The 72,089-nt window shown below is 37.8% G+C and overlaps 1 long non-coding RNA gene across 2 annotated transcripts; it reads left to right on the top strand.

Annotated features, from left to right (window-relative positions):
• The first annotated feature begins 34,045 nt into the window (after positions 1–34,045).
• LOC149216041 (uncharacterized) lies at positions 34,046–69,126 on the top strand. 2 transcript variants are annotated; one of them, XR_016251062.1, is made up of 3 exons: positions 34,046–35,287; positions 35,591–36,140; positions 68,744–69,126. It is a non-coding gene; the product is annotated as an uncharacterized LOC149216041 (long non-coding RNA). The 2 variants fall into 2 exon arrangements; XR_016251061.1 differs by lacking the exon at positions 68,744–69,126 and having other exon boundaries at positions 34,046–35,449; positions 35,591–36,059.
• Positions 69,127–72,089: the final 2,963 nt, after the last annotated feature.

The raw sequence follows: 72,089 nt of genomic DNA, 5'->3' as shown, positions 1-72,089 counted from the left end.
TGAATGGATAGGAATGGCCGGTGAGGAGCTAAAGAGAGCAAGAAACCTTCAAGGGTTCTCTTTAGACAGATGAAAACATAAATATTAAGCAAACTTAAAAGCAGAGCATGGCAATCATGAATTCTACTTTAACACTTCATTCGCCTAATTTGCAGAAGGAAAAGTAAGATGATGAATCACATAACAAATTTACAAGTACAAAGAGATACACACCATCAATACATGTAACCACAGGAATACAAAAAAAGACTGCAAAACCCTGGTCTTTCTTCCTTTGCCAAAATTGCAGAGATACAATGAATAATACAATAGTAGCTTCTCCCTCAAGAGTCCAACCATGAAAATGACCAAGAAAGTACATAATATAGGCAATCTAACATCTTTCCTTGCCTCTAGGGGTCGAGCTCACTATCCTAGGAGCTGTTTCAACCAATTCTAAACTGAGTACTAAAAACTAGGCAGTCAAAACAACTTGCCTCTACAAACTAGGAAACCAATTCATTCATTAAATTTTTACCTATCACATGAATGAATCTTCTAGAATAGGTAAATAAGTGTCATGTCATCATGAAAATACATTAATTACATCAAAAAGGGTGAAAAATCCCATCACAAGTCAAAACTGGTCAAAGCTGGGCGAATTCCTGAGCTGTAGATGAATTCCTGTGAAAACTGCCCAACGGGTCGCGCCCTCTTTCTGAACGGGTCGCGCTACTTTGGAGCTGATTTTGAGGTACTTCCAGGTGTCCTCTCCAAATGAGCATTGACCTGTAGAAGCATAGCCTCACGCTCAACGGGTACCAAGTCACCGGGTCTCTTGCGCGCCAAGTTGCGGTCCTCATGGATCCTCCGCAACTCATCAAGAGTGTGCTCTTCCTCAAGTTGCTTGTTGCGCTGCTCTAAGTAGGTGATTGTCCAATTTGCCATGTCCAATCTTTGCCGTAATGAGTCATTTTCAGCTCTTAGGTGCTGAATGATCTCCTTTGACTCTAGGCTAGGAGAAATGATGTCAATATCAACCACCTCTATGCCTGGAACACCTGATGGCCCCTCATCAATCTTGGGTTGTTTGCCTCTCTCTGGTATCTCTGCTACTGAAGAAGGCGAGGCCCCTTCCACCTGATGTGGAGATAACACTCGCTGAGCTGATGAAGACGGCGAGACCCCTTCCACCTGATGTGGAGAAAATACTCGCCGAGCTGCTGCAAATAAGGCCCTGTGGCCTCTCTGATATGTGACCAATGGAGGAGAGCTGACATGTCTGGTCTCAGGAATATCATGCTGCCGTGAAGGCCCTCCCTCCTCATGAACAACCTCAGGGGGTGATGATGCTGATGCTGTGAAAAAATCCCGAGAGATAAAATCCTCCCATGGGATACCCTGCTGAGCCAACTGATGTATGACCACAAGCTGGATCAAACCATAATGATAGATGCTCCTGTGCTGCTGTGCTGGACTCCTTCTCTGCACCAAGGGCACCATCCTCTCAATATTCCGGCATATGAAAACTGGTATGTTCATCATCCGTACCCGTGTGAAATGCATCAACAAGCGAATATGGTACGAATACAAAGATGCAAATCTGCCCTCACAGGTGAAATAGCGCATGATAAGCCTCATCAAGGGAACATACTCATCCCTCAAAAATCTGAAAGGAACTACACCAGTCATGTGTCTCATAAAGGCAGGTTTAATGTAGGGCTCATACTGAAATCTATCCAACAGTTTGCGCTTGTTCCACACTTCTCCAATATTAGGTATCCCTGTTGCTTGGGCAATCATCTCAGGTGTCAATGTAAAATCCACCCCTGCCAGGTTCACATGCCCATCATGCAAATGCAAAACAAACAAGCGGGCCAATTCCCTGTGATGCTGGATTTGAGAGATCCTTTCACAAAATTCATAACATGACAGATAGCGGAAACATGTGACTGCAATTGGACAAGCCTGCAAATCGGTCAAAGAGGTGGGCTCCTCTCTCTTATGGTGACCACTCTTACCACCCCTGTGAGGCCTCCTTTGTACCTCAACATCCGGAGTTGACTCACGGTCATCACTTTGCTCATAGTCGGTCTCGGTTTCTGACATGGTTTTGAGAGCAAAGTGGCTGGAATGTACTGCTGCTTCTGCTCAAAAATCTGCTAGCTTAATTGTTGAAATGTTGTTTCAAGGGGACAAATAGCACAAGGGAAATGTTAGGGAAGGGAGACTTTTAAGGGAAATTGGGAAAAATATATGAAATAGGGAGTTTAAGGGAAGGAATCATGATACACCCCATCACACAATTATCATTTGCAAAGTTTTTATGAGAAACAGGGTTTAGGATTAGATTCTTGATTTTTAGGAATAGGGGTAGGGTTTTAGGGCTTTTGGTATTTTTGGTAGAGAGATTGAGTAAAAATGATGAGGGAGGTGGAAATGGGATGTAGGGAAAAAGTGGGGGTGAAGAGGATGACCTTGAAAACAGCAAGACAAACCCTAGCCTTACTAACACTTTGAGTTTCTTAAGCAAATATACATTGGACTCATTATTTCAAAATGATGACTTTAAAATACATCCTCATGCTTTTCAAGCTTTGGCAAACAATGTATTTTAATGATGGGAGGCCTACCTGCAACCTTGAAGCAATCCGGAGTTGTTTTGCAGCTTGCAGGCGAAATTTGGTGGAAGAATTCCCAACAGGTCGCGCGCAAGGCTGGACGGGTCGCGCGCGCCCAACGGGTCGCGCCTGTGCTTTTTTTGAACTGCGATGGGCACCCTGACGGGTCGCGCTCACCCAACAGGTCGCGCGCAAGGCTCAACGGGTCGCGCGCGGGTACTCTATGAAATTTCGCCCAATTCCTCTTCAATCACTCTTCACTATTACTTTGAGGCACAATGAAGACTAAAGGGAGGGAGAGAGGAGCTTTATAGGTTTTGATTTAAATTAATTTCCTTTCAAACCCTCTTTCAAATGTTTTTATCATGACACTTTTTCAAAATTTGAAAACTGCTGATTTTATGGTTTCCTTTTGTCCTGAAATTGGTTGAACTGATGTTTTTCTTGAAAATTTTTGCAGGGATAGCTTCTGAGGAATCTTGGCAAAGGGGACCAGGGCTGCATGCTGACTTTCAAAGAATTTTGAATTTTTACAATTTTTACAAAAATTTGAGAAAATGACCTTGGGCTTTAAAAACAGGGTTTTTTAAATCCAAGGTAAAAATTAGCTGTACAAGATGAAATCTTTTTGAAGAAACACTTTGATAGTCATCCCTCTGGGCATTTATTGACTTTTAAAGACCTGACCTTAAAGACAAATTGGACCCAAACCCTAGACCTAGGACTTTTGACCTCAAGACAAGACAAGCAACCTTAAAAGAGTTTATTGACTGAAACAACTTGATCCAGCAGTGCCAAGAGGGGAATAAAGACACCAGCTCCTCCATCAGGGTTATGGTATGCCTAATGGAATGCAATGAGATGACACTGATGAGACACCTACTTATGCAAATGCAAAGAGCTTTGATCGCTGATGGAGGGCTACTAGACCAACTCTAACAGTACCCTCATCTGTTCAATAACTGAAAGTGATCCTTTTGGGTTCCAAAAGGCTTTCAGTGGGGAGGAGTGATTAGGTGCTCAGAAATATGCCCAGAAGTCAAAGTGTCAAAATCTTCTCAAACTCAGTGTCAGATTGAAGAGTTCGTCATTCTGAATCCAACAATGCGAATGACACTCAAATTGGAGTTCACATGCAAAAGTTAGAGCAAGTCAAAGTTCAAGTTTGACTTGCCTACATGGCAGGATTGGGATGATTTGGCAGGTCTTCATCCAATGAGGAGGCACCAAGTGGCATCCCACCATTGGCCCTCACAAATCACATATCGCAGCGGTAGGCAAAAAAGGTGTTAGAAATCGGGCCCCGGTAGGTTGCGTTGCGATGCGATCGAATCACAATCGCAATCGGTGAAAGGGATCGTGTACAAGTATCGGCCCCGGCCTCGGCAAGGCTAGCAATGCGATCACTATGTTTTGTTTTTTGAAATGCATTACAACCTTATTTAGTGTTTACTTTTTGGATTGATATGTCTAAATCTTTCCATCTTGTTTACTTTCTGGAATGATAGGTCCAAATGTTTCAATCGGGTAAGAAGTCTTCGAAAACCAAACCATATTAAAGTGGTTAATAAAATCTAAAATCATTTTTAATATGATATGCATATGCTCAAGAACATACAACTCTTTTTAACGTTGTGTTGGAAGATTCTTGTTTTGAGATTAGTAAAGTAAAACCTTTGATAAGATAAGATAAGATATGCAGGTTATATTGTTGTGGTGGAGGATTTTTTTTGGTTCTGTTAATGCTGTTTTATTTTATTGTTGTGGTGGAGGATTTTTTTTGGTTCTGTTAATGCTGTTTTATTTTGCAATGGTAGGTGGATATTTAAAAATTATTTTGTTTAAAATTATTAGTTCTTTTTTTTTTTTTTCAAAATCATATAAATATGGAAAATTGAATGTCATTATTTTTTTGAAATAAACATTATATCAGTTTTTACATTCCCAAATATATATGTATATATATATATATATATATAATAAAATAAAATTAAGATATAAGAAACTATCAATACAATATTTATTGGAAAGAGATATGGAAGATTGTTAATAATTAATAAAATTAGGGATATACAAAATTATTGATATTTTTCTATATTTTGTAATTAAATTGAGCCTAAGTGGTTAATCCATCTAGTAGAAGCTTGTCTCCTAGGATAGTTTAATTCCCCACAAATGATTTCCAACTTCAATCTTTCCCCATGAAGTTTGAAACATGGTGGAGATTAAATCTCATTTGGACTAAATTCATTTATGATACTACAATATACTATATGAATATGACGTATGGCATTTTTTTTTTTTTAAGTTAGAATAGCAATATTGTTTATTTTATGATTGTAATGATTATTTTAAAAAGTGTTTATAATACCATTTAAATAATGCTAAGATTTAGATTAATATATATATATATATATATATATATTGAATTATGACCTATCAAAGAATAAATCTTAAATGGTGAAAAATATTTCTCAATAATCCTTTCAAAAGATGAAAAGATACAAAGACACTATACTAGTAACTCAATGATAACAAAGCCAATCGTAATAACTTTATGCATAAACATAACATTTTTCAACTATTCTTGGTTTTAGTTTTTCTTTGTTTAGAATTTGAAAATATAATTTGACTATATAAATAAATTTAACACTTTATAGATATTTAATAATATAATTTATAAAACTCAAACCTATAATTATAACAAATTTTTATCTAATTTCAAATGAAATTCAGAAAGTAATATATATCAAAAACACTTCATGACATAAAAGAGTTAAACTACCAAAATAATGGCAAATATGCCTTTTCAGTGTCATATTTGCAGTTATAACACATCATTCAGATAATTCTGTGTAGTTCACTCACCTTATCAATTTGAGCTTTATTTTCTTCTCGACTGTCACGATTCATTATCATTGGAACTCCTCTTCTCCACAACTCACTCTTTGCACAAATTTCAGTAATGCACTTGAACTCTTATAATATCTCTCACTTTTATAAAACCAGAAAAGGATATGAAAGCACTATACAAAACTCCATTCAAAGACGTATTTTGCAATATTCATCCTCTTTCAATGCTTGTGCATTATTCATCCACTCTCACTGTACAAGACGCTTAAATTTAGGGCATGACCACACAAACTATTCATCCACTTTCAATGCTCGTTCACTATTCAACCACTTTCATTGTACAAGATGCCTAACTTAAACATTATGACCAATAAAAGAAAAAACTTAAGATAGTGGAGAATCTTTCTAGGTATTCCTTCAAACATGCCTTCAGGTAGTGAAAATATACAAAACATATGAAAAGACACAAAGTAGTTGGATAGGGCACCACTAAGTATTCATCCGCATTCACTGTATAAGATGCCTAACTCTAGGCATTATGACCAACCAAAGAATTTTTTTAGACAATGGAGAATCTTTCAAACACGCCTTCAAAGTGGTGAATATCTACAAAAGATATGAAAAGACAAAATAATAGGACATGACACCACCCACTCAATTGTGACAAGCCAACAACAATTGTTTTATGCACAAGATTATAATTATGTACAAGCACGGGTCAACATGCTTGCTTATGCTATATTTTCCGTGGCAACACATCATTCAGATCATTTGTGTGTAGTTCATTGCCAATTTTAGCTCTGTTTTCTTCTCTACAGTCATGAATCATCATCACTCGAACATGCATCAATGCGTACTACCTCTGCTTGTCCTACATTTTGTTGAGTGGTCTCTCCAAACCAAGGGCTTTGATCCACTTTATAAGAATCTTATCATAGTATAGATATGAGTATAGATGCTTGATGTCTATATTATTGAACAAACATTTATGAAATGACACAATAGTCGAGACCTCAATACTTTTCTCCACAACTCACTCTTGGCATTTTCAAGGATACACTTAAGTCTCACTAGCTCTTTACAAACTCTAATTTTTGATCCCTTACAAGGAGTTCAACACTTAATTTTATAAATACGAAAGCATTGTACAAAATTCCTTATGGAAACCTCCTTTAGACTATTCATCTACTTTCAATGTTCGTAAAAACATTATTCATCAATTTTCATTGTAAAAGACGCCTAACTTTACACATTATGACCCACCAAAGAAAAAAAATAGATGGTGGAAAATCTTTCTCAATAATCCTTACAAAAGATGAAAAAACACAAAGACATTATAACATTAACTCAATGATAACAAAACCAATCATAATAGCTTTATGCATAAAAATAACATTTTTCAACTACTCTAGATTTTAGTTTTTTGTTGTTTAGAATTTGAAAATATAATTGTATATAAGATTGCAATTTTTTATTGTTTAACATGTAATTTTGATTATATAAATAAATTCAACACCTTTAGAGATATTTAAAATATTTAATAATATAATTTATAAAACTCAAACCTATAATTATAACAAACTTTTATCTAATTTGAAATAAAATTTAAAAATAAATATATACCAAAAATACTTTAGAACATAAAATAATTAAACTACCAAAATAATAGTAAACATACTTTCCCGTGCCATATTTTCGGCAATAACACATTGTTCAGATAATTGTGTGTAGTTCACTCACCTTGTCAATTTGAGCATTATTTTCTTCTCGACTATCACATTTCATTATCACTGGAACTTGAATGATAAGTATTCCCTCCACCTGTCTCACATTTTGTGGAGTGGTCTCTCTAATGTGGTAGCCTTGACGACCCTTGCTATTGATGTCGCCCAATGACCATTGCCAACAAAGTTGGTTCTCTTGTTTTTTGACTTATCACAATGGATTTAGAATAACTTGTCTAGGCAATTTTTTTGTCTAGAAAAACAATTAAGTGATATTTATATCAACCAACATGTGCGAAGATTGCGAGATTTGATCATCTTTGTGTAGAGACGTCAATAGGATTGAGAGATGCATTCTGAAACGCATAAACAGTAAAAACAATCAAAGTAGTCTAATTATTATATTATTATATTATATGATGTTTTTACTTTTTTCTTTTTTGAATTTGACCATGTAATATTTGGTTTTGAATCCTTTGAAGGCTGGTTATAAGTATATTTATTGTTAGTATGTTGTATTTGTTTGGGAGGTTTTTGATCGAGGGTGGGGTTTCAACCCACAACCCTTCCTCCTTCTCCACCATGGTCATATGAAATACGAGATCTCACAAACTCCTCTACCCATGGTCCAACCCCATTCCCCATTCCTTGACACTTAACCCCCCTCAACAACCATTCTAGTCCAAGTCCAAGCCAAAGGCCAAGGTCGTTCTCCATTCTCCATCTCCATGGCCATAACCCATCTCCACCATATTGTGGCCTTCCCTCTTCCAACTTCAATCCATTTCATTTCTCGACCTTGAACTCTCCATCCTCCCTAATACCATTAGGCTCTTTTTGTTTTTATGGTTGCAAAATCCAATACCACCACAATCGAGCCCTCTTTCCAACATAGCTCTAATACAACATCTAGTTCTAATACATATATTGGGGAGAATATATGAAAGGATACAAAAATCAAAGAGCTAACATGTAGCTATGGAAATTATGAGAAACTGTGGGTTTGATACCAATCTGGGATTGGGATTAGAAAACTTTGAAACATATGGCTTTAACACTAAAATAAAAGTCCATTAGGAAAATTGCAACATTTGGCTTTCATGTCAATTTGGGAAAATCACTTCTATAAATAAAGAGTAACACACTAATTTATCCATACAGTAGAAATATATGTACAAAATTATAACAAAACAAAATTCTATAATAAAATATAATTGAAAAATAATAACATAACACCATATAAAAATCTTACTGCAATATAAGTATAAACATAAATACTTAATATAACTTATGTATTATCAAATGGGATGTTTACAAAATGAAACGAAAACTCAAACCTTCAACTTTTCTCCACAACTCGCTCTTTTCACATTCAAGGATGCACTTGAACTCTTATGACGTCTCTCACTTTTATAACACCAGAAAATGATATGAAAGCACTATACAAAACTCCATTCAAAGACTTCTTGTACACTATTCATCCTCTTTCAATGCTGGTGCACTATTTATCCACTCTCACTATACAAGATGCCTACCTTTAGGACATGAAAACACTAACTATTCACCCACTTTCAATGCTCGTTCACTATTCATCCACTTTCATTGTACAAGACGCCTAACTTTAAACATTATGACCAATCAAAGATAAAACTTTAGATAGTGGAGAATATTTCTAGATAATCCTTCAAACATGCCTTCAGGTAGTGAAAATCTACAAAAGATATGAAAAGACACAAAGTAATTGGACATGGAACCACTAAGTATTCATCCACTTTCAATGCTCATGCATTATTCATTCACATTCACTGTATAAGACGCCTAACATTAGGCATTATGACCAACCAAAGAAAAAAAATTAGACAGCGACGAATCTTTCTAGATAATCTTTCAAACATGCCTTCAAAGTAGCAAATATCTACAAAAGATATGAAAAGACAAAATAATAGGACATGACACCATCCACTTAATGGTGACAAGCCAACAACAATTGCTTTATGCACAAAGATTATAATTATGTACAAGCAAGGGTCAACATGCTTACCTGTGCTATATTTTATGTGGTAACACATCATTCAGATCATTTGTGTGTAGTTAATTGCCAATTTTAGCTCTATTTCCTTCTCTAATGTCATGACTCATTGTTGGTACCATCCCATGACCTCCTTTTTCCTCCTAAAACATATCATTTGCCTATTCCTTTTCATCATATATCTCTTAGAATCCTTGAAAATTGATTAGTTAATAGTTCTATAGTTATTAAAATGCATTGAAATTGATTTAGGAATTTTATGTTAAAGAATTAGAAGTTTTTGGTAAAATGGTTACAGGAAGTTCCAACATCCTGTAATTAGCTCATTGTTTGACATGTGGCACACTAGCTGGGCTAGAGCGAAAGGTATGGATGAAAAGTAGAATGTACAAGCATGGACGAATACCTATCCTACAGCAGAATCGACCCTCCTACATGCGCGGTCAACGCAGGTCAAAGCATGGCACACTGGCGACAAAGGCAGCAACAGTAGAGCATTCTAATTTGATTTAGTTTTTGTTCTTTTTGAAATCAGTTTAGGATGGAAACATTTTAAAAAATCTCGATGTAGTAAAAGCGGCAACAACCATATCATGTATGTACATTCGTTTTTGAATGTGTTGTAAAAAAAAGACATATGTAAATACAGTTCAATGTAATGAACGATGGTTAATCGTTGTATCATTTTGAAACAGAGTTTTTGAACTTAATATTAAGAATCCAGTTACAGTCACGACCCTTATCTTGTGCGTTGATTTGATAACCGATTGAATACAGTCCAGTATACCTCTGGAACGCGGACGGGCCCTGCGTTAAACTGGTATACTGTCCTTTTCGTTTATTCGCACTTAGGGTATTACATGGTTTGCACAATAGTTAAGATTGGTTTCCGATTTCAATAGTTAGGATTGGTTATTGACTTTCATCGAATACATATGGTTGTGTTTGTGATAATGCTTGAATAGCCCATCGCTGAGATCGTGAATCGTGTCCTGTAAGGGATTCGATCCCTGTGTTGTCTTTTAAAGAAATGTCATGAACTTTGTTTTTATTTCAAAATCTGTTTATGATCTCTGTATATTTTTATCTTGTATAAATATTAGTGAATGTTGGGTGTTTGCTGAACAAGGGTTTTATGTATAATGTCTCTGTAAGGAGATTGAAATCTTGGTTTGCAGTGATACACAATGTTTAGTTTCAGTGTTTAATTTGGCGAATGAATTTAATGACCGCGTTGTAATTAGGTATACTAGCAGAGTGACCTTAGTGTTTGGATGATAGGTAGCATACCCCAATCTTCCGTAAAGAAGTTCTGTGACCTACATCATAACCACTTAGCTAATAATCCTTTATGTCTATATACTTTAGATGCATGCCTCTAAGCTTACGCATCCTGGTCGATAATAAATATGGTCTAGTCTAGTACCCTAGATAGAACACTACATTTTGGCACCATTGCCGGGGAGGCGTACTTAAAGGATTCAAACAAAAAGAGAAAAAAAAATTCAGTACACAAAAATAAACAAAAACACAGTTAGAAATCATGTTCATTTATGCCTAGATTTAGAGACAGTCAAGGTAGATTTGTAAAAACCCCCCACCATCTAAAAACTAACCCATCATCATCAGGAGCAGACTCTCTAGGGAATACAACACCAGCTGAGGAAGTTATCCAAGCATTGGAAGAAAAACAAAAGTCAGGACAGAGACTTACTCTTATTGAAAGGAAAACTTTATTTACACATAAATCTCAGAAGAAGCACTTTCCTAGACCTCCCACACAAGGAGAAAGTAGCACAGTGACCGAACAATCTTTCTTTAATCTCCTTTTTCAAACAAGTGACACTGACATAGAGAGACCTATTAGAATGGCTGAGGAAGGATCTGGATCAGTACCACGCCAAGGAGATGAAGAGGAGTCAACTTTTAAGTTTCCTATACATGAACCACAGGAAGATGATGAGATCAAAATGAAAAACATACCCCCATCCGTGCTACCAAACTTCTATGGTATGGCTTCGGAGGATCCAGACTCATTCTTGTTCGAGTTTGACATTGTGTGTCGAACATATGGCTATACAGATGATGCTCATAGGCTTAGACTATTTCCAGCGACATTAAAGGCATCAGCCTTAAGATGGTTCATGAGGCTTGGTGAGCATGCTATAGTTGATTGGGATGGCATGAGGAGAATATTTCTTAGGAAATATCAGCCTTATTGCAGATCCAAAGATTCTAAAGATGATATCTTTAGAATGAGCCAGCAAGAGGATGAAACCTTAGAGGAATATTTAGAACGGTTTGTCTATAACTTACAAAAATCTAAACACCGAACTATGCCTCTTGATCTGATTCACACAATATTCTTGAAAGGTATCCGAGAGGAATACATGGATGACCTCAACTTGATGGGCAAAGGTGACATTTCTGCCTTACCCTTTGAAGAAATCACTGAGTTGTGCGAAAAGTATTCAAGGAGTAAAGCTAAAATGGGAAAGAGAACCCTGTCATCCAAGGTCACAAAATCTGCCTCTGCAAGTATCACAAGGGCTGAAATAGGGAATCTTTTAGAAGAGTTTAAAACAGATCTGTTAAGCACCCTAGGGAACCAAATTGACACTTTAAAAGCCAAGAAGAAACAAGAAGATGAGGATCACATAATGGCTATCTTCTGCCCAAAATGCCGGAAGAAACATGCATTAAAAGACTGCCCTCTAGAAAACATCCAAGTTTGTGCTTTCTGTACTGAACATCATGATATGTTTAACTGTCCTAAAGTTAAGGTTTTGCAGAACTATAATATGGCAACCAATGCAGAGATGGAAATCGTGTATTACATGGGTGCAAAAAGACCATGGCAGCCAAGGCCAGTACCCCAAGGTATGTTTCCAAGTCAAAATTTGCAATCTCCTATGAATGATCAAATGTATGCACAAAACTCATGGAATGTACCCATGCCATGGCAGCACCAAAACCAGTCACAACACCAATGGAGACCATCTCAACAGTACTTCCAATCTTATCATACATACCCTCAATCATACCCACCATACTCACAACCATATCAGCAATACCAACAGCCGTATTCATCACATTCCCAACCATATCAGCAGTATCCTCAGCAAGTTGTTTATCAGCCCCAACCTCCTCAACACGCACTGCCTGCTCCTCCACCAATAAATCCACCACAACTGCAATTTCCAGCTAACTCACAACCTCCCAGACCCACTCAAATTCCTGCTCAAACTGTCCCAAATCCAAATAATAGAGCAGAGAGGCCAGCCTACAATGTAGAAGAGGGAACCTCATATTCCACACTGCCTTTGCAAAATATTAACTTGAGGTCTGGTAGGATACTCCACAAAGATTCTCCAATAACATATAAGCAAGAAGAAAACACAGAAAATGAAAATGAAATGACAAATCAAAGAAAACCAAACAATGATACCAAAGATAAACAGATGCAACCACTGCATCCACCTTTTCCAGACCGATTGGCCCAAATAAAACCTCCACTGTCTATACCACAGTTTGATGTCTTAGATGAACTCAAGAATGTCTACATAAAAATTTCACTGCTGCAAGCTATAAAAGACATTCCTATCTATACCAAAGCCATCAAAGACATGTGCCTCAAGAAGCCTGCTAGAAAAAGGATTGATCCTCAAACCATTCATGTTTTAGGAAATTTAGCAGGCCTTATGACCAATACCATCTCCATGGAGAAGTATGTTGATCCTGGCATCCCCAGAGTGACCACCATCATTAACAACATACGGATTCCAAACACTTTGATAGATCTCGGGGCCGCAATCAATGTCATGACTCTTGAAACCATGAGAACACTCCAGCTCATAAATTTGCAACATACAACGATTGTTCTAGAACTAGCTGATAGGTCTAAAGTGATTCCTGAGGGGATCTTGGAGGACATCATTGTCTCATTGGACTCTTGGGAGTATCCAGTGGATTTATTAGTCCTTCAACCCAAATCCAATTTAGGAGTACACCCTATCATCCTTGGTAGACCATGGTTAGCGACTGCTGATGCATTTATAGGATGTCGATCGGGCAACATGATCATTTCAAGGGGGACCGAAAGAAAACAACTCACCCTTTATCCATCGGCACAATCACCAGCAGTAACACACAATTTGTGGCTTGATGATAAATTTAATGATAAAGAAGAAGTACAATCTGTTTTTAGCATTGACCAAATCTATGATTTCCAAGAACAAGACAATAATGATTTGGTAGAATTATTCCTTTCTCAACCTGATATGTCCGAAAATTTGAGAAATGAACAATATCATGCTGCAGATGTACTTCTGGCCCAAAACTTTCAGGAAACATGCACCATCCAATCTTTGCAAACCACATTTCACGACATTTTTCCAGTTCAATCCATCACCAACACACAGAGTCAGATCATAGAGATTAGTCCAGGGAAAACTCTGAACATAGGCAATCACCTAGACTCATCTCAGCAAGAGAAATTGATTAGACTCTTGAGAAAATACCAAAAAGCCTTTGCTTGGGACTACACCGATATGCATGGGATTCACCCCGACACATGCACTCACCATATCTATACAGATAGCACCATTAAACCAGTGAGGCAACCACAGAGAAGAATGAACCCCATGCTCCAAGATATTGTCAGGGAGGAATTGCAAAAACTTTTGAGAGTTAATTTTATATATCCTATTTCTGACAGTCAGTGGGTATCCCCATTGGTTATAGTGCCCAAGAAAAATGGTAAGTGGCGCATTTGTGTTGATTACAGACAACTGAACAAAGCAACGCTCAAAGATTATTTCCCACTACCATTTATTGACCAAGTGTTAGACACCCTAGCTGGCAAATCATCATTTTCTTTTCTTGATGGTTTCAGTGGCTACAACCAGATCAGGATCGCCTCAGAAGACCAGGACAAAACCACATTCACCTGTCCTTGGGGCACTTATGCTTACAATGTTTTTCCATTTGGACTTTGAAACGCTCCAACTACATTTCAGAGAGCTGTGCTAGCTATTTTCGCTGATTTAATTCATGATTGTGTTGAAGTTTACATGGATGATTTTTCAGTATATGGCAATTCATTTGAACATGCATTAGATAACCTTGAGAGAGTTTTGAAAAGATGTATTGAAGCTAACCTGTCCCTCAGCAATGAAAAGTGCTTTATGATGTTAAACGAAGGGATAGTGTTAGGCCACTATATTTCTTTTCAAGGCATCAAGGTTGACCCAACAAAGATCCAGATCATTGCTGATTTGCCAATCCCATAGAATCAGAGAGAGGTAAGAAGTTTCCTTGGGTATGCAAGCTACTACAGAAGATTCATTGAACATTTTAGTAAAATAGCTTTACCTTTGTTTAAACTTCTAACCAAAGATGTACTTTTCAACTGGAATGAGAACTGTCAACAAGCATTTGAACAACTCAAAAAGAAGCTATCAACCGCACCAGTCTTGAGAGGGCCTAATTGGAGCCTACCATTTCATATCTTCACGGATGCATCTGACACTGCAGTGGGTGCATCCTTAGGCCAAAAAGAGGAATCTTGTACTTATGCCATTTATTTCATTAGCAAAAATCTAACACCTGCAGAGTTAAACTACATAGTTACAGAAAAGGAAACACTTGCCATCATTTATGCTGTGAATAAATTCCGACACTATATAACTGGTTATGAGGTCTTTGTACATACTGATCATTCTGCCATTCGAAATTTAATGAATAAACCAATAACTAGTGGCAGAGTTACCAGATGGTTATTATTGTTACAGGAATTTAACATCACAGTGTTAGATAGACCAGGCAAAGAGAACCACGTGGCAGATTTTCTTTCTAGACTACAAAATCCAGGTGAGGTTGTTCCAGTTGAAAATTCTTTTCCAGATGAAAACTTATTTGCAATTTCCATAGTAACTCCTTGGTATGCTGATTTGGCCAATTATTTGTCTACAGGAAGGACACCTCCACACTTTACTGCAAAGGAAAGGAAGAGACTAGTCAAACAAAGTGCTAGATATTCATGGCTTAATGGCGATTTATTTTACACTGGTTATGATATGATCATTAGAAGATGTGTAAGAAATGATGAGGTAATTGATATTTTAAAATCTTGCCATGATGAACCGTGTGGTGGGCATTTTGCACCTAAGCGGACAGCATTTAAAGTTCTTACTCTTGGATACTACTGGCCATCCATTTTCAAGGATGCCAAGAAGTATGTAAAGAGTTGTGACAGCTGCCAAAGAATGGGCAGGCCCACAGCTACCGATGAGATGCCTCTTCAGCCCCAAGTTCACTTAGAGCCATTTGACAAATGGGCTCTAGACTTTATAGGACCCATTAACCCAACCTCCAATGGTAAGAAGTACATCTTATTATGTACTTATTACGTCACAAAGTGGGCTGAAGCAAAAGCACTGGTTAGAGCCACCGAACACACAGTAGTAAATTTCCTTTTTGAAGAGATTTTTGTGAGGTATGGAGTACCAAGGGAAATTGTGACTGATCAAGGTACTCAATTCACCTCAAAGCTAGTGAAGGACATCACAGACAAATACCAAATAAAGCATAGGAAAAGTACCCCTTACCATCCACAGGCCAATGGGTGGGTGGAATCCACAAACAAAACTTTGGAGGGGATCATTACTAAAACTGTGGCAATGAACAGGAAGAATTGGGAAGAGAAGCTCAAAGATGCACTCTGGGCTTACAGAATTACGTGGAAAGATACTACCGGATTTACACCATATCAATTGGTGTACGGCAAAGAGGTAATGCTTCCTATTGAGTTTCAAATACATACTTTTAAACTGGCTGCAGATTTGCAAATTGACTTGGACCAAGCACAAAAAAAAAGAATTCAGCAGTTGAACCAGCTGGATGAAATGAGGCAGCAAGCAGAGGAGACCACAATCCTCGTGCAAAAACAAAGGAAGCAGTGGCATGATGCACATATTAAGAAGAAGCAGTTCAAGGAAGGTGACTGGGCTTTACTTTTTGACTCAAAATTCAGAGATCATAAAGCCAAGTTCACCACCCATTGGATGGGCCCATATGAAATTATTCAGGCTTACGACAATGGTTCAGTCAAGCTCAAAACTATTGATGGAGAAGGTCACTCCTTTACTGTCAATTGTCATTGCCTGAAACTATACACCAAGCCCATCAGCAAGCAAGATTTTCTCCATACAGTATCTCAGCAAAGAGAGGTTGAGGTATTGCATCCCTCAGCTGCAGTATCACTGCCTTAGTTCATTTCCTTTCAATTTCAGAGTCAAAAAGAAATAAAAAATAATAATAATATAAAACAAAAACTAATATATATATATATATATATATATATATATATATATATATATATATATATATATATATAAATAATGGGTTAGATGTGAAAACCAGCCTCTGGCACACTCTAACCCCGAATTCCTACTTGAAAACCAATTCGTTGGCGAGTATGAATTCTCTTTCTTTTGTTCACTGTTTGATTTATCAACTGAATCATGACTTGAGGACAAGTCAAAATTTTAGTCGGGGAGAGAGGCATCAACATTTTGTTCTTTTATCTCTCCATTGTAGATTCTTAAAGATTTCTTATCCTATCTCTTCACTGTAAATTTCCAAAGCAGCTTGTTCCAGCATTCCAGATTTCAATAAATAAGTTGTTTTGTCATTGTTTTATCTCAGAGGGACCTGGTTATAAACATTATGCAGGGGGACCTGTTCTGTCCAGACGACTATGCTACCAACATCAGCAGTAATGGGACCTGTTTAAGACACCTAGAAGGGACCTGTTAAGGAGATTGACACCCAAGGCTACTTCAACAGAGTTTCATCAAGTTTCTACAAGGATTTGGGCACTAAGATTCCATCAAATGCCCAAGCTCAATGAACCTGTATACATATAAGGAGCTGCATGAACATCTTCAAATTTTTCTCAAGGGACCTGTTGCATTTAATCTTTCACAAGGGACCTGTTGCATTTAATCTTTCACAAGGGACCTGTTGCATTCAATCTTTCTCAGGGGACCTGTTACAACAAGTAAAAGAACAGTCAAAAGGGACTAGTCCTACTCAGCATGTCAATACAACAACAACCAACAAAAGAGTAATATGTTTCTTATTCTTAACATTTAATTTCTTAGATTAATTTTTAATGTAAATTTGATGACTGTGACTGTTATGATCGATTTCAAGGACACCTACATTTTCCATCATCCCTTATCCCATCGATTCTTATCATTTTTTTTCATACTTCAACCTATTCATACCTCTAAACCCATTACCAACACATCAACCTTGTCATGCTAAATGCATCCTATAGCCATACCAACATCTTCCATTTGACCGATTGCCAACCGAAATAGGACACGTGGTGGATTGTGTTTTTAAATAAAAGGGGAAGAAACAAATGTAAAGCGGCCTATTCATTGTATTCCACACGGCCAAATTATGACTCCACCACCCGACGTAGCCAAATGATTCAAGGGACTCCCTGAAATCATACCCAGCATTGCATATACGCCTTCAACGCTCTTATGGTGACATCTACACAAGCGTACAAAACTCCCCTGTTCTAAAAAAAATGAATACGCTATGAAGTAAGTACAGTTGGGTATTCCACCATCATTTTCGGTTATCTTACGCTGGCATTTGATTTCCCGTGACTTCCACAGTAAGAATCAGAAGCAGTGAGCGCCGAAGGAGATATTATCATATGGTTTTGACAAGAACCGGAAGCAGTGAGCGCCGAAGAAGTATTACCAATTGGGTTCGACTTACACAGTGAGGATTGGAAGCAGTGAGCGCCACAGAAAGGGAAACATAACCACTCGGTTTCGACTCCCACCAAAGTCATAAGACAGTTGACCGACCGAGCATCATACTGAAGATTAAGGGAGCGTTACACCAGGTAACAAATTGAAATTTCTTTGTTAAAATTACAAGACATAAACAGAGAAGGGTTAGAGCACGACCCTCTGCCACTATGACTAATAGGGCCGAGCCGAGTGTGTTTGACAGTTCTCAATATCATGAAGATTGCATTGCAATTCTTAGAGAGATACAGTGGTTACCATTTTTAGAAAAATTTCATGGAAGTAATGAAGAGGTTACCAAACAATTTGATTTCACCTTCAATGGAGAAAAAGCCCTGATAGGTAACTTCTCATTCAGGGTTTCAGAGGATACTATAGCTCAGTCAATAGGGATTAGTCTAGAAGGGGAGAAGTACTTTAAAACAAAGCAATTTAAAGAGAAATCGTGGACACAGTTTATGTCTAGATCCAGAGTCTCATCAGTTAACTGGAAGAAAGGTGTTCCAAGAAGTTGGTTGATGCATCCCTGGGATGAGATGGTCTATATCCTTCAAAAATTCATAACCTGCGAAGGCCGTTACAGTATTGTTTATCTATACCATATTAAACTACTGCTCCACTTGAAGAAACAATGTGTTATCAGTCTACCATATTTTCTATTACAAAGCTTAACCAAGATGTCCAAGACCATCCAGAAGCAGAAGGGAAATGAAGACAAGAGCCTATATCACTTTGGCTTAATTAAAATTCTTATTGAGCATGAATTGCAGAGAAGAGGGAAACCGTGGAAAGAGTTCCTAGCTGCTAATCAAATTAGAGATGAGGAAGACAAAGAAGAAGTGCAGGAGGACTCAGGGTTCATGAAGGATATTGATGAAGAAATCCCAGTATCCAAAGCCAGCAAGGCACCTCTACCTGTGGGCAGCATAAGGACTAGGAACATGAGAAAGGAAGATGCTAAGAGGGCAGAACAAGATAAAATTTTCACCACTTACTCACGAAGAACAAGGAGGACACCAAAAGCCCAGTTACAAGAAGACCAACTTGAATCCAATGCACCTGCACAAATGGATGTTGAGAGTGGTGACCACTCACCACCAGGGCTAGGAGTTGATATAGAGGTAGAAAGCAATAACAGGCAGGAAAAATGTTCACCACCTCCCATTAAGAGACAGAAGAAATTGGAAAAACAAATTGAAGAATTAAAGGAAGAGCTCATGGAGGCTAATATGCTAGAAAAAGTTATCAAGAGAGAAAATGAAATGCTCCGAGCGCAGAGTAAAGAAACTCAAAAGAAGAATCAAAAGTTAAGGGAGAGAATCAGTGAACTGGAGGCTGAGCAAACGGAGATTTCTAACTGGGCCACTAAGTGGTACAATCAGAAGAAGACCCTCAAAGAAAAATACAAAAGATTAAAGCAGGATCTCAAGGGTCAGAAAGATACCCAGGTGAAAAAGAATGTGGACACATTGCTAAAGGCAGCAGAAATCCAGGCAGGGACAGAGTTCAAGGGAAGTACTTCGGGGTTAGCATGAGGACATGCTAATTCCTTAAGTCGGGGAGAGATGTTGGTACCATCCCATGACCTCCTTTTTCCTTCTAAAACATATCATTTGCCTATTCCTTTTCATCATATATCTCTTAGAATCCTTGAAAATTGATTAGTTAATAGTTCTATAGTTATTAAAATGCATTGAAATTGATTTAGGAATTTTATGTTAAAGAATTAGAAGTTTTTGGTAAAATGGTTACAGGAAGTTCCAACATCCTGTAATTAGCTCATTGTTTGACATGTGGCACACCAGCTGGGCTAGAGCGAAAGGTATGGATGAAAAGTAGAATGTCCAAGCATGGACGAATACCTATCCTACAGCAGAATCGACCCTCCTACATGCGCGGTCAACACAGGTCAAAGCATGGCACACTGGCGACAAAGGTAGCAACAGCAAAGCATTCTAATTTGATTTAGTTTTTGTTCTTTTTGAAATCAGTTTAGGATGGAAACATTTTAAAAAATCTCGATGTAGTAAAAGCGGCAACAGCCATATCATGTATCTACATTCGTTTTTGAATGTGTTGTAAAAAAAATACATATGTAAATACAGTTCAATGTAATGAACGATGGTTAATCGTTGTATCATTTTGAAACAGAGTTTTTGAACTTAATATTAAGAATCCAGTTACATTCACGACCCTTATCTTGTGTGTTGATTTGATAACCGGTTGAATACAGTCCAGTATACCTCTGGAACACGGACGGGCCCTGCGTTAAACTGGTATACTATCCTTTTCGTTTATTCGCACTTAGGGTATTACATGGTTTGCACAATAGTTAAGATTGGTTTCCGATTTCAATAGTTAGGATTGGTTATTGACTTTCATCGAATACATATGGTTGTGTTTGTGATAATGCTTGAATAGCCCATTGCTGAGATCGTGAATCGTGTCCTGTAAGGGATTCGATCCCTGTGTTGTCTTTTAAAGCAATGTCATGAACTTTGTTTTTATTTCAAAATCTGTTTATGATCTCTGTATATTTTTATCTTGTATAAATATTAGTGAATGTTGGGTGTTTGCTGAACAAGGGTTTTATGTATAATGTCTCTGTAAGGAGATTGAAATCTTGGTTTGCAGTGATACACAGTGTTTAGTTTCAGTGTTTAATTTGGCGAATGAATTTAATGACCGCATTGTAATTAGGTATACTAGCAGAGTGACCTGAGTGTTTGGATGATAGGTAGCATACCCCAATCTTCTGTAAAGAAGTTCTGTGACCTACATCATAACCACTTAGCTAATAATCCTTTATGTCTATATACTTTAGACGCATGCCTCTATGCTTACGCATCTTGGTCGATAATAAATATGGTCTAGTCTAGTACCCTAGATAGAACACTACACTCATCATCTCTAAAACATGCACCAATATGTACTCCCTTTGCTTGTCCTACATTTTGTTTAGTTGTCTCTCCAAACCAAGGGCTTTGACAATCCACTATATAAGAATCTTATCATAGTATAAATATGAGCATAAATGCTTGATGTTTATATTATTGAACAAAACATTTATAAACTGACATAATAGTCGTGACCTCAATACTTTTCTCCACAACTCACTCTTGGCAAATTCAAGGATACACTTGAACTCTTACACTAGCTGTTTACAAACTCAAATTCCATATCCTTACAAAGAATTCAATAATTAATTTTATAAATATGAAAGCACTCTACAAAGTTATTTTAGATTATTCATCTACTTTCAATGCCCGCAAAGACATTATTCATCAACTTTCACTGTAAAAGATGCCTAACTTTACACATTGTGACCCACCAAAGAAATTTTTTATATGGTGGAAAATATTTTTCAATAATCCTTACAAAAGATGAAAAAACACAAAGATACATAAAGATACATTTTTCAACTATTTTAGGTTCTAGTTTTTTTGTTTAGAATTTGAAAATATAATTGTAAATAAGATTGCAATTTTTTATTGTTTAACATGTGATTTTGATTATATAAATAAATTCAACGCCTTCAGAGATATTTAAAATACTTAATAATATAATTTATAAAACCCAAACCTATATTTATAACAAATTTTTATCTAATTTGAAAAAAGAATTAAAAAGAAATATATATCAAAAACACTTTAGAACATAAAATAGTTGAACTACCAAAATAATGACAAACATGCTTTCTCATGCCATATTTTCGACAATAACACATCATTCAGATAATTGTGTGTAGTTCACTCACCCTGTCAATTTGAGCTTTTTTTTCTTCTCGATTTTCAAAGTCCATTATCACTCGAACATGAATGATGAGTATTCCCTCCACCTGTCCCACATTTTTTGGAGTGGTCTCTCCAATGTGGTGGCCTTGCCGCCCATTCATATTGATGTCGTCCAATGACCATTTCCAACAAAGTCAGTTCTCTTGTTTTCTGACTTATCACAATGGATTTAGAATGACTTGTATAAGCAGATTTTTGTCCAACAAATAAATTAAGTGATATTTATATCAACCAACATGTGCGAAGATTGCGAGACTTGATCTTCTTTGAGTAGAGACATCAATAGGATCGAGAGATGCATTTTAAAACGCACAAACAGTAAAAACAAACAGAGTAGTATAATTATTATATTATATGATGTTTTTTCTTTTTTCTTTTTTGAATTTGACATGTAATATTTGGTTTTGAATCCTTTGAAGGCTATTTATAAGTATATTTATTGTTAGTATGTGGTAATTGTTTGGGAGTTTTTGTGAATGTTTGATCGAAGGTGGGGTTTCAACCCACAACCCTTCCTCCTCCACCATGGTCATATGAACTACAAGATCCCACACACTCCTCTACCCATCGTCCAACCCCATTTCTCATTCCTTGACACTTAACCCCCTTCAGCAACCATTCTACTCCAAGTCCAAGCTAAAGGCCAAGGCCATTCTCCATCTCCATGGCCATAACCCATTTCCACCATATTGTGGCCTTCCCTCCTCCAACTTGAAGGCATTTCGTTTCTCAACCTTGAACTCTCCATCCTCCCTAACGCCATTAGGCTCCTCGTTTTGTTGGCATGGTTGTAAAATCCAATACCACCACAATCGAGCCCTATTTCTATCATGACTCTAATACAACATTTGGTTATAATACACAGTTGGGAGGAACAAAGTGAAAGGAGTGGAGAATATACTAAAGGATACAAAAATCTAAGCGCTAACATTTTGCTATGGAAAATATGAGAAACCGTGGGTTTAATACCAATTTGGGATTGGGATCAGAAAAATTTAAAACACGTGACTTTAACATTGAAACAAAATTCCACTAGGAAAATTACAACATTTGCCTTTGATATCAATTTGGGAATATCACTTCTATAAACTATAGAGTCACACACTAATTTATCCTTACAGTAGAAATATATGTACAAAATATAACAAAAAAAATTAGATAATAAAAGATAATTGAAAAAGTAATAACATAATACCATATAGAAATCTTATTAAAATCTTATTGCAATATAAATATAAACATAAATACTTAATATAACTTATGTATTGTCGAGTGGGATATTACAAAATGAAACCAAAACTCAAAACTTCGACTCCTCTTCTTCACAATTCAATCTTTTCACATTCAAGGATGCACTTGAACTCTTATAATATCTCTCACTTTTATAAAACCATATTAGGGTATGAAAGCATTATACAAAACTCCATTAAAAGACTTATTTTGCACTACTCATCCTCTTTCAATGCTCGTGCATTATTCATCCACTCTCACTGTACAAGACACCTATCCTTAGGACATGACAACAATAACGATTCATCCACTTTTAATGCTCGTTCACTATTCATCCACTTCTGTTGTACAAGATGCCTAAATTTAAATATTATAACCAATCAAAGAAAAAACTTTAGATAGTGGAGAATCTTTCTAAATAATGCTTCAAACATGCCTTAAGGTAGTGAAAAACTACAAAAGATATGAAAAGACATGAAGTAGTTGGACATGGAACCACTAAGTATTCATGCACTTTCAATGATCATGCATTATTCATCCACATTCATTGTATAAGATGCCTAAATTTAGGCATTATGACCAACCAAACAAAAATTTGTACACAATGGAGAATCTTTCTCGGTAATCTTTCAAACATGACTTCAAAGTAGTGAATATCTACAAAAGATATGAAAAGACAAAATAATAGGACACGACACCACCCACTCAATGGTGATAAGACAACAACAATTTCTTTATGCACAAAGGTTATAATTATGTACAAGCAAGGGTCAACATGCTTACTTGTGTTATATTTTTTGTGGTAACACATCATTTAGATCATTTGTGTGTAGTTCATTGCCAATTTTAGCTCTATTTTCTTCTCTAAATTCATGACTCATCATCACTGGAACATGCATCAATGCGTACTCCCTCTGCTTGTCCTACATTTTGCTGAGTGGTCTCTCCAAACCAAGGGCTTTAACAATCCACTGTATAAGAATCTTATCATAGTATAAATATGAACATAAATGCTTTATGTTTATATTATTGAACAAAACATTTATAGAATGACACAATAGTCGAGACCTCAATACTTTTCTCCACAACTCACTCTTGGCAAATTCAAGGATACACTTGAACTCTTACACTAGCTCTTTACAAACTCAAATTTCAGATCCCTTGCAACGAATTCAACACTTAATTTTATTAGTATGAAAGAAATGTACAAAATTCCTTATGGAATCTTCCTTTAGACTATTTATCTACTTTCAATTCTCGTAAAGACATTATTCATCAAATTTCACTGTAAAAGACGTGTAATTTTACACGTTATGACCCACCAAAGAAAAAAAATTAGATGGTGGAAAATCTTTCTCAATAATCCTTACAAAAGATGAGAAAACACAAAGACACTATACCATTAACTCAATGATAACAAAGCCAATCATAATAGCTTTATGCATAAAGATAACATTTTTCAACTATTCTAGGGTTTAGTTTTTTTTTGTTTAGAATTTGAAAATATAGTTGTAAATAAGATTGCAATATTTTATTGTTTAACATGTGATTTTGATTATATAAATACATTTAACACCTTTAGAGATATTTAAAATACTTAATAATATAATTTATAAAACTCAAACCTATAATTATAACAATTTTTTTTATCTAATTGGAAATAAAATTTAAAAAGAAATATATACTGAAACACATCATTTAGATAATTGCGTGTAATTCACTCACCCTGTCAAGTTGAGCTTTATTTTTTTCTCGATTGTCACAATTCATTATCAATGGAACATGAATGATGAGTATTCCCTTTACCCATCCCATATTTTGTGGAGTGGTCTCTCCAGTTTAATGGCCTTGATGACCCTTCGTATTGATGTTGCCTAATGACCATTGCCAACAAAGTTGGTTCTCTTGTTTTATGACTTATCACAATGGATTTAGAATGACATGTCTAAGCATTTTTATGTCCAACAAATAAATTAAGTGATATTTGTATCAACCAACATGTGCAGAGATTGTGAGATTTGATCTTCTATGAGTAGAGACGTCAATAGGACTGAGAGATGAATTTTAAAATGCACAAATAGTAAAAACAAATAGAGTTGTCTAATTATTATGTTATTATATTATATGGAGGAAGAAAGGAACCAGGCCACATGAGAGATTGTTGCCATGGTTGAACAACTGGGGAAACAGGTAATGTAGGAGGTAAACGATTATCTTGCAGTAGTGATGAATCACCTTTTGAGCATTGAGAAAAACTTGGAATTGCTACAGAAGACAGTGGATCACTTGAATAACAAGATGATAAACTTACACTTCATGGTCGATAACATTGAGGTCAAGGTAGAATTTGTGACAGTAGGTGTGCTTAAGGAAGTTTTCGGGATTGGAGAAATGTCACCTCCCAGAATTTAGACAGTTGGGGAGGAAGGACAACTGCACTTTGATCTAGAAAGGATCATGGATATCAGTCGCCCTGGAGATTTGGTCCAAGAGGATTGCCCTTTGGAAAAAATGGAAGGCACCGGGAAGATTGTTCTGTTTTTGATATATAGTGATATGATATGCCGTTTTGTGAAACTCTGTGAGACTTTTTGGTGAAGTTATAGTTTAAATTATGTATGCAGAATAGTAGAAAATAAGTTGGGTAGCAATGAGATCTATTCTGAAACCACTCTGAAAATCTGTGAAGCAGAGCAAACTTTGAATGTAAGGGACTTGGCCTGTTTCCAGTTTTGATATATAAAAGCTACCTGTTTCTTAAAAAAAAAGGATCCTAAATCTAGCCTAGGAGAACATAAACACCATTATCTAGTAGCTAATAACCAAGGTGGATAAGGTCAAAAATACATAAAAGTATGAGGTGGTTATGCCACATACAGAAGGTGCCACACCATTAGATCTATATAAAAGTATGAGGTGGTTATGCCACATCATCAGATCTCAATGATAATTCACTATGAAGACAAGACGTCTTCATTAAAAAGGGAAGAAGGCCAAATTAAAGCTCCAGGATTTAGCCTTTCAACATGAAAATGGGTCCAATGGCCTCCCTCAATTGTGGATGACCCCTCTAAGTGTGAAACTGTTATGTAATAAAGCTTTGCAATGTGGTATATGCGGAAGGTATGGCTCAAGAGATGACACATATCCTCCAAAAGGTGATCAAATGATCAATGATCTCTCTATAATATTCAAGTGGTCACATCCATGAAGTAATTTATCCGAAACGGATCATTATATTGTGTTTCATCCATCTCGATGCATTTGGAGTGGAAAAAGTGGAGGAATCAGCTCATGAGATTGTTTTTACTGGCGGGACCCAGTTTGGTGAAACAGGGTCCGAAACCTTCTGAGAGTGTTTTGAGGCATCAAACGACGTTTTTTGGGGGTAAAACATTGCTACATTAGCGCAACATCTTTTCATGCTATTCTACACACAGAGACCTTTCCAATGACATAAGAATCACATTAATCAGAGTACATATGCAAAAGTCATGCCACTCAGAAGTTGACCTTCTTGTTTTCACACCTATAGTTTGGGAGGATGCCAGGTCAGCCCAATTATTCATGAAAAAGGGGCTAGCCACATGTTTGTGATGTAAAAGACTCTAGAAGAGTCTTATTGTAACTCTAGTTAATATTTGATGTAGTCAAACTTAACCACTAGTAGGCTATCAGGCTGTGTTATAACCAAGCTACTAGGAGGAAGAGGAATTCCATTCTTTCAAGAGAATTTTGTTCCATATATGAGAAAAGATAGCCAGGACAGATAGGAGGTAGAGCACACCGAGAGGATGTGTGCACTATAGCAGCCCAGGGGCTACAAACATTACTTCTTTGTACCTGCAACCATATTTCCAGACTAAGAAAGAGAGCGAAGCGACCTCACCTTCCAACTGGGTTTTTCTCTCGAAAGGGTTTCCCAGAGAGCATATGTTGTGTCTTATGCGTGTGTGAGATTATTTTGTCGTTCTCTAATTTTTGCATAATTTAGTCGCATGCATGCACTAATTACAGTTAAATCCACAAATTTTAAAGTTTAATAAATTGTAATAGTGTAGATTTTTCAGAGTTTTAATATAATATTATTAGATCTATTGTGACGAACTGTCCAGTGAAATATCCATGACATTTTACAAATAATTTGGTATCAAAACTAGTTTCTTTGGTTAATTTGTGGAGATTACATGGATCTAGATCAGTGGGGCCGAAAATCGTAAAACCCTAATCATGGGTGACGAATCTGTAAACGACCTTATGATCCTACAGAGGTGAGGTTTTCATGGCTTGAATAACAGGTCGCAGATATAAACCACAATGTAAACCTCCTCATGGCGGCTCTAAGAAATAAGATGAGGATATTTGGAGAAGATGAGAATTCAAATGTAGAGGAAAAATCATAATGGGGATCAGAAGATCGGGGAGAAACGGAGAACCAGTCGAAGAAAGGACCCGAAAAAGATCAACCTAGTTCGAGTGTCGTGAACCAATCACAGTCCCTGTTTAAAAATGGAAGCAAAATTCGATATCAAGTCCTACCACGACGAGATCGATGCTTTGAAGCTGAACCACTAGTTGTGACAACTGGAAGTTTATTTCAATGTCCATCAAATTGAGGAAGGGCAAAAGATCTCATTTGCATGGTTGAAATTAGAGGGCCATGCACTGACGTGGTGGGAGAGCCACACAGAAACCCTGAGGTTGGAGGGAGAACCTCCAGTGACTAAGTGGGAGGTTTCAAAACCCTCATTAAGTCACAGTTTTATCCCATTGGGTACGTGAAGGGCCAGTAGATCTGGTGGCATTACTTCAGGCAAAAGCTAGGCCAAAGCATGCAGGAGTACACCACATAATTCATAAATATGGCTATAATGTTGGGTATATCTCCAAAGAACCAAGATGTACTCCTTAAGTATTTTGGGGGGTCTACACCATCATAGGCCTGAAAAGAGCGCAATCTAGTTGATCGAAGTAGAAGGAGAAACATGAAGCTTCTAAGGAGGGGAAGAAGAAGAAAAAATGGGGAAAAAATAAAAATACGACAACCACAACACACCAGTGCAAAGATCCTAGCAACCACTGCAACAACTACAACATTGATGGCCATACAAAGGAAAAGTGTTGGAAGTTGCATCCAAAGCTAAACCTAAAGAACAAGAAGAAATATAAGAAGAAGAAGAATCTCATGACCACTGATTCGAGCAACAAAGTTGAAAGAAACTCGGACGTGGATGAGAAGACCATCTGTAGATCAATGAAGAAGGAGGTGAATGTGAGTAGCCTTCACCAACACGAAGAGAAAGAAATGACCAAACTCTTCCATATAAAGGTGCAGGTCAAGAAGACTAAGATTGATGCTATGTTGACTCAGGATCGTAGGTGAATCTCATTGCAGTAGAGTTGGTCAAGAAGTTGGGGCTGGAAGTTCATGATCATCCAAACCCATATCCATTGGGATGGGTAAATAAGGATGCAGAACTTAAGGTAACAAAACAATGCAAAATTAGATTTTCTATTAGTGTTGATTTTATTGATGAAGTAGATCTGGATGTGGTTCCCCTTGATGTATGTGGAGTTGTGTTTGGGAGTCCATAGATGAACATGCGAAATGCAATATTTATGAGGAGAGCCAACCAATATCGTCTCATCAAGGATGGAAAATCGTTCATCATCAACGTGCATAAGGGCAAGTCAAAAATTTCACTAGTAAGTACCAACCAATCCAAGAAATCGATCAGTTCCAGTAAGAAGTATGTTTTATTGTTTTTAAGAGAAATCCAATCTGAAGAGGAGCCAATAAGAAGCAAGGCATCCCTGTATGGGTGTACTAAGAAATAGAAATAACAATGGGAGGAGTTGTTACATGCATACAAGGATGTGTTCTGAGAGCCTAAAGGGTTACCACCTAAGAGAGAAGTGGAACACGAGATCCAACTGTTGTCAGACTCCCCATTGCCAAATATTGGGTTCTACAGGCAGTTTGTTATAGAAGCAAGTGAGGTGAAGAAAAAGTCACAGAAACTACTAGATCAGGGTGTCATTCGACCAAGTACATCATCATGTGGGTCACCCATCATCATTGTGCCAAAGAATGATGGGACTTGGCGGATGTGTATAGATTATAGGGCGTTGAATAAAATAACACTCAAGAACATATACCCCCTGCCCATGATAGACGATCTGCTAGATCAGTTGGAATAAGCAAAGTATTTCACCAAGCTGGACTTGAAGTTTGGATATCACCAGGTTCGAGTCAAAGAAGAAGATACATGGAAGTCTGCCTTCAAAACCAGACAAGGTTTCTATGAGTGGTTAGTTATGCCATTTGGCCTATGTAATGCACCAACCACATTTATGAGATTAATGAATGATATACTGTGCCCTTTTATAGAATCATTTGTTATTATCTATCTAGATGATATACTTGTATATAGTGCTACTTGGGAGGAGCATATTTCACATTTGACGCAAGTGCTAGAAACATTGAAGAAGCACTAGTTGCTAACAAATATCAAGAAGTGTGAGTTTGCATAGTAGTCGTTGGTGTATATGGGGTATGTGATCAATGGAGGAGAGATAAAGATAGATCATTCCAAGATGGAGGCCATCATGAAATGGCTGGTGCCTACTAATGTTTCTGAGGTCAGGAGATCCATTGGGGCAACACAATACCTAAGGAAGTTCATAGTCTCATTTTCTCATATCTCTCAAATCGAGAAACGAAATCAAATTTCGTAAAAAACCCATTTGATCTAACAAAAAATGCTTTCAAATGAGATATTTTCCACCTTTTGAAATGCTCCATGGAGGTCGTGGAACTTGCATAAAGTTTGTTGAAGATTGTTGTTATGTGTTTCATCCATCATTGTGCTTCAAAACCTCATTCCCATGGAGTCATAACTTGCTCTAATACCATTGATTCGAATCTTGTGGGGGAGGCCCCCAATATCTAAAAAATTGAAATGCCAAAAAAAGATGAGACTGATCAAGATCTTGGGGGAGTCCCCCAAGATCTGAAAAAATGAGATGTTAGAAAAAGAGAGGAGAACACACACTGAACAAAACCACAATTTTTTTTTGATTAAAATGGAGAATTGTAAAGGCTACAGTGTGGTGGACAATATCTCCTTTTACAAAATGTGACTTGTTACTTCTAGCCTTTTTTAGTTACAATACAAGGGTATATTTCATGGGTGGGTAAATACCATGGGTGAATGAATACCATGGGTAGATGCCACTTCCAATACCATGGGTAAATTCCATAGGTGGACGAATACCATGGGTGAATGAATATTATGGGTGCATGCCACTTACAATGATTTGGGTGGATAAATACCATGGGTGAATGAATACCATGGGTAGATGCCACTTACAATATCATGGGTAAATACCATTGGTGGATGTCACTTTCCATTCAGATGAAAAACAATGCATAAAGAAAAATTACATTTAAATGTGCTCTTAATTTGACACATTGTAACTTTTCATTTATTTTCAGAAGGCGACAAAATCTATCATGACTAAGTGTTAAACACTAGTGAGGGCAACCATCATTAGGTGTTATCTATGTCTAGATAAAAACCACTTTCCCTGTAAATGACTAGCTAGTGCTTCTTAAGGTGACAAACTTCTACTGCTTATACATGTTTCCTTTTGTTTGAGGACGATGACTTCTTAGCTAATTTAAATAAATTTTAGGTCTTCTTCGAGGATCAAAAAGTAGCTTTAACTTAGATAATATCCATAATAAAGCCAATATTCGTTGTGGTCACTGCTTAAGTTATCTTTAATGGAGTTATGTACTTTCCAATATCTTTTAGTCTTAGTCCCATATATGTGACTACTGACCACCTCTGGTTGCAATTTAATTTCTCATCCAAAAAATTCATCTATATCGTCTTTTACATTTTTTTGTTTTTAAGAGAAATATGTATCCCTAAAAAAATTATAAAACACTTCCCATTATTTTAGATGATACTTAAAGTAAACAATATTTTGCAAAAACTCAAAACTTTATTGAACCGAGAGGCGCTCTACAACCTAGCATGGGGTAGATGTGAAGCGTAAATGTTTAACATTTAACATTTAACAAATTTAATCTATTGAATTAAGACTTTTGTGATCCATACCAATTTTTTGAGACATGTTTTCGGTGATAATCACATCAAAATTCATTTGTCGACGCGTTTCAAACCAACAAGTGTGGTTGACAATATGAAGAATCAGATCAAGACAACAAATGAAATAGAGAGACTGATCACTCCAACAACTAGAAAGAAACAACTACTTTTGACCAAAAGAAACGACTACATTTGACTTGACTAATGTAGCCGTTTCTTTTGGTTAAAAGTAGTTGTTTCTTTCCAGCTGTTGGAGTGATCGGTCTCTCTATTTAACTTGTTGCCTTGATCTGATTCTTCATCTTGTCCTAACGATGAACCACACTTGTTGGTTCGAAACGCATCGACAAATGAATTTTGATGTGATTATTTCCAAACACATGTCTCAAAAATTTAAACTAATGTTAATGTCGGCGTAGTATAGGTAGATGTGTAGCGTAAATGTTTAACATTTAACATTTATATGTCAGCTAATTTATTAAAAAAACATTAAAAGTAATAAATAAAAAGTTAAAAGTAATATAAAGCCCATGTAAACATTTAAATGTTGGCTCAATTAATAATAAAAAGTTAAAGTTAAAGTCATTTTGTTATATTTTGATTTTGTTATTATATTGTGTATAGGCTTTGTTACCATACCATGAATCAATACCATGGCTTATCAATACCACATGCCAAAAAACCATAACTTATTTCACAATCAAAATATTTTATAACAATATGACACGATTCTTTACCATGAATATTTACCCCCACTTTATCGTGGATATTATTAACATGCAAATAGGCTTTGTTACAATACCATGGACCAATACCATATGCCCAAAAAGCACAACTTATTTCACAATCAAAATATTTGATAAATATTTAATTTTAGTTCAATTTTATAACATGTTTTAATTAATTATAAAAGGAAAAAGGTTATCATTAGTTTTGAGATAACTTCTATCCTCATGACTACTAAAAAGATTCCCATAGAAATTAAATCAAGGTTTCAATAAAATTAAAAATGAGAATATTTTTATATATAAAAATGTGAAATATATAATATAAATAACATGACTAAGAACCAACATAGATCCATCTTAACTATGGATCCACCCATGAGAGCAAACAAATTGAGCAACAAGAATAGGGGAAAAATAGCGCATGATTGTTTAAGGTTTTTTATTATTGTATTTTCTTTGACATGATTGATCCAAAATATAGGTCTAATATCTTACAACCAATTGAGTTTTTTTTTTTTAGATATTTTCTTAAATGCAATATCATAGAATCAAATTTAAGAGAGAGAGAGAGAGGGGGAGAGAGAGATGGAGTTGGAGGGGGTGAGAGAGGGAAGAAAGAACAAAGACAAAGAGAGATGGAGGAGGAGAAAGACATGGAGTGACAAGGGAGAGATGTGGAGAGAGCGAGGGAGAGAGGAGGAAAGAGAGATGGAGGGAGATAGTGACAGAGTTAGAGGGAAGAGAGAGAGAGAGAGAGTGATGAGGGGGAGAGGTAGAGGGAGGTGGGAGAGAATGATAGAGAGAGGAAGGAAGAGAGAGGACTCACTAGAGAGAAGGAGAGAGAGAGAGGGAGGGAAGAAAAAAGACATAGAGGGAGAAAGGTGGAGAGAGAGGGGGAGTGATAAGGGGGGGAGAGAGAGAGAGAGAGAGAAGGGGAAGAGAGAGAGAGAGGGAGAGTAAGAGAAAGGGGGAGAGTAAGAGAGAGGGGGGGAGAGATAGATATTGAGAGAGAGTGTGCATGTTTGACGGTGAGATAGAGAGAGGGAATAAGAAAGAGACACATAAATACAAATATAGATATTATATAGTATTATATAACTAGCATAGATCCATCTTAACCCCAAATCTATCAAGCATTGAGAGTGATCAAATCTCTCGAGGTGCAATCATTCCCTCAAGTTTCGCACAAAAAAAGAGGTTTGCACCTCGAGAAATTTGATTCCTCTCGGCGCTTGATAAATCTGACGTTAAGATGGATTTATGTTGGTTATATAATACTATATAATATCTGCATTTGTATCTATGAGTCTCTTTCTTATTCCCTCTCTCTATCTCACCCTCAAATATACACACTCTCTCTTCATCTCCCTCTCTCTCTCTTAACCCTAAATCTATCAAGCGTCGAGAGAGATCAAATCTCACGAGGTGCAAACCTCTTTTTTGAGTGCAAAACTTGAGGAAAGGTTTGCATCTCGAGAGATTTGATCGCTTTCGGCGCTTGATAGATCCGAGGTTAAGATGGATATAGACTGGTTAAAAACTCTAGAGTATTTCAACTAATATTATCATTAAAAATTCCACATACCACTTAAATGAATGAATTTGAGATTAATGGAGAAAATAATTGCACTCAAAGGTAAAGATGTTGTAATGTTTAACATTTTGACTCGAGATAACATAATAATAATAATAATAAAAACTTTCTAGTCCATGTTTTTTCCCATAATATTCTTAATCCATTATTTTTTCTATAGTATTTTTTTTGATATGGTTTATTTAAAGGCTAATAATTAAACCAACCTAGATTCATTGCGGAGAGATCAAATCTCTTCCCTTTCCACATTTCATAAATCCATAATTAAAATAAATCTAACTCATAACTAATTTTCCTGTCACTCTTTAAACCTAATTGAAAATCATATATATAATTAAACCAACCTAAATTCATTATAGAAATATCAAATTTCTTCCCTTTCTAAGAGATCCATAATTAAAATAAATCTAACTCATAACCAATTTTCCCAACACACTATAAACCTAACTCATAACCAATTTTCCCAACACACTATAAACCTAATTGAAAATCATATATATTACCTACATTCAACAAAGATACATTCGGCCCACACAGATATATATCAACTCGGAAACTTCTCTTCCTATCACTTCACCCTCCTACTCGCATTCGCCACGGCAATGGTATGGTAGTTACCTTCCCATTCTTTGTATAATTTTTGCTTGACTAGGGTTTCATATCGTGATACCAATCAGTCTTCGTTTTGCTCACCAATCAGTCTGGTCTGCCGTTCGAATCTGCTTCTACTTAGAACCCTGAGAACCAATGGAGGTAGGCTATGAAAAGCGGATCAAAGAGAACTCCCACTGCTTGATGGGTGCGAATTCGTTCAAAACAATAGGATTTATAGCAGAGAAGAACAATGCTTCAAACCCACGGCGTTTGATATAGTGGTATCGTCCCGTAAGTGATAGTGGTTGCTCCAACAACATCCATGAGGTCATTTGCTCTTCGAATTTTTCCATATATTCTGAATTCAAATTTGGAGAGAGGCTTAAAGTTTGGAGAGAAAATGGCTACATAGATGTTGTTCGGAATAGTTCAGTTCAAGTGGAATCTTAATCAAGTGTTACTGAGAGCGACAAGGGTTTACAAAATCGACAGTAATATCGTACATAGGCTCTGGAAAAATGGTCGGAAGACCCAGAGGTTAGAAAGAAAGATCTAGGGTTTACAGGAAGTAGAAACGTCGGTCATGAAGGTTAACAAACTGGAGGAAGGTGAAGATGATTAGCCGAATCCTATTTGGAACAGAGAAGGATGAGGAGGAAGAAACGTAGGCGGAGGAGGTCAAAGGAGCTACAGTGTGTTTCTTCGGATGGGGCCGACGGTTTATCTGCTGTTCCTGATGATTGGAAGAGCAGACAAGAGAGTATGGAGGAGGACTCTGTGATATCGACTCTGAGAAAACAAGGAGGATGATTAAGAGCAGGATGCAGTCGGAAAAAAGAGCTATTGGATGCATGATAGGAACCTAAGTCTCCTTGTTTTGAGATAGCAGGCATCATAAGCATGGCTGTTAGCATTTTTTCACGAGAAATATTTGAGTAAAACTGGATGGTGTCAGCACAAGCACGCACAGGAAGTCGGGACTCCATTATAGAGGCATCCTATTCCAGTTATGAATTCTTAAACTGTGTTTGAATTCAGGATTATTTAAGGTTCTCTATTTGGCTGGATCTATGCATGATATCATAAACCATTCAACTTAAGTGCATGGTTGTCTAATCTTACATATTCGAAGGTGTCCTTTTCAAGGTAGCAGCGGATTCATCTACATCGAGCTATCTTGATAGGTATTTTATGCAATTGATATCAACTTGACTGCCTTACCTGATCATAGTTCAATATTAGATTTGCTTATAGTAATACATTGGTTGTAAGTACAGTCTAATCATTGTAAAGCTTTGAAGTTGATCATGAAGGAATGCTGGGCTGTTGAGACTAGCTCGTTCGATGTAATTTGCTTATACTTTTGTTTTGGTGTTTTTTTTCTTCTAGTTCATTTTTTTGCCCAGCTAGAAAGATCTATATCTATATCAGGCCGACAATCTGGTACCAGTCTAGTACATAAATTAATCCATCAGGATTTTGTTCAGGTTGTGTCCATGTCTGGGGTTTTCCCTACGTTTTATACACTTCAAATTCCTGGCTTCAGAATTGCAGAACTTCGTTGATCCTGAAACAGAACTTCCATGGCAAACAAAAGCATTTGAAACAGAGGGTGAGAGACTGGTTTTGTGTTCTGATCTCCTAACAGGCTTTGATTCTATATTTATCATCATAAAAGCTACCAGTAAATAAATAGTGCAAATATTAGACCATACAGTAAACTGGCACTCCATGCAAGCTATAGTAGAGAAGACTCGTAATCGTTTTGTTAATAGATGCACAGCTTCTCTCATCCGTTTTGTTTTTCATTGAGCACACGAGGTTTTCAGGGCAAATATCCTCACGTTTCAGTTGCAGCACTGGGCATTTCTGATCCCACAAGTCGTCAAGCACCTGAGTCTCTGAATGGGGCTGCAGACAATCAATGTTACCCTTGTCAGCTGAGGGATATGTTCGTTTACTGCACTGGTTTTCCTATCCAGTGTAGAACTTACTAGAGCAGACTATAGTTCTGTTGCTTGGTTTGCAAATGAAGTGGTAATCTTTCTACTCCTTCTGTAGAGAAGTCTATTTCTATTGCTAGACCTTTGATCCAGTTTACTTTATTTCAGAGGAAGCAATCTTTACTGGATGCTACTTCATTCAATATATAAGCTATAGTTTCAGACTATCTATCAATTACTATTGAATGGTGAATATTGGATCTGCAAAAATTAATTCCCTTGACCATGCAATCCTTTCTGCTTGGTTATTTGTTGCCTTCCCATTTGAATTTCAGATAATTGAAAATAAAATTTGGTCTTTATTATTTCTATTGATAGCACCACCAGTACCCTAACATGAGTTTGCCCTAGAAGCATTGTCAAATTTAAATTTATACCTCTTTGACAGAGGTGGGTTCGAATGAGACTGTGGACTGCTTGTACCCAAATCTGCCCATTCATGCAAAACAGAATCCGATCTTCTTGGAGTGGGAGATAATATTCTGTTCAAAAGGAGAAAGACACTTGAGGATATCTTGGGTATCTTCAGGGATGTGCTCCTGTGATTCTTGGATGGGTTTCATCTGATTTTAGCTCAAATTTGGGCTGGATCCTATAGCTGTGCATTAATTATTTTTGGGTTTGGTTTTTATTCTCTTATAGTTTTTAAATAGGTCATAAGTTAAATGACATGAAAAAGGAGTCCTCTTTGCACTCTGCAGATGGAACTTAGATAATTTATGGTCCATGGACCTTTTGGCCATTTGCTTGAGGTTTCTTTAATTTGCCTATGGAAAAGTGCAATTTCACTAAAATTGGCTGTTCATTTTGACCATTCAAGTGCTGTTGGATGTTGAAACAAGATATATAGCTATTCTCTTTTGCTTTTCAATATCTCTTGGAAACCTGAGTTTTTCAGTGATAACCAGATGAATGTTGCAATGTTGGGTCTAGATCTTCTTCCAAAAAAACGTGAAATTCTTCTTTGAAAAGGTGTAGGTATGCTTGCCTGCTTGCCTTCTACTCTCCTCCTTTGTGTGGCCCAAAAATAATAATACTAAATTTGTTTCTATTGTATCCTTTCCCATGCTATCCCTACATGGTTCCATGGAATTGTTTCTATGACTACATCCTATGCCACATATGTCACATCGTTTGTGAGGATTTGTCTATGATAACATATAAGCCCGAATATACTATGCTCTTTATATCAATGGGGTGGCGAGATGGGTAATGGCCCTCCTACTAACCATAATAGTTGATTGCTTGTGGGGCAAGTATGTTTACATAATCGACCTTCCCCTCTACTGTGTGGTGAAAAAACATTTAATTGGCAATAGTATGTGCTATACCTTTCACTTGTTATCCTAACATATTGTTGAAGAATTAATTGTTATTGATGTCAAAGGGATGTCTAGTTGAAAAAGAAAATTACATAGGCTTAAAGAGGAGTTTAAGCCCTATCCAACAAGTATTTGCATGCCTCCTAACTCCTCATTGAAGAGAAATTAAATTTTCAAGTTCAAATATATCTATTTCTGGAAGATAGGTTCATATCTCATGAACCTTGTGAAGTGAAGAAGAAGCACTGGTTTTGGTTTCTGGTTTCTTTGGGTTTTGGGTTACGGTTTTTAGTGACACCTTTGATCAGATTTTGAGGTTTCCTTTTGAGCTATCCTTGGAGGACAGAACTTGTGTTAACTCTAGCACATATCTAGTCCTAAATTTGGCCAGGCATTGGAGGAATTTTGGCTTATCTACAACTCAGAATTTTGGCCTTGTTTAGGCCTATAGCAGACTAGAGTTGGGCCCCTTTATGTGAATTTCAGCCCTCTGGAAATTCAAATTCTAAGGCCTGCGAAATTTGACCCCGAGGCCAGAATTTTGGCCCCATTTTGTGGCCTGTGTTATCTCAATTTGAGACAGAGTTTCGGCCTCCTGTCACAGCTTGGTTCCTGAAGCAAAGAGGTATATTTGAACCTGGTTTTTTAACCTTATTTGGAGTAGGCTTTGGATAATTTTTTGAGGAGACCTTGGGTTAGTTTTTGGACAAACATTGGATCAGTTTTGAAGACCTCTGAAGCAGCCCTAGAAGCGGTCTCTTGAAGCAAAATTGAAGAATCTTTGTGAAGTAGACTTGGAGTGTTTTAGAGCAGAGTTTTAAGTAGACTTGAAGAACCCTTTTGAACAGACTTTGGGTCCTCTCTTGGAGCAGATTTTGAACAGATCTTGGAGCAGAGTTTGAACAAACCTTGAAGATTTATTGTAGCAGCCTTGTTGGAGCTTTCTTGACCATTTTTTGGAGGAGACTTGAAGGTGTTTTTGGATAGAACTTGGTGACTTGTTGAAGCAAACTAGAAGACATCTTTGTGTAGCAGACTTTGGAAGAATTCCATCTTCATGTAGCAGGCTTTGGAAGAATTCTTTGAAGGATTTCGTGCAAACCTTAGAAAAGGACTTGAAGGCATCCTTGGGCAAGTTTTGAAGCATCTTTGAAGCAAAATTTGGGAACCATTTTGGAGAATTTTTTTCTCCATGGATGTCCTTTACCACATGAATTGTTTAAAGATGCTCTCCATATCATTGATCACTCTCTTTTGTGCGAAAACAATGGAACTTTGATAAACAAGCATGGTCGAGATGTTAGATTTAATGAATAACGTTCTGCCTCCTACGGGTAGTGATTTGTTTGCCCCATTGCTGATTCATTCCTTATTTTATCATAAGCATTTATTTAATTTTTTGCAGTATGTCTTTTATCTGATAGAGGAAATCTTAGGTAAAACGTATGCATAATATCTTCTTTTAAGTCTCAACATCGTCAGGATTTGTCTTTTTAGTCCCAACATTGTCAAGATTTGCCTTTTAAGTCCCAAGCTTACATTCATGAAAGAAAATTGATTTATCTCTGTTAATGGTAGACGATCTGGCCTATGGGTCTCTTAAATATTTTGATGGCATTGTTTATTGCTTCAACTTCTTTTGGATTGGGAGATCCTAGAAGTAGTGTATAATTCAATGTTATCAAAACCATGCCGGTCATTGAATTGGTAGACCCCTCGAACTGGGAATCGGTAAAAAAAACAAGACAAAAAAATAGATTGACCAAACATACTTAAAGTAATAAAAATAAACCATATATATTCGTGTGCATCCATATAAATTCAAGCGATTTATATGCAAATATGATTTTTTGTTTTGTTTATATAGCAAGATTGCATAATACCAAAATAGCACTAGTGTAATGCATCTCTGAAACAAAATACATCAAGATACAGGCTCTAAATGGCCTTTGGAGTCCAAAATTAAGCACAGTACTCAACTTCTACTTGCATAACCACTTCGTTCACAAGACGAAATAGTAATCGCGCATCCTTCACCTGATTAGATGCTTCTACAAATTTAAAAAACATGATGTCTTTTGGGCAAGCATTTAAGAGATTTAAAATGATGCAAGTACTTCCATCAATCCATCTGCCAGACATAATTGTGCAATGTGCACCTTATGTTGGTCCATGAGTGCTTGAACTCTGTAAGGTACTCTTCTATTCTTTGGATCTTGTTTTGTAGAAGTGACCCCCTAATATCATGAAAACTAGGGCCTTTGAAGCCTGAATCACATGTAGCCATAACATTAATTAGATGTTGATAATATGGAGAATTAGCAACATTGAAAGGTATTATTGCATCATACCACCATCTAGCAATGCATTCCCAATCAACTTCCATCTCTATTTTCTTCCATTTGGCATCAATGGTGGGTTGGGCACCAGGGGTGGTGTGAGGTACGAAGAAATAGTCAAGATTCTTTGCACATGCCGTTCTCAAAGTAAATGAACTAAAGCCATAAGTTCATCACCAAGTCTAATAGGGAAACTAGAGCAATCTTCAAAACCTGGGATATGTGTTTCAAGATCATGGTCTATGAAAGGAGCATCGTCATTTTTACTTTTGCCGATGTCCTTTTTAACTTTATTGTTCTTGCTCATGCTCTTTTCAGCCAGGTAGGCTTCCATAAAACCCATCTTATGATTCTTTAGGTCATCAAAGACTTTTTTACAATGTTCTACTTGGCCTTTGCAATGAGCTATGTGTTCCTTAATCCTATGGATCCCCCTACCTTTAATGACCTTGCCACAGTAGTTGCAAATGTTTTTGAATTTTCCATCGCAATTCAATTGGCAATCTAACTATCTTGAATCATTCTTGCTTTTAGGGGCAATGACAACCATACAACAACAAAAAAAATCTGCATGCAAAAGCCTAACATTTCTTACTTTTTAGCGAAAAAATTAACAGAAATACAAGAAAAAATAAAATAGAAATTTGCATAGAATTCCCTAGCTTTCTAGGGTGAGAAAAACAATGATTTTCAAGAGATACAAATAAAAATTTAAATAGAGATCTGCATAGAAAGCCCTAGGTTTTTTTTTTTAAACTCATAAGGAAACAAACAACAATTTTTAACAGAAAAATAGAAGCTGATTAGGTGCCTTGACATACTTGGAGAAGCCTTCCAAAAATTGAGAACAATAGTTGCTCCAAACAACAGCAAAAATCTGCTCTAAAAATCTACCCAAAACCCCCCTTCAGTCACCCTCCAAAAAAAGCTAAAAGTCAGCCCACATCTTTGACAAATTTTTTTTGAAGCAACTTTTAATTTCTTCAACAAACTTTTCTAGCTTAGCCCTTCAACCAGCTCTTCAAATCTGCACAAAATCCTCCTAAGAACAACCCTACAAAATGGCAAATATCTCTCTAAAACCCACTCAAAAATCTCAACTCAAGATATACAAGAAGCTTGAATGAATAGTGTGAGTGAAATACATGGGGTGAGGGACTTTAAATAAGTTTGAGAGGGGCTGGAGTTTCCATTTTTGTGGGCCAATATCCAAGTAAGAAAAATTAAAAAAAAGAAGCAAAACAAGCCCCTCTTGTTGTGTTGTATGTGGCCTTATTGAACCAATTGGTTCAGTGAAAATGGCTAGTTAGGTACCAGATTAACCAAAAATAGTTCGTGAGGCTAGTCCGAACCAATTTTGCCCTCCAACCAGTCACACTAGTCAGTTTAGACCAGCTCGGTCCGGTTTTGAAAACACTAGAATCATCTTCAAATTGAAAATTGGAAATAGGGCCAGAATTAGATGGAATTTTTGAACCTCCAATTGTTGTGATGATGGGGCATGAGAGATTATTTTGTGGAGTGTGTTAATTTTATTAACCTTGACGACTGGCAATTTATTACGTAGAAAATCACTTATTGTAAATTTATTAATTGTGGATTTGTTGAATAACAACATTGTTGGAAGTTTAATAGGTAAATAAAAGATAAAAGCAATGGAAGCAAAATTTTACATTCTCATACACATGCACATACAAAATTATGCCTTTCACATCTTTTCTTTGTTAACATTAGTTTTATAACATACAAGGGCTTTCCTTCTTGGGAAATTGTTAAATTTGGCAACTAGGGCCAAACTTCGCATTGGACAACTCATATTTTTCTTGGATTCCTCTCTCTGAGAGGTGTAGGATTGATCTAAAGATCATCCCATTCTGACATGTACAAATGAAGTTATGAATTTATTTTGATTATGGACAAATTGTCAAGGTCGGCCAGCCATCAAATTAGGCTTCTCCAGTGTTCAACGTTGCATATAAATACAAGGAGCCTCCTCCTCATTTTGGCATCACTCTCATTCATCTTTCGCTCTCTCATCTTGATTGGGTATTGGTTTCTGGTGCAAAGGGAAGACTGGTTTTTCTAGTTGTCGCGTTGACCAAATTTGACCAAAATTTCAGGAGGTTGACTTTGTTTAGCGTTGACTAGCATGTACTCTATTTGACTGCGGTTTTGTGAGGGAGACTTCTGTTTGGGCAGGCCGTAATTTTTGGCACGAAAATCGAAGTTGTTTGACTGGTTATTTTCAGATTGTTTTGGGTTGCATTATCTTGCTGTTGGAGGCTGAGTTGACCAAGGTTGACAAAGGTTGATCGAGCTGTTTTGGAGGTCTATTTTAGCCCTGTTGACCAGCGTTGACTTTCTGGTTAGGGCTTTCTGTTTTTGTTGTTTTGATTGTTGAGATTGGGCAAGTGAATATTGTAAATTGTACTCTTTCTGTTGAAGTTTTGAAGAATTATAAGAAGAATTGATCAAGGGTTTCCGAATTATAAGAAGAATTGATCAAGGGTTTCCCCACATTGGGGTTTGTCTCTGGTTGGTGCCATATCTTGTGTCCTCTTGTGTTGTCTTGTCTTCTACTGTTATTGTTTATGTTCTATCTGCATTTTACCTAAGTCACTTGACACGGGGATTCGAGATTCGTAGGATACAAGGATTTGAGTGTCAGATTCGGACACGTTGACCCCCCGAAACAGGACACTTAGGATTCGTTTTATATATATATATATATATATATTAAAAATTAGATAATTCTTACACAAATTCTCATTAATGATACAAATTCATTGATTTCAAACATAGATCTTCATCTAGATGTTAGTTTTACTGTTTACAAAGTAAGTTAGTAACATTATAGCATGCATAGTACATACAAAATTCAAATATCTGCATAAACCCTCACAAACCTCATAAACCCTCCCTCATAAACCTCATAAACCCTCACCTTTTTTGGGATTTGAATCCCAAAATCAGGACACGACTGAGATTCGATGGTGTCCTGTTAGGACATGTGGTGTTCATTTTAGAATTCGAATTCCCATCGGATCATGTCAGATTCGTGGGATTCAGACACGTGGCTTGTTTTGGACGAATCCCGTTTGGGATTCGAATCCCAAAATCAGGACACGACCGGGATTCGATGGTGTCTTGTTAGGACATGTGGTGTCCCGTTTTAGGATTCGAATTCCCATCGAATTGTGTCAGATTCGTGGGATTCGGACATGTGGCCTGTTTTGGACAAATCCAATTTCATAGCATTTTACTATCATGATGATGTCATTGTTGAACTGGATATTGATATTGGGCTAATAAAGAAATTGAAGTAAAATTGCTCTAAGGATAGAACATACCATTGCTACCTAAAATTAACATGGTATCGGAGTTGAAGTGAAGATAAAGCCTAAGCAAGAGTGAGAAGAGCAATCACCAAGAGGAGCAATCACTGGTCAAAGACAAGATTCAATGGCTTCCACATCTTATTTCAAGTCTGATGATAAGCTTCATGATAAGTTTGATTATCATGCATGGAAGATGTCTCTTGATTTGACATTAGAAGAGCAAGATGTGATGGATTATGTGCAAGGAAGGATTTCAGAACCTCCTTCTAATGCACCGGTTGCTAAAACCAAATACAAGAAGGGTGAAGTCAAAGCCGAGAAGATCGTCAGGGATTCTATTCATAAGCATTTAGTTGCTTCCATTTCTGATTTGAACACATCAAAGGAGATATATGACAGGGTGGTTGGCATGTTCAAATCTAGCAATGCAAATCAAATTCTTTTCCTCAAGAACAAGTTGAAGGATATAAAGAAAGGAAGAAATGAAGATATTCAATCCTACTTCATGAGGATTACAGAGATAAAAAATGATCTTCTTTTGATTGGAGAAGCTATTGCTGATAGGGAGCTTACCCTCATTGCCCTTGGAGGACTCTTTGTGAATGGCATGTGTTCAACACTATTATTCTTAATAACGACAAGATTCCAGGTTTTGAAGAATTGTTGACTAGATGCTCCCAAGAAGAAATAAGGATGATGGAACTAGATATGTCTTCAAATAAGAATGATCTTATTGCATTCTCCGCTCATGCTAAAAAGAAGAACAATGCAGGTTCAAAGAAGCAATGTCAAGGAAGACCGGGTTTCAAAAATGGAAGGGAAGATGCTTCATTTGCAACAAGTTTGGTCACTATGCTAGGGAGTGTCCTAATAGAAGGGATACACCTCATGATGATGGCAACCACACCAAGAACAATTTCAGGGGCAAGAACAATCAAAGGAATTGTAGATTCAACAACTAAGGTAAAAGGAATGCTCCCGCTTCTCATCAAGGAAATGGTCGCCGTCCCAAGAGATCAAGAAACACTAGGTATGATGAATCTATTGTTGTTGATAACAAGCAAAAAGAATTCTATCTTATATCTACCCTTCCTACTGCATCTCCTCCAGACACTTTGGGAAATTGGTTGATTGATAGTGTTGCCTCAAGGCACTTCATCGGGTATAAGGAAGCTCTTTCAAATCTGATTGAAAGGGATACAAATTTAGAATTATCCTTGGAGACAATGTCACCTATCCTGTGAAGGGAGTTGGGAATGTTACTCTTCAATTGGATCAGGGTAACACCATTCATCTACAAGAAGTACTATATGTACCTGATCTAAAGAAGAACCTGGTATCTATCTCGGCGATGGAGGACAAAGGATTTAATGTGTCATTCATCGATGGAAAGGTTGTTGGAAAACATTAATAATTCCAACCACCAACATTGAATGCAGGGTCTAGCTTCTTTTGGAAAATTCGGCGGAAGTCTCAAGAGCTAGATAGCTTCCTGAAGAAGCCACCGACTCCAGAAACTTCTCCTCTGTATATAAAAATCCTCTTTAGCAATCGAATCAGGCAAGTGTTATGTGTTTTGTGTTTAACATGCTATTGTGCTTTCTGATTTGGTATTAGAGCGAGGTGAGGTTGATTGCTGAGAGAAGGTTCCTGTTTGTGAGCAATCAGATCGAGAGTAAGAGATTGCTGCGTAAGAGATCAGTGTGCTGAGAGGTGTTGAAAAAAAAAAGGTCTCCAGAGAGATTGCTGTGTGGAAGGGCGATCTGGACGAAGGACCGTGTGTGAGTTTTTTGTTGCTGTAAAGTTGCAATACGTCTGCTTGTGTGTAAGAACCCGTTGCTCTGAAGTTGTGTGTAAGTTTGTGCTGGTGCGGAGGAGTGGTTCGTGAGGCTTGTTGGAGGGAGCCGAACTGCTAAGAACATCTGCGTAAAGTTGGAGTGTTGGTAAGATAGGGCGCCCCGAGGAAAAGGGCATTCTGGTCAAGTTGGGAAAGACTTCCAATCTACTAGGTCTGTGCAAGGTCACCAATCTCAACGTGCCTATCTCTCCTAATGTTGACTGTTCCAAGGTTCACTGATAAAGTTTGCTGACGATGGAATTTGGGCTGGTTATCATAGTTCTATACTATTGGGGCTGTAGTTAGTCTATGAACTAATGCGTTTTGTGACAATGGAATCTAGGCTGGTTTCCTTAGTTCTATACTATTAGTTATAGGTGCCGACAGTAGTGAGTGTGAAATAGTGTGTTTTGTGATTATCGTAGCGGGCGTTGGACAATTTTCTGTCTATCAGTTACTTGTGTGATCGCCTGTAATACATTTCAATAAATAAATGATGATGCCAACCGGTTTTAGTCTGTTTTAAAAAAAGAAAAGAAAAGAAAAGAAGGAAGCAACGCTATTATCCAATGATATTGGATAAAATTTTATGATTTATGATTGAGGGTTTATATTTGTGAAAATTAGTAAATTTTTTTTTTGGTGATTGGTACGGTGAAAATAAGTAAGATGGCTAATATATTAGTAGAATCTTATTTATTTGACTCTAACAAGTTAGACGGTGAAAATTATGCAAATTGGAAGTTTAAGTTGCAGACTTTGACGGAAGGCAACAATACATGGGCGATTGCGTCTAGAGCTGAAGTTAAGCCAGTGTCCCCCCAAGCCACAGATGCTGCAATTCAAGATTGGGGGTGACGGGATAACAAAGCAAAGGTGCTTTTGCAAATGACGGTTAAGGACAACATTATTCCACACATTAGAGAGTGCAAAACATCCAAGGAGACATGGGACACTCAAAAATTTGTATGAGACGAAGGCTACAAATCGAATATTGTATTTAAAGAGTAAGCTTCTTTCAATTAAGATGGAAGAAAATGAAAGTGTTAGTGATTTTATTTCTAGAATTAAAGATCTAAAGGATAAATTAGGTGACATTGGCGGATCAATATCTGGTACAGACTTGGTTACTGTGACATTAAATGGAATGCAATCTCCCAATTCAGATTTGGCATTGATGGCCAAAGGGAGGCAATCCTTCAAAGGCAAACAATGGGAGAAAAATAAAGGCAAAAAGCCACAGGTAAAATCATTTCAAGGTACATCATTACCAAATGCCAAATCAAGTAGAGATGATGTGTGTTATTACTGTGGAAAACCTGGTCATTTTGCTAAGAATTGCATGAAAATAAGGTCTGATCAATCTAAACAAAGAAGGCATTCAGGAAATTATGTTGATAGAGATGAAGCAATTAGTCATTAGTCATGACTTTAGCAATCTTAAATTGTTTGTGTCCAATGCTGCTTTATTAGCAGAAACTAATGATGATAATGCTTGGTTTATAGATTTTGGTGCATCAATCCATGTGTCATGCAAAAGAGATTGGTTTGATTATCATGAGATTAATAATGGTGGACACATCTATTTAGGAGATAATAGATCACATGAAATTAAAGGATATGGTGATATAAGTGTTATGATGCCTAATAGACAAGAAAAACAAATTCAAAATGTGGTGTATGTTCTAGGATTAAAGAAGAACTTAATTTCAATCTCTACTATCACAGATCAACATTTAAAAGTTGAATTTGTGAAATCACATTGTTTGGTAAAGGATGTGCAGGACAACTACAAGGTTGTTGCAAAAGGAATGAGAGTTGGAGGCTTATACAAATTGGATGTAATGAAGAATGGGCATCAAGCTTTGGCATCAACAGGCATGTCAACTAAAGAGCTTTGGCATCAAAGGTATGGACACTTAAATCATAATGGCCTAATGTTACTACAAAAGAAACTGATGGTAGAAGGTCTTCTAATTATTAAGGGTGAACACTTTGAATGTGAAGGTTGTGCACTAGGAAAACAACATAGGGAAGAATTTCCTGTGCATGAAAATAGAAGAAAACGTGAAATACTTGAACTAGTGCATACTGATGTATGTGGTCCAATGCAAACTAAGTCACTTGGTGGAGCATATTACTTTCTTATATTTATTGATGATAGCACTAGATACACCTGGGTGTACTTTATAAGAAACAAAAGTGACGTGTTTGAATACTTTAAAGAATTCAAGAGTATGGTTGAAAAGCAAACAGGAAAGAGCATTAAAATTCTTCGATCAGATAAAGGTGGTGAGTACACTTCAGGAGCTTTTATCAAATATTGCAAACAAAATGGAATTATGCAACAATTTACAGTACCACATACACCTCAACAAAATGGAGTAGTTGAGAGAAAGAATAGAACATTAGTTGAATGTGCTCGTAGTATGTTAAAAAGTAAAGGACTTTCTAATAGTTTTTGGGCTGAAGCCATTAACACAACTGTATATCTTAAAAATAGAAGCCCTACTAAGTATCTTGAGCACAAAACACCATTTGAAGCATTTTATGGTTTTAAACCTAAAGTTAGTCATTTAAGGATATTTGGATGCAAGGCCTTTGCTCATATTCCTAAAGAATATAGGAGAAAGTTAAATGCCAAAGCCATCAAATGTATTTTTATTGGATATTGCACTGATCAAAAAGCATATAAAATGTATGATCCAAGTACTCAAAAGGTCTTTGCAGGTAGAGATGTAATATTTCATGAGCATGTAGATAAACAAATAAAAGGAGATGAACATAATATATGGTAGTTTCCTTATGAAAGCTTTAAGGAAGAAGAAGTTGTGGAATCAACTCAAGAACAAGAACACATGAACATTCCAAAAGACACATCAAGGAATCAAAGTCCACAAAGAAGTGATGAAGGCACTCTACGGAGAAGAAAAGGAGAAGGTACTCCACAAAGTAATGAACCTCTAAGAAGGTCAACACGACAAATTCAAGCCCCTATCAGGTATAAAGATTATGTCTTAATGTCTCAAGTAATGATTGTTTTGAGCCCTTAAATTACGAACAAGCCAAAAATCATAAAGAATGGATGGAAGCTATGAAAGAAGAATATGACTATAATGAAAAATGAAACTTGGGAATTAACAGAATTACCTGAAAATAAAGTCCCTATAGGATCAAAATGGTTGTACAAGACAATTTAATGCAGATGGTAACATAGACAAGTATAAGGCAAGATTGGTTGCAAAAGGTTATTCACAAAAAGAAGGTATAGATTATGAAGATACTTTGCTCTGGTTGCAAAAATGAATACAATCAGAATAATGATAGCATTGGTAACTAAATATGATTGGAAGCTACATCAATTAGATGTAAAGTCAGCTTTTCTAAATGGTGACTTAAAAGAAGAGATTTATCTTGTTCAACCAGAAGGATTTGTAAAAAAGGGTCAAGAACATCTTGTATGCAAGTTAAAAAAGGCCTTATATGGACTAAAACAGGCCCCCAGATATTGGTATGAGAAAATCGACAAATTCTTCTTTCAGCAAAGATTTAAAAAAAAAGTAAAAATGATCCTAATTTGTATGTCAAGACAGATAGAAATGGGGATATAGTATTACTCTCTATATATGTTGATGATCTAATAATAACAGGGAGTGCTAATAAATTAATTACAGATATAAAAATAAAATTATCATAGGAATTTGAGATGAAGGATCTTGGTGAGATGCACTATTGTCTAGGTCTTGAAGTATGGAGAGATTATGGAAGAACCTTAATCACACAAAGCAAATATACAAATGAAGTACTAAAGAGATTTCATATGAATGGATGTAAAACAGTGAGTACTCCATTGGAACAAAATATCAAATTAAGAAGTGATGATGGAACAAAAGAGGTGAATGGAACATTGTATCGACAATTAGTGGGAAGTATGAATTATCTCACTACCACTAGACTAGACATCGCTTATGCAGTAAGCATACTTAGTCAATTAATGATTAAGCCTCATGAAAGCCATTGGATAGCTGCAAAAAGGGTTCTTCGATATTTAAAAGGAACTTTCAATTTTGGTATTACTAATGCTTGTAATGTTGAATTGACAGGTCTGGAAACTCGCTAGCCTCTGGCAGATTGACTGGCAAGGAGAAACGCACACTGACATAGATCAAGAACTCAACTACAGAAGAATTCGACTCTCCAACCAGCAGGACAAACTAAGATGGGGACATACGCCAAAAGGAACATTCACCACCAAAGAAGCACACCAATTGCGCTACTCAGCTATCCAGACAGACAAGGACCAAATTTGGGAACAAGTTTGGCAACCAGGAGTTTGGCCTAAAGTCTCTACTTTTTTATGGCTCTTAAGTAAACGACGCATACTCACTTGGGACAATTTGCAAAAGCGTGGATTCATTGGCCCATCAAGATGCCCAAACTGCAATCTCCACTCTGAAACAATCAGCCACCTAATGGAAACTTGTCCGCTAGCAACGCAACTTTGGGAGAGAATTGAAAAATGCAACAGGAGATCGGAAGCTCGGATGGAGGACGTTACAGAAACCATAAGGAAATGGACCAAGAACCCTTTTAAAAGCCAGCTTCTTAACTCTCTATGGAGTCTATTACCAGGCTTTCTTTATTGGATTCTCTGGAAGGAAAGAAACTACAGAATCTTCAACAACACTCACCGGCCAATAGAAGCTCTGTGGCTCCTTCTAAAACAAAATCTTCAAGAAACTCTAGCCATCAGAACCTGGTATGACACAGATTTGCCAGACTCTCCGCAGGAATGCATCGTTCTGAAGGACTGGAATCTGGACCTCTCCTTTTTAGCAAATGTTACAGCTCGTCCTCCAACGCGCACAACCTCTCCGCTATCCTGGTCCCCTCCAGCAATCAACTCTTACAAGCTGAACTTTGATGGGGCAGCCAAAGGTAATCCTGGGCCGACGGGATTTGGAGGAATCTTCAGAAGCCATACGGGAGCTATATTGCATATATATTATGGATCGATTGGCAAGGACACTAACAATGCAGCTGAGTTGGAAGGACTTTGGCAAGGGATCTGCATTGCAGAACAAAAGCACTTCTTCCCTTTAGAGGTCGAAGGAGACTCATCCATCCTAATCGACGCAGCCAACAGAATACAAGCCGGTACTACAGCAGTCAAAATAGCATCCAGCTGGAGATTGCTCAATAGATTGGAATCACTGGAGGAAAATCTAAGGAATCCCCAAAGCATAACCTTTCAGCATGTTAGAAGAACAACGAATCAAGTTGCTGATAGACTGGCCAACCAGGGCGCCACTCAGCAACTTCCCTACTTCTCTGGTTCTCTTGAAATGGCAGCCGATGAACAACTCAAACAGGATTGCGCTTCTTTGGTGTAGAAAGATCTCTCTCTCCCGGATGCGGGTGTTCGATCAGAGTAAGGGTACGAAGGTGGCGCTTCACATGGGCAGGTGTCAGCCCATGCGCGCCACGAGGAACCATGCAGATCAAGTGAGCTGGTCTCACGCAGGGTTATTAATGTGGTTCGTTTATTCCTCCATCTACCTCCTGGTAAATTGTGCAATGGCGCTTCATAATGTCTGTGCTCCAGCGACCTCCTCGCATTCCTCTGCGGTTTCTTGGCATTCCTCGGCGGCCTCTTCGCATCCCTCTGCTGCCACTTCGCACTCCTCTGAGGCGCTGTTGGTAGCTCAGGGGCATTCACTCTCTGTGCCCAAGTCCGTCTCCGTCTCAGGCTCGAGAGTGTTTCACAGGATTTTAGCTCCAGTTCAACGCGCTCACGTGCTGGTTAGTTGCTCCCCTCCGTGCATTTGTGCGCTGGTTAATCCATTGTATACTGCAATGCCGAGAGAGCGTCCAAGAATGGGTAGCAGACGCGGAGGCTCCCGTGGGCGCGCCACCTCACAGAGGTCTGCCCCCATCTCTCCCTCCTCCTCGGTCGAGTTGGCACCTGAGCAAAATCGCCCTCAAGTTTCCCGAGCTGGAAGAGGCAGAGGTCATGGGCGTGGAAGGCTGGTTGACTGTGAGCATGCGGCGCATCCAACAGTCCGCTATCGTATCCCCTGCACTCTTGCCAATTCCACTTTCTTAGTCTCTGTTACTATTGAAAATTGTGCAAATCTCAGCGGCCAAGCAGCAGCTCATCAGGCAATTGCGCCAGAACAAGGGACAGTGCCTCCAATTGACACTTAACGCCCGGTCACGGGAAGTTCCTCCTTGGCGACTCAAGCCGCCCCTGATGGTCCAAGCGAGCCTGCTCCGGGAGTCCCAACTGGCTCGGTGGTCCTTCGCTCAGACTCGGAAGACTCTTTGCAATTTGGGTGCAGGGTAGTGGAGGAACCCTACGCTACGGATGACAACTGATCTCGGATGGCACTCTGCTCTCGGTAGCCTAAGAAGTAGGCGCATTACTCTGTTTTTGGAACTCGAAATTGTGCCTGTGTCAGGTCATAGTATGTGTCTATATGTCTCTGTGTCGACTGTTTGGATCTATGTCTATTTGTCCTTGTTCAGCGCTGCAAAACAGTGCAATAGTTGTTTGTATCAGCTTGTCTGTTTCGCAAGACTTTGAGTCTTAGGAAAAGATGTAACAGATGGAAGTCCACCATTTTTGGAAGGTGTTCAGCTGTGCAAATTGTCAATCTCATGGCAAGATTTTCATGGCCTTGCTGTAACATTTTGAATCTTTTTGTATAATAATAGAAGTAGACAGATTGAGAAAAAAAATGTTGAATTGACAGGTCATTTTGATTCTGACTGGGCTGGAAATCCAGATGACAGGAAATCCACCACTGGATATGTCTTCAATATAGGATCAGGAGCTATATCATGGAGCAGTAAGAAACAAGCAACAATTTCCTTGTCATCAACTGAAGCAGAATATAAAGCATTATGTAGTGGCACCTGTGAAGCTATATGGCTCAAAAGAATACTTGAAGATGTTGGTGAAGGTCAACAAGAACCTACAGTGATCAGATGTGATAATCAAAGCACCATCAAATTGGGGAACAATCCTGTATGTCATGCAAGATCAAAACATATAGACACACAATATCATTTTGTAAGAGAAAGGTCCAATCAAAATAAATTTCTCTAGTATATTGTAATACAAATGAGAATGTAGTTGACATATTCACTGAGCCTCTTGGGAAGGCAAAATTTGAGTTTTATAGAAGTAAGTTATGTGTTGTAGAAAATCAAGATTATATTGTAAGCCTAGCTGAGAATTAGACCAGCAGGCATGACAATTAAGAGTATGTTTACAGTGTCTTTTATATTGTGCTATAGTATATTTGTCATATGGTTGGAATTAAGGGGGAGTGTTGGAAAACATTAAAATAATTCCAACCACCAACATTGAATGCAGGGTCTAGCTTCTTTTGGAAAATTCGGCGGAAGTCTCAAGAGCTAGATAGCTTCCTGAAGAAGCCATCGACTCCAGAAACTTCTCCTCTGTATCTAAAAATCCTCTTTAGCAATCGAATCAGGCAAGTGTTCTGTGTTTTGTGTTTAGCATGCTGTTGCACTTTCTGATTAAGGTACGTGTGTGGAATAAAAATTTCAAAGATGCATTTACACTTGGCTTCAGGGTTGATAGCCTATATAGTTGGAGGAAGCCCATTGGGAGCTATGTCTTGCGACACATCACTTCAATCCGAATTGTGGCACCAAAGGTTTGCTCATCTACATTATAAGGCTCCACCTGATGCGAGGAAGATGGTGACGAATTTAAAGCAGAACATGAAGGTGTTTGTCATGGGTATGCCAAAGGAAAGCATACAAGGGGACCATTCCCCTCAAGTGATAGCAAGACTACTGACATATTGCAATTGATTCATTTTGATCTATCTGGTGCAATGCCTGTGAACTCATTGGGAGGATATTTATATTATGCCATCTTTATAGATGATTTCTCTCGCAAGACTTGGATATATTTCTTGAAGAAGAAGGACGAAGTATTCTCATGGTTCCATTCTTTCAAAGCTTTGGTCGAAAATCAAACCGGGAAGAAGATCAAAATATTGAGGACCGATAATGGAACCGAATACAAATTAAATGAGTTCAAAGATTATTGTAGAGAAGCTGGCATTAAGAGGGAGACTACTCTCGCATATACTCTTAAGCAAAATGGTGTTGCTGAAAGGATGAACTGCTCTATCATAGAAGCCACTCGTGCCATGATTCATGATCAAAGCCTTTCGAAGTTCTTATGAGCCGAAGCTGCAAACACTGCAGTGTATGCTCAAAATAGATGCCCTCATCAAGCGTTGGACTCCAAGACTCCTGAAGAAGTTTCACCAGTAAGAAACTTGATGTTTCTCACTTTAGAGTTTTTGGTAGCCTTGTATATTTTCATGTGCCGAAAGAAAAGAGAAGCAAATTGGATGCTTCTAGGAAGAAAGGAATATTTGTGGGCTACAGTGAAACTTCTAAGGCATATAGAATCTGTGTTTGGTCAAAGAGAAGTGGAGATAAGTCATGATGTCACTTTTGATGAGGATGCTGCCCTTGGGAAGATTAGTAACCTTCCTCTTCCAAGGAAGGACAAAGAAGCAGATTACGGAAAGTAGGGAGAACCGCAGGAAGAGTAGATGCCCGATGCTGAAGGATGAATGGATCCCATTGATCCACCCCCTCATGAGCCTTCCTCCTCGAAAAGGAGACCCTCATGGCTTAGGGAGACTCTCGAAGATGCCGAGAGACATGTTGCACCTAGGGGGATATTTCGTGAAAGCAAGAAGCCGAATAGGTACCATGGGTACTTAACTGCAATGAGCACCATTGTTCAATCCGAGCCTTGCACATTCGAAGAAGTTGGCAAATACCAAGTTTGGAAGGATGCAATGAACGAAGAGTATGAGTTGATTATGAAGAATGATGTCTGGGATGTGGTCCCTAGACCCAAGGACAAATCCATTGTCACCTCGAAATGGCGCCTCAAGATCAAGCATGGAGCTAAAGGAAGTGCTAAAAAGTTCAAGCCTAGATTCATTGCTCGAGGCTTCTCTCAAAAGGAATGTGTAGATTATGATGAGATATTTGCACCGGTTGCCCGCTACATCACCATCCGTTCGATTATAGCCCTTGTTGCGTTGCAAGGATGGAATCTTCACCAGATGGACGTCAAGGCTGCCTTCTTGCATGGTTCACTTAAGGAGGAAGTCTTTGTAGAACAACCTAAGGGGTTCGAAGTTCAAGATCGTCAAACACATGTATGCAGGTTGAAGAAAGCCCTCTATGGATGGATGTAAGTGCCCCGGGCTTGGTATGAGAGGATCGATAACTATCTAATGAAGCTGGGATTTACAAGAATAGAAGCTGATCCGAACCTTTATTTTGAGGTTGAGAATGATAGACCTCTCATCTTGGTACTCTATGTGGACGATCTCTTTCTGACAGGTGAAAACCCTCTTATTCATCAATGTAAGAGGGAGTTGGATTTCGAATTCGAGACGAAGGACTTAGGTTTGATGCATTACTTCCTAGGGCTGGAGGTCTAGCAAAAGCCAAACACGATTTTCCTTTCTCAAGGAAAGTATATTGTGAAGATACTTGAAAGATTTGGGATAGTGGATTGCAAGTCTGTGACTACTTCGATGGAACTTGACTTTAAGAAGTTATGCAGAAGTGTTGTTGGGCCCGATTTGGGAAATCCTTCTGAGTATCGTCAACTTGTGGGGGCCCTGACGTTCTTGGTGAACTCTCGTCTGAACATATGTTTTGCAGTGAATACATTGAGCTAGTTTATGGTCGAGCTTGATCACATACATTGGATTGCTGCCAAGAATCTCTTGAGATATCTTCGGGGTACAATCACTTATGGGCGAAGGTACAATGTCGGGAATGTGAGGCTCCATGGTTATTGTGATGCAGATTGGGTTGGTGGTGTGGTGGATCGTAAAAGCACATCTAGATGTTGCTTCTCTCTAGGTTCTGCTTCGATATCATGGATGAGCAGGAAGCAAAAGTCGATTGCCTTGAGCACTGTTGAGGTTGAATACATTGCTGCTAGTTTGGCCTCTTGTGAAGTTGTTTGGTTGAGGAAGCTCTTTATTGAGTTGTTTGGACATGCGCTGGATACCACTATGATCTTTTGCGACAACTAGAGTGGGATTCGTCTTTCGAAGAATCCTGTGTTTCATGACCGCTCCAAGCATATTGATATTAGGGACCACTTTATCTGGGATATGGTATAATGAGGAGCAATAAGACTCCAACACATTAGGATTGATGATTAGGTCGTTGATATTCTTACGAAGGCCCTGGGGAAGGTCAGATTCTTAACCTTTTGTGAATGACTTGGAGTAGTGGAGAGACCCTCTTATGAGGGTCTCGTATGAGATGTATGTGGAGCTCTGGCAGTTTCGGGGGGGGCTTCGGGTACTTCTTGGAGTGATGAGCGACCATAGGGTGAGTAGTTCACCTTCCTTATTGGTGTGTGACGTACAAGGTGAGTGGTTCACCTTCCCCTGTGATACCCCATGGTGGCATATGCATAGGATGAGTGGTTCACCTTCTCCTATGGCATATGAGCAGGATGAGTGGTTCACCTTCTCCTGTCTGCACATCCTACCCATGTAGTCTGGGACTCATGGGAAGTACCTCTCATCTGGCCAATGAGAAGGGAAATGAGGATAGGGACCATAGGGCTACCGATGGACGCATCGTGTTCTACCGTACTCCCTATGCTAGGATGTTGATATTGACCTGGGATCAATGGAAACTGACTTCGGGTCGGTTAAGAGTGGTATGAGACACTCTCTATTATTGGAGACTAACTTCGGGTCCATTCTTGATCATTTCTTCTTTCTTCATAGTTCAATAGAGCAGAGACAATGATGGTACAGATTGTCAGACAACTTGGCAGGTGAAGTTCTCCCTAATTGAGAGGGTGTTAAATTTGGCAACTAGGGCCAAACTTCACATTGGACAACTCATATTTTTCTTGGATTCCTCTCTCCGAGAGGTGTAGGATTGATCTAAAGATCATCCCATTCTGACATCTGCAAATGAAGTTATGAATTTATTTTGATTATGGACAAATTGTCAAGGTCTGCCAGCCATCAAATTAGCCTCCTCCAGCGTTCAATGTTGTGTCCTCCTCCTCATTTTGGCATAACTCTCATTCATCTTTCTCTCTCTCATCTTTATCGGGTATGATTTTTGGGCACCTCTCTCTCTCCACATGTACGAAGGGAAGACTGGTTTTTCTAGTTGTTGCGTTGACAAGATTTGATTGAAATTTCAGGAGGCTGACTTTGACCAGTGTTGACTAGTGTTTTGTGAGGGAGACTTCTATTTGGGAAGCCGCAATTTTGGGCACGAAAACTGAGGTTGTTTGACCCCAACGTTGACTGCCCTAGTTCTGGTTGCTGCGTTGACTTTTGTTGACCAAGTTTGACTGGTTATTTTCAGAGTGTTTTGGGCTGCATTATCTTGCTGTTGGAGGCTGAGTTGACCAAGGTTGACCGAGCTATTTTGGAGGTCTATTTCAGCCTTGTTGACCAATGTTGACTTTCTAGTTAGGGCTTTTTGTTTCTGTTGTTTTGACTGATCAAATTGAGCAAGTGAATATTGTAAATTATACTCTCTCTGCTGAAGTTTTGAAGAATTATAAGAAGAATTGATCAAGGGTTTCCCCACATTGGGGTTTGTCCCTGGCTGGTGCCATATCTTGTGTCCTCTTGTGTTGGCTTGTCTTCTACTGTTATTGTTTACGTTCTATCTGCATTTTACTATCATGATAATGTGATTGCTGATCTAGATATTGATATTGGGCTAATATAGAAATTGAAGTAAAATTTCTCTAAGCATAGAACATAGCATTGTTACCTAGAATTAACAGAAATTAAATTCCCATTGAGAAAATTACAAACAACAATGCTTGGAAATTTTCCAACTAATAAAACTCTTTTACTGCTTAGTTCTTTTGCAAAAATCTGCAAAACATGTCCTTCAATCTTGTTGGTTGCTAGATTCTTTTCCCTTGTTGCCCCTCTTGTTCTCTTCTTATGGAATCTTGTTAAAATTGGCAACTAGGGCCTAATTCCACCTTAGGACAACTCATATGATGGAGATGATTATTGCATTGGATTCCTCTTTTTGAGAGGTCCAATTTTGATATAAAGATCATCTCATTCTGACTAGCATAAATGGAATTTTGGTGAGGGCTTTTTGTTTCTGCTGTTTTGATTGATCAGATTGGGCAAGTGAATATTGTAAATTGTACTCGCTCTCTCTGCTGAAGTTTTGAAGAATTATAAGAAGAATTGATCAAGGGTTTCTCCACATTGGGGTTTGGGGCTGGTGCCATATCTTGTCTCCTCTTGTGTTGGCTTGTCTTCTACTGTTATTGTTTATGTTCTATTTACATTTTACTATCATGATGATGTGATTGCTGATCTGGATATTGATATTGGGCTGATAAAGAAATTGAAGTAAAATTGTTCTAAGCATAGAACATACCATTGTTACCTAAAATTAACAGAAATTAAATGCTCATTGAGAAAATTACAAACAACAAAGCTTGGAAATTTTCCAACTAATAAAACCCTTTTACTGCTTAGTTCTTCCGCAAAAATCTGTAAAACATGTCCTTCAATCTTGTTCGCCGCTGGATTCTTTTCTCTTGTTGTCCCTCTTGTTCTCTTCTTATGGAATCTTGTTAAAATTGGCAACTAGGGCCAAATTCCACCTTTAGGACAGCTCATACGATGGAGATGATTATTGCATTGGATTCCTCTTTTTGAGAGGTCAAATTTTGATATAAAGATCATCTCATTCTAACAAGCAGAAATGGAATTTTGAATTTATTCTCTCATGTACAAATTGTCAAGGTCGGCCTCAGTCAAATGTAGGCTCAAAAGTCCAATATATGTGTCTCCTCACCCTCAACGAAGTGTATAAATAGTAGTGACCGCTCTCCTCATTTGGACATCACTCATCGCATCGCATATTTCTCTCTCTCCTCTCTTGATTGGTTTGTACAGCTTGGAGGTAGTGTCTCACTACTTTGCGTGTGTGGCACGAGGCCGAATTTCTAGGATTGTTTGTTGGCCGAATTTCAGGAAAACATACCAGCATTGACCAACGTTGACCAGGGCTCTTTTGACCAGTGTTGACTTCGTTTTTGTGGGCAAAAATTTGATCTTTGGAGGCCACATTTATTGGCACAAGAATTGAGGTGATTAGGACAGTTTGACCAAGGTTGATTTCAGCGTTGACTTCAGATTTGATTGCAGAAATTATAGCAACTTTTTCTCTCTTTTGACTGGGTTGACCAAACTGTTTTTTGCTGACTTTGACTCTCTTGGAAGGCCGAATTAATCTGCTGTTGACCGAGCTGCTTGGAGGACATTTTGGTGTTGCTTTGACCAACCTTGACTTTCTAGTTAGGGCCGTAGTTGACTGCTGATTTTGACATGACTGTTTTGGTCAAGTTAACTTGATATTTGTACTCTCTCTTTGCTGAACTATTGAATAATAATAAGAAGATTTGATCAAAGTGTTTTCCCCATATTGGGGTTTTTCCCTGGCATCCACCAAACCTTGTGTCCTCTTGTCTTGGTTTGTCTTCTGCACATGTTTTATGTTATATCTGCATTTATTGTCAATGTGATAGCTACTGGAAATAATTGGGAATTGTCATTGGGCTGATAAGGAACATTGAAGGAAATTGTGCCAAAGCATAGAACATATCATTATTATCTAAAATTTAACAAATCTTCACACTTGAATGAATGTCCACCCAATCACTGAGATCCTCACTATTTCACTATCTTGTGATCACTTGATGTGTCTTTTCCCTTATCCTTGCCTTGCTTTTGTAAGTTTTGAGTTATTGTTCAAATCCATAGCTATAATCTCCAAATGAGTGATGGTTGAGATTAGATCTCAACTTTATTTGAGATTTATCTAATCACTAATGCAAATAACTTTGCATTTTATTAGATTAATTCACTTTTTCTTGTAAAAAGGGAATTACTTCAATAATTCCTTTAATTAAAGTAATGTGCTAAAGGCTAAGATTAAAAGTCCTTTGGAGGACTTCCACTTGTATAGACGCTTAGGCTTATGTGGAACTACTTATACGATACTATTATCATCAACAGTGCCTCTTAACGAGGAAGGTACTTCTAGAAGAACCCTTTGGAACTAGCTTTCCCTTCGGTTTTGGCATAATGTCCCATGCATTATCCTTCACCATGGCTTTTTGTTAAAATTGGCAACTAGGGCCAAACTCCATATGGGTCATCTTATTTATGGCAGCTGATATTTTTCTTGGATTCCTCTCGTCGAGAGGTGTAGGATTGATCTAACGATCATCTGATTTCGACATGTATTTATGGAGATATGATTTTATTTGTATATACTTGACAATTTGTTAAGGTCGGCCAGCAAGATAAAGTGTGTGGCACACCCCCAGCTTAACCTCAACGATTCATATAAAAGGAAGATACCTTGTGGCATTATCCACTCATCTCACCACACATCTTCTCTCTCTCCTACGCATTAGAAGAGTCTCTCTCACACATGTCGTTGAAGGAGGATGCAGATCAAGTTTAGGGCAGTGTTGAGTTAGGGCTGAACGTGAAGGACACATATTTGTTTATGCATGCGTTGACCAGCATGGTGGAAGGTTTGACCAATGTTTTAAAAATCGGAACCAGTGACCGGACCGGTCCACCTAATCAACCGGGTTTCAAACCGGAACCGGTTTAAAAAAAATACATTAAATAATTAATTTTTATTGAAAAAAACTATTTTTAAGATTTAAAACCATGATTCCAAGCCAATAGAAAAAAAATATGCAAGGTTTGCTCATCTATATACCATGTAAAGGTGAATATATGAAAATGGCATAGAGTGCAAGAGATATCAACAACAAAATACATAATCAATGAGGCTCTAAATGGCCTCTAGAATCCGAAAACAATGCTCTAAGCTATGGGGTCACCGAACTACTACAAGTCTACATATCAGTGATCAACACCATGATCACTCCTCCTCATGATCAAACTCATCACTACTACTAGACAAGAGATCATCAACATGAGCTACATAAATAATATGCCTTTGAGTTTGAGGACTCCTAAAACTCCTCTCCAACTTTGGTAGTAGTAGCAAAAATAGACATCAAAACTACAAATCACTGATCAATATGGTCAATCATGAAACTCATCATTGATTCAACACTACTAAAAATACATAAACATCATCAACAAGAGATACATGAACATCATCTAGCTTAAAGTCTTCAGACTTGGATTGCTCAACCTTATAAAATGATAGAAATTGACAAGGTTTAACATGCCTAACCAATGATTTTGGTTTGAGTGAAGGGTTTATCTCCTCAACCTTATAATGTGGTAGAAAAAGATTAGCATGCCTAACCAGTTGTTTTCCTTCGAGTGAAGGGTGTATTCTTGTTAAGGCCATCGTAGAGGAGTTCATCAGTACCACCAACATCAACAAAGTTCAACAATCAATGCCACGATGATCAAGGTTCTTAAAGGGCTTCATGCTCTTGATCAAATGCCAATCTCATACCCTCACACATGATAGAATCAAATGGAAACATTGCAAACCCCCAAACCATGAAATCGTGAAAACCATTAAGTCAGCGGAATTTTGAGTGAAATCTAAATTTCTAGTTTCTCCATATGAAATCCAATGAGGTCAAAACCACTCTCAAACATCTTGAGCCATTTCATGGTAATGTTAAAAATTTAAGTAGAAGGATAAAATTTAAGTAAATTTAAGGGCTGCTTACTATTGCTGTTGGAGGCCGAGTTCTCCTAGGTTGACTTGAGGTCAAATTGGGGCTGATTTGACTAGCCTTGACTTTGCTGGTTGCTGATATATTATTGCTGATATAGAATATTAGATTTGTGATATTGTACTATCTCTCTCTCTGCTGAATTATTGAAGAATATAGAAGAATTGATTAAAGGGTTTCCCCACATTGGGGTTTGTCCATGGCTAGCCACCACATCTGGTGTTTCTTGTCTTGGCTTGTCTTTTGTCGATTTATTTATGTTCTATCAACATTTTACTTTATGTTAATGTGATTGCTAAACTGTGAATTGACATTGGGCTAATAAGAAGAAATTGAAGTAAATTGCGCTAAGCATAGAACATACCATAACTTAACACTTCCCTTCAAACTTCCTGGTCGAGAGGTGTGGGATTGAATCTAATGATCATCCGATTTTGACATGTATTTATGGAGATATGAATTTATTTGTATATACTTGACAATTTGTCAAGGTTGGCCAGCGAGATAAAGTGTGTGGCACACCCCCAATTTAACCTCAACGATTCATATAAAAGGAAGATACCTTGTGGCATTATTCACTCATCTAACCAAACATCTTCTCTCTCTCCTACGCATTAGAAGAGTCTCTCTCTCACATGTGTGGCTGAAGAAGGAGGACGCAGATCAAGTTTAGGGCAGCGTTGAGTTAGGGCTGAATATGAAGGATGCATATCTGTTTATGCATGCGTTGACCAGCATAGTGGAAGGTTTGACTGCGTTTTTGGGTTGGGCAGTCTCTCCTAGGCTAGGTGCATTGCTGGGCAGCCAAATGCTGGCCTGTTTGACCATGGATTTGACCAGCGTTGACTGGTTAGGGCTGACCGCAGGGCTGCAGTGCGTCGACTGCTGTTTGACCACATTTTGTGGACTGTTTTGGGCTGCTTACTATTGCTGTTGGAGGCCGGGTTCTCCTAGGTTGACTTGAGGTCAAATTGGGGCTGATTTGACTAGCCTTGACTTTGCTGGTTGCTGATATATTATTGCTGATATAAAATATCAGATTTGTGATATTGTAATATCTCTCTCTCGCTGTGTTGAATTATTGAAGAATATAGACGAATTGATTAAAGGGTTTCCCCATATTGGGGTTTGTCCATGGTTAGCCGCCACATCTGGTGTCTCTTGTCTTGGCTTGTCTTCTGTCGATTTATTTATGTTCTATCAACATTTTACTTTATGTTAATGTGATTGCTAAACTGTGAATTGACATTGGGCTAATAAGAAGAAATTGAAGTAAATTGCTCTAAGCATAGAACATACCATAACTTAACACTTTCCTTCAAACTTCCTGGTCGAGAGGTGTAGGATTGAATCTAATGATCATCCGATTTCGACATGTATTTATGGAGATATGAATTTATTTGTATATACTTGACAATTTGTCAAGGTCGGGCAGCGAGATAAAGTGTATGGCACACCCCCAACGTAACCTCAATGATTCATATAAAAGGAAGATACCTTGTGGCATTATTCACTCATCTAACCAAACATCTCTCTCTCCTACGCATTAGAAGAGTCCCTCTCTCACACGTGTGGCTGAAGAAGGAGGACGCAGATCAAGTTTAGGGCAGCGTTGAGTTAGGGCTGAACGTGAAGGATGCATATCTGTTTATGCATGCGTTGACCAGCATAGTGGAAGGTTTGACTGCGTTTTTGGGTTGGGCAGCCTCTCCTAGGCTAGGTGCATTGCTGGGCAGCCAAATGCTGGCCTGTTTGACCACGGATTTGACCAGTGTTGACTGGTTAGGGCTGACCGCAGGGCTGCAGTGCGTTGACTGCTGTTTGACCACATTTTGTGGACTGTTTTGGGTTGCTTACTATTGCTGTTGGAGGCCGAGTTCTCCTAGGTTGACTTGTGGTCAAATTGGGGCTGATTTGACTAGCCTTGACTTCGCTGGTTGCTGATATAAAATATCAGATTTGTGATATTGTACTATCGCTCTCTCTGCCGAATTATTGAAGAATATAGAATAATTGATTAGAGGGTTCCCCACATTGGGGTTTGTCCATGGTTAGCCGCCACATCTGGTGTCTCTTGTCTTGGCTCGTCTTCTGTCGATTTATTTATGTTCTATCAGCATTTTACTTTATGTTAATGTGATTGCTAAACTGTGAATTGACATTGGGCTAATAAGAAGAAATTGAAGTAAATTGCTCTAAGCATAGAACATACCATAACTTAACACTTTTCTTCAAACTTCCTAGTTTGTTGCCTCTTCAATGATGCTATTGATTAATGCCATCCAATTCAAAATTTATTCGAAGGCTTGCTCTCCTTTAATGTGCTCATAGGAGCATCACTCAATGTTTGCTCAAACCACCTAGGTCTCCTGACATAATTGGAAAGAGCTAATGACTGCTTTCTACTCGAGGTTGACTTCTGAAACTGCAAGTGTTTGATTGTTGTTCTCTAGCTTCATCCTCTTCTCCACAAGCATACGGATGTATACTGGACAAGTAAAGTTCCTCAAGTTTCCTATTTTTGGCTTCAACATTGTGAAAGTTTTCTTAGGAGTTTTGTCCCACAATATCCTGTGAGGACTCCTGTTTGGCACAAATATCGCAGTGTTACATGCTTTTGCCCAAAGAAACATAGGAAGATCTTGGTTATGTACCATTGCGTCGGCAAAATTAATGATGGATTGTTGGTTTCTCTTTGCACTCCCATTCTAGTGAGGGTTGTATGAGACTATCATATCCTTCTTGATCCCAGCGTCCTTACAGAAATTCGTGAAGTCATTGGAGGTGTACTCATCCCCATTGTTTGACCTCAAGACCTTGATCTTCTTGCCTATTTGGTTGTCTACCTGGGCCTTGAAGACCTTGAACCAATTGGAGGCCTCAACCTTAGTCTTCATGAAGAAGATTAAGATTTTCTTGGAATAGTCATCAATGAATTTGACATAGTACAACACTATTTACACTTACACCACCAATATTGGTCCACACACATGAATGGATGAGATCCAAGATCCCCTTTGACTTACTCTAGCTGCTTTGAAAATAGCCTTGGTATTCTTGCCAAGTGCACGCCCTTTGCAACGCTCTGCTAATCAATACTGTAATTTGGGAGACCAGTGACAATCTCCCTTAGGATTGGAAAAGCTGTGTAGCGCAAGTGTCCCGACCTCCTGTGCAACGACTCGCACAAGTTGTCACTACTATGTACCAGTGCTTGAACAGGTTTGCCTTTCAACTTGTATAAGTTGACCTCTCTAACCTTGATGTTCACTACTGTGTCTGGGCTAGGGTCTTCTTGATGGATGAGCACATGTCCACACCCTAACATGACCTCATATCCTTTGTCCTCCATCACTAAGACTGAGAGGAAATTCTTCTACAATTCTTGTACAAACAACATGTCCTTGGCTTCCAAAGTTCCTTCCGACTTGAGTTGGAACTTTCTCCATTAGATTGCTAAGCAACTCTGATGCTTTTGTCATGTGGCATGATGCAGTAGTGTCCAAGTACCAAGCACTTTTGGTGATGTCGTTGGTAGATAGATAAGAGACCAATGAGAAGTCCTTCTCGAATTTTGCTGCAAATTCATCAAGTTGTACCTTTATTGATGTTGCTGTTTGTTGCGACTTCCCCTACCCCTTCTTATCGGGACAATGTGATGCATAGTGCCCATTCATGTGGCAAATGAAGCACTTCAGCTTGATCAAGTCCTTCCTTGGTTGTGACCCCTCTTTATTGCCTTTGGGACCCTTCCTTTTGCTCTTCTTGACTTGATTGAACAAGGCCAAGTTCTTCTCTCCATCTCATTGCCTGTTGGCCTTAGACTCCTCCCAAACCTCTTTTTGGATGCAATCATCTCAAGGCCTCTCCTAATTGGGAAGCTTCTCCTGAGCATAGACTCTCTTGACAAATGGTTCCGGTGGCTTGGTGAACCCATTCAGTGCCACATTGACGAGTTCTGTCTCATCCACTATATCTCCAATGGCTACAAGCTGGTTTAGTATCTAGTTGATCTTCATGAAATAGTTGGCAACATTATCAAATGTCGATATCTGGATGGATTTGAGCTAAGTCACAGGACACCACCCTTAGGGTCTCGTGTTCCGTATTTCACGTGTTGGACACGAAAACCGCCCTAAAACGTGTCGAAAACGTTTTTCTTCATGTCCTCCAATCGAGACACGTATTTTGGACGTGTCGAAAACATGCCCTAACGTTTTTGGTTCTTAGGACACATGTCCCATGAAAAGTGACATTTAAAACCTGCAACATGGTTTATTTTTGGGGTTTTTTTTTCATTGTTCGCCACCGAAGTTGAGTTTGCTCGACGCTGGAATCCAATTTGTTGTGCAGTGTGAGGAATTCCATCAGATTCGAGCACAATGCTCTCAACTTCACATCAACCTGGACCTGGAGATGTAGGAGACGAGCATTCACATGCTTTTCTGAGAATTTGGAGCACTTAAATTTCTTGTAAGTTGTGTTATAGCCTACGAAACTTAATTATACACGAGTGACCATGTATAGATCGTGTGTTGAAATAAAAATCCCAACTTCCTGTCATGTGCTCATTGCTCACTACACCTTCGAGGTCTAAAGGGAGGGAAAGCTCAATTAACGCTTTGGTCAACAATGAAGTTTGAACACATAAATTTACATAAACTACCTTATGTGAAGTTTGAACATGATCAAACTTGTTTGAAGTTAATAACAAAAATTATAACATGAATAATGAACATTGAACTGTGAACATCATTGATGTAGTAAATTAATAAACTAACTAGTAAATCACTAAATACTAAATACTAAATAGTGTATACTAAATACTAAATAGATATCATCATGATTCATATCTATATGGATCAAGCACTATATTTCAGTATTTTTCAATATATATATATATATATATATATATATATATATATAAAACATGTCCCTCGTGTGCTGTTTCCGGGGTTGCTGCGTCTCGTGTCGAATACTCGTATTTCCGTGTCCTCCGTGTCTCGTGTCCTCGTGTCATGTGACTTAGGATTTGAGCTTGTTGCTCAACATCATCTTGCTATTCATGTTATCATAGTAAAGGTTCACTAGATCCTTAAACATCTCTCTGGCCGACTGCTTCTTTTCCAAGTGTGGGTTCAAATGATCCCTTGTGGCATCCATAATCAATTTTGGCTCTAATGTCCTCATGAGTTGCCTTGAGTGGTGCATCTGTTCAGTGTTGGTACAGGAATAACTTTTTCTGTCATCTTCCGAAAGTCATGTTCTTCTAACGGTAAGGTCACCCTCACTTTACAGGACAAGAATTTAGATGCTCCATCCAACCAGTCTTCAACTTTGAGATTAGTTGTTTCCATTCTTAGATTTGATAAAATCAGCTGTGCTAAGTTATTTTAGCACCCACAAGTATAAAAATGCTGCTGGTTTATAGTTCTGCTAAGATCTTTTTACAGATTTGATAGATTTGCTACAATTCTCTGTGGATCTATGTTTTTGGCTCTTTAAAAAAACCCACAAAAATTGAAATCCTGCAAACCTTTGACTGGTATGCCTTCCTTCTCTCCTTCTGAAGAATGACCACCAAATGGCAAATAACTGTTGGGTGATCTGATCTGTGCCATACGGACTGCTCCTGCTTGCTAATGTCGCCCTATAATGTTTTGTCCTCACCTTTCAAGTCATATGCTGTCTTATCCCACTTTCATACTTGCTGCTATCTCCTGTACTTGCTGTCATCACTGTCTTGTGCTGTGCACCTATGGCTCTCACACGCACAGTCATCTTTCTTCTTGTCCGTGTCTTGTGCGTTACAGTGATTGCCGTCTACCTGTGCTGTGCACGTACGGTTGCTGTCGTCATCTGTTACTCACATGTGTGCATATACGGACGTCACCTGTATGGCCTGTCCCACTGTATGGACTGTTGTGGCTCCTGTATGGTACCGCTGTGTCTGCAACCTTGACTTTCTGTGGATTTCTACGCAGAAAATAGTACAGCCTTCCTTGCCTCCACAAATTTACTGAATCTGGCTTATTTGCAATACTCGAAAAATTGGTCTCCTCCTCAGAGACAATGCTGTGATACCATGTTAATTTTACTAGCCCCAGCTACTGGCAATTTATTACATAGCAAATCACTTGCTGTAAATTTATTAACTGCAGATTTACTAAATAAAAGCACTGCTGGAATATTATCAGGTAAATAAAATATAAAAACATTGGATGCACAATTGACCAATCTCATACGCATGCACACAGGAAATTATGCCCTTCAAATCTGATGCGTGTTAACATTAGTTTTGCAGCATACAAGGGCTTCCCTTTCTGGCAAAATTAAATGCCAACTGAGGAAAATTACAGACAGCAAAAACTTGATTTTTCCTGGTGGCAAAACCCTTTTGCTGCTCAGTACTGCAGCAAAACCCCTCAAACCTGTCCTTAGATCCTGCTGGATGCTGGATTCTTCTCTTGGTGCCCCTTGTTCTCTTTCTATGGAATCTGGACACTTGGATGAATGTCCTTCTCCATCCAAGATCCTCACTATCTCACTGTCTTGTGGTCACTTGATGTGTCTTTTTTGTAAGTTTTCCTTTTATAAGTTTGAGTTATTGATTGAATCCAAAAACCTAAACTTCAAAGTGATTGACAGTTAAGATTTTCAACTTCGCTTGAGATCAATGGTTGAGATTGATTTAATTCATTAATACAAATAATCTTTGCATTTCATTAGATTAACTCCTTTTCTTATAAAAGGAAATTACTTAAATAATTCCTTAATTAAAGTGACTTGCTAAGGCTAAAGGACCTTTGGACAACTTCCACCTGTCTAGATACTTCGACCTGTGTGGAACTACCCATCAGATGCTACTATCATTGTGATGGGAATATACAAGGACAATGGAGAGGAAAAGAGAAAGGAGAAAGTCTTGTTTCAATCCCCTATATGAGTTAAAAATGGAAGAGAGTTCATCATTTACAAGGAAAACAAAAGGTGCTATTGAATAAGCATTCTTGGATTTTGTTCAATCGATGTCAAATAAAAAACTAGGGTTATAAGGCTTTTTGAGGAAACCCTAGTTCATTTTATCATAAGTTTTTTCCAGCTCTAATTTGAGAAGCATACCCCTCTTTTTTGATTTAAGAGAGTGGATTGTTTACCAGCTAGAAACTGGCTTTGTTCTTTTGAGGTGAGGGATTGGGGGAGATGCCTGATCCTTGTGGCTATGATTTTACACAATGTTATGAGTGGTGATATGGGTTTCTAGTCCCCTAAATCTTCTGCAATATCAATTTTGGAATGAGAGAGCGATAAGTTGTTTTTGAGCTTTACGAATCTCACGTGAGGATCTTGTTTCTGCAATCACTGTTAGTAAAGTCTGTGTGGATGATGTGCCACATCTTTTAAAAGATGCTCACTGGGAAGTCATCTGGTCTGGGGGGCCTCGCCTTTTTCTATATAAAAAAGTACAGATCTGAGTTCCTACATCTTGATAGGTTCCATCATCACGCTGTTGTCTTCTTGAGCGATGGCCTTGGGGTTTATGGAACCTATCAAGATGTGGGAACTCAGATCCGTATGGTTGTTCTTGAGTGATGGATTTGGGGATGATGGATAAGACCCAGTTTTGCTCATTTGAAAAATTTGATCCCTGATCTGATACTAGGGACTTGAAAAATCTAGACACACGTGTTTTTGTAGATGCTTGGTCTTGTATTATGGAGTCGTTGGCTTTTTTACACTAGGAAATTTGTTTCATCTCTTATACTATGTGGATTTATAGAAAGAGTTTGTGCTCCGATCTGCTTATCTTAACCATTTTTGGGATCTTTGTTTCAAATATTCTCCTCTAGCATAAATTTTATTCAGGGCTAAAATTTTTGCTGCTGCTTTTGTTGGAGTGGGTCAGTGAAACTTGCGTTTTCAAATTCACGTTGGATGGTTTTGATTGCTTTTTCAAGTACAAAATTCTGCCTGAAAGTGTTCCTAAATCTGGATTTGTTTTATCCAGGGACGAATTTTTGCTGCTGCTTTTTCTTGGAGTGAGTTAGTGAGACCTTCATTTTCAATTTCATTTTGTATCGTCCAGAGACTGGTCTCAATTTCAGGGTTGCCCTTGGTTAAGATACTGGGAGACTGGTTTCATACTAAGAGATATTTCACATTCAGCAGCATCCCTGAAAGATTGTGGAGAGACTGCATCCATACTACACAAAGCCCCCCCTCAGCTCACTCCTCTTTTCTCTCAATAATCATTTATGTATTCCTTGAAAAAGCCACGATAAAAAGGATTCCCGTGACTAAAAAAATCCTTTTCACTGCGTTATTGCAAAGGCTGTCTTTTCACATTTCCAGATATATTAGAATTGTTGCTCCCATGGTAGCATAATAAATAAAGATCATGTTAGTTGTTTGCTGAAGGATTACCTTTATCGATATTTTTTTTTTAATTCTCTGTAAGTTGCATGATTTGCCAGTTACAAGATGTTGTTGGGTGTTGACATCTTGCTAAAGGCAAGTGGCACCAATGATGTAGATATGTAGATTTATTCTTTCATGTGTATATCTAGTGAAATACATATATGGGGAAGATCTTGAAATTAGAGGCATATAACCACTTCTAAGGTAAACACGAGATTGTTGGAGATCATTCTTGTGAACCTAAACTTCAGCTAAAATGTCACAGTTCCTGTCTCTAGAAGTTAGCAGCTGTCGGCTAAACACACATGGGAACCCTAGCATGAGTAAACAAGAGAGCTTAAGTTGGTTGGCTTGCTTTTATCAATTTCTAATTCATTTCTCTTGCATGAATGTGACAGAAAGAGCATCGTTTGAAGAAGAAGCATGTCACGAGACTTATCAGCTATCTTATTGGTAATGGAACAAACTAGAAGAAACAAAATAATTAGGAATGGAAAGTTGGAAAGACATTTTTTGTGTAGGTACAGCTAATTTTTACATTCCATTTAAAACAGGCTAACTTATCTTTTCAGGAACCCTTTCAAAACATAAATTTGTGTTTTGTTTAACCCCCGGTACTATCATCTGAAAACTTACAACCATCTTTGAAATATTACTGCTCATAAAAATATTTGTAAGAGCCCGTTTACGTACTGACATGATTTCAAATGACCTATCACTAGTGACAAAGTGTTTTATGACCATACAAGAGTAGCTATTGTCATTGCCAAATTGAATAGAAGGAATTGTAGTGTCTTAGGACTTTGTAGGCTGAATCTGGGAAAATGCATTTAAAACCTAACCAAGCAAATGATGAAGGGACTTCAGGAAATTCTTCACCATTGTCCATAAATGTTTGAAAGGAGGGCATATATCACTAACTGATAAGCTGGGTGTTGTGGTTGGAAAAGAAAGAACATGACAAATCTAGTATGAGCATAATTAAATCTCTGAATGAAAAGATGAGAAATAGAAGTTGGCAATAATTGAAGGTTTAAGAATGAAATCAGGTATGGAATTATATTAAGGAGAAAAGAAGACACAATGAAGATGATTTTATCATGGAGAATGTCAATCAAGGGCTCCCATGACATGCCCAGCACAAAGTCTATCTTAGATGCAATGTGAAGAACTCTAATGGAATCAAGCTTTGGTTCTATGTAATCTACATTTGACTGGTTTCTAAGGAACAACCACCAAAAGAATTTTAACAACATTCATTTGACCTTTGATGAGGTACATGTGAAAATGGTAATGTTAAGATTAGTGGCATCACAACAGAGTGCATTAAGGGTAATATTAAGATGTTGGAAGTATAAGGAATAGGTCTGTTGAAGTCAATATCTTCCACAATCAAACTACAGCAATATTATTATGAAATTGGTGTCCAATGATTCATTTCTCAAGAAAGTACTAATAAGGAATAATAGCACTTGGGGCTTCATGTTATGTTGGGATGGAAATGAATTAAGTGCAGAAATAATAATGGCTGTGGTGGCAGTGACAGTTACGACAATCCTTGAATCATTAATAATAACAATATTCCACGGGTGTAAAGAATGACTAATACGCAATGAAGATTATGCCTACACAAGTTGTAGTTATATGGCTGATTATTGCTTAGACAAATAATAAGGATGATTTCTTTTCTTGTTTTTTTGTAATGAACAAGGTTCGTATTCTCACGAATATCCAGAATAACTGAAATATGTAATTATCTGTTATACTAAAAGTAATATTTATATATAGGAATATTGAATGTACAAGAGATCTGATATGTTTACAAATGAGGGCCCTGTTGATATACAGTATCGAATGCTCTTTGGAAAAGCTAAAAGTCACGAGTGCAACTGATTGAGATGGTATTTTTCTTTTCAGATTGAAGCACGTACATATAAAATTATTGTCTATAAATGCCCAAGCTCATGAAACAGAAAGATCTTTACACCTAACAAACAAATTATGAGAGACAATCATGGAGCTTTCTATTTGTGGTAATTCATGGAATGGTTCATAATGCGATGGCGTTAGCGTTTTATGACATCAATTTTTAATTTTTAAAACCCCTATATGTGTTTAAAATCTAAATATTGTACCAAGGTGGTGGAAACCTGTAACTAGCAAACCTTTGTGAGGGTAGTGAATGCCTTGTTTGTATTGATTTTAATGTAGATATCAAATTTAAACTTTAGCAGATCAATCAATTCCACCACAGAATATCTTTATTTTCTAAACAAATACACTTTGGTAGCAAGTACTACGACATAAATGAGCTTAAAGGTTAGCCTTAGCCATTGATTAAATCATAACCATTAAGCAAAGACCCAATCATCGTTAACAAAGCCTGGGGCATTGGATATTCTATTCGATTTCTCGAAATTCACAGGACGACCAAGAGTTTAATTTCTCTAAATTCTATTTGATTTAGTCGAATGACTTTGTCAAAATCCTAGACTAACATCACAACCCCCTAATTATATCTATCAACCCACCCATGACTCGTAATCTTTGAATTTTGTTTTTGAGAAATACTTCTAGATTCTCTTTGGCTTAGTTTCCATGCTATGAGGAATATACATATGCTTTAAATGTTACTTAGGCTTTGGACCTATCTTCATTTGGACTGACTCTGGGGGTTTTGAACCCTGGTCTTCATGTTAATAGCCTGATCTGCGTGCTGCTAGCCCACATGCATTTGGGCAATCCTTAAATTCTTTCAAAAATCCCTTTTGATTTAGTTGAATAACCTTGTAAAATTCCTAAATTAGTATCACACTCCCCTAATTAGATCTATCAACCTGCATGTGTTAGAATTTCACCGCATAACCCGATTCAGCGGATTGAGAACCTTTCATTATCCTCAATAATTGAGTTGACAGGGTGGTGGACTGCTCTGT

This window comes from Pinus tabuliformis, chromosome 1_1 (assembly GCF_031772625.1).
Source record: "Pinus tabuliformis cultivar Carrire ecotype Pingquan chromosome 1_1, CPIR1, whole genome shotgun sequence".
Taxonomy (NCBI): Eukaryota; Viridiplantae; Streptophyta; class Pinopsida; order Pinales; family Pinaceae; genus Pinus; species Pinus tabuliformis.
Note: the sequence above shows the minus strand (reverse complement) of the source record. Positions and strands in the feature narration are given on the sequence as shown.